The following is a 65,543-nucleotide window of genomic DNA, read 5'->3' on the forward strand; positions in this document are numbered from 1 at the left end:
CCCTCTCTCCTCTTCGTCATCTTACAGTTGCATCGTCTCAGGTGGTGGTGGCAGCACCATACCTCACACCCGTTGCCAAGCAGAAGTCATCCAGGAAGCAAAACTTCCCCCCGAAGGTATCATTGGCCTGAAAGTGTACAATGTGGCCACCTCCGACTGTAAATCTGGGAAAACAGCAAAGGAGGATGGGTGGGCCATAGACCAGGGCGTGCCCTTGGGACTGGATACCTACTATTTCCAGTAAAGTCTTCTTGGCAAGAAAGGAAGAAAGGCAGATTGCCCTGCTTAGGGCAGAACTTGAGGGGAAGATGTTTCCATCAGAGGGAATGGTGTGTGCAAAGCCCCGGAGGGAAGAGTGTAGCAAATTCATGGAACTGAACACCCTTTTGTCACTCCTGGAGCAGAAAAGTGGGGCAAGGAGAGACCAGAGAGATCAGTAAATCATAATAAGGAATTTAGGTTTCAGCCACGACATCCTCTTTTCCCGAACGGACTAACGCCTTTCCATTTCCCTTCTGGCACAGGGCAGCCACAGACCCACTTCGGAGGTCAGCAGTGGTCCCAGCCCATTCCCATAACCCTGCTCAGAGCAATCTTTTCAACGATGACTTTTCCTGAGAGAGAGGTGTGCATTAGGCACTGAACCAGCTATGTTACTCAGGCCAGGCATGGCTGTAGCAACTGGTCCAGCCCCTTCATCCGTGAATAGTGGAAGGGGATCCTTGGGCAGGAAAGGCTGGCTGGAGGCGCGCCAGGGTCCAGAAAGAATGGGAGGCTGGATGAACCACTTCACTGTTCTTCCTGCAGTTTGCTGTGAATAACAGGTGATCCCAGCACCCCTCATCTCCCAGCCTGCAGCTCACTGCTTGCTGCCTGTGGGCCACCCTGGGCTGTGCCAGTTAGGGGTCGCGTCCGGGCATTTAGGCTTCAGTTTCATCACATGTCAAGTGAGAACCGTCCCTTTAAAATGAGGTGTAGGACTTCCCTGGTGGTCCGGTGGTAAAGAACCCAGTGCAGAGGATGCAGTTTCCATCTCTGATCCGGGAAGCTCCCACCTGCTGTGGGTAATTAAGCCTGTGTGTAACAACTACTGAGTCCGCGCTCTGGAGCCTGCAAGATGCAGTTACTGAAGCCCGCGTGCTCTAGAGCCCATGTCCCGCAGCAAGAGAAGCCACCGTAATGAGAAGCCCGTGTATCGCAACAAGAGTAGCCCCCAGCTGCCACAACTAAAGAAAGTCCGTGCACAGCAATGAAGACCGGGTGGAACCAAAAAATACATGAAAAGTGAGGAGTAACCACTGAAAGCATCAGCCTGGACACTCAAAAACCCCCTCAAAATCCCCCACCCCTACCCCATGGCTGTGGACTCTCAGTGGCTGTCTGGGGCTGCCACAGATGGGCACCACCTTCTGGCCCCTCTCACGGACTCCACGTTGGAGAGAGAGAGAGAGTGTGTGTGTGTGTGTGTGTGTGTGGGAGTGAGTGTGTGTGTGTGAGAGAGTATGTGTGTGTTTGTGAGTGTGTGTGTGTGAGAGAGTGTGTGTGTGTGTGAGAGAATGTATGTGTGTGAGTGTGGATGGGTCTGGGCCTGCCCTGGGTGGAACCTCAGTGCCTCCTAACCCCCGCTTTCATCCTAGCACACCCACCTCATCTCTCCCCTTGCTGGAGGTCACTGGTGCTTCTCACCAATGGGTTTGGGGATAGTGGGGGCGTCTGGCCCTGACTGTGTAGGAAAGAGCTCAGATGGGGCTCGAGGTCACCTTGCTCTGTCCCTCACTGGCTTTGTAATCCTGGCCAGTCATTTTACCGTCTCTGGGTTTTAGCTTCCTTTTCTGTAAAATGAGGCCAAAAATACCTTCTACATCCCCGTTCTATGAACTCAAATGAGATTCTGTTTATTGAGATTCTGTTTATTGGAGAACAGACCTTGCAAAGGGAGGCGACAGGCCTGTGTTTGGCGTCAGGCAGACTGGAGCCTTGAAGCTTCTCTGAGCGTCAGCTTCCTCATCTCTTAAATCTGCTGCCCTGAGGGTGAAGGAGATCAGAGAATCCAGTGCCTGGCACAGCGAGGTGCAGAGTATTCTACCCAAACCCTCCTCCAGGAGGGTGGTTCCTGCTGCAAGAATTGGATGGAAAAGCAGAGGCTGGAGGTAACCTGGGAAACTTGTTAAAAAGCATTCTCTGGTCTCCTTGAAGATTAGGATTCAGGATTCAGGGTGGAGGAGACAGACAACTGGATCTTTAACAAGCTTCCAGGTTAACCCAGCCAGCAGTGGAAACTCAGGCAGGGACAGAGAGTCCACTGGGAGGTAGGGGGTGGAGAGAGCTTGGGGTTCCGCCAGAGATGTCAAAATCTTCGCCCTACACCTCTGGCTCAGAGCAGGTGAACCTAGCTAGAAAGAGCCTTTAGGTAATCGGCCTCTCCTTGCCTAGTCCCTGGCTTCCTCTAGCCTCCCTCCAAGCCTGCTCTGCAATTGACTTCCTACCTTGGAATCACCTGGGTGCTTGTTAAAAATTCATTTCCCTGTGATTTCCCTAGTGGTCCAGTGGTTAAGAACTGCCTTCCAACGAAAGGTACATGGTTTCGATTCCTGGCCCAGAAACTAAGATCCCACATGCTGTGGAATAACCAAGCCCTTGCGCAACAGCCACTGGGTCTAAGCTCTAGCCTGTGCTCTGAAATTAGAGAGAAGTCCGCCAGCCACCAAGAAGGCCCAGCATAGCCAAATAAAAAAAATAATAATAAAGTAACCTTCGTCCCTCCTCATTCTAAAAAAATAAAATAAAAAATGCATTTCCTGGGTCCCCTAACCAGCGCCGCTGATTCAGAAACACTCTTGAAGTGGAATCTGAGAAACTGCTTTTCTTTTTTTTCAACAGTTAAAAACTGCTTTTCATTTTTAACAATTTCTCCAATTGAGTCTGATATGAAGAATGGATTTGACTTCCAATTAGCAACACCAGGCAGGAACTTGGGTAAATAAAGTGGTTGTCACTTGTTCAGTCACTAAGTTGTGTCCGACTTTGTGACCCCATGGACTGCAGCATTCCAGGCTCCTCTGTTCTCCACTATCCCTGGAGTTTGCTCAAATTCATGTCCATTGAGTCGGTGATATTATCTCATCATCTCATCCTCTGCCACCTCCTTCTCCTATTGCCTTCAATCTTTCCCAGCACCAATCAGGGTCTTTTCTAATGAATCAGCTCTTCGCATCAGGTAGCCAAAATATTGGAGCTTCAACTTCAGCATCAGTCCTTCTAATGAATATTCAAAGTTGATTTCCTTTAGGATTGACTGGTTTGATCTCCTTGCTGTCCAAGGGACTCTCAACAGTCTTCTCCAGCACCATAGTTTGAAAGCATCAATTCTTTGGCATTCAGCCTTCTTTATGGTCCAACTCTTAATCTGTACATGACTACTGGAAAAACCATAGCTTCGACTATATGGACCTTTGTCAGCAAAGTGATGTCTTTGCTTTTTAAAATGCTGTTTAGGTTAGTCATAGCTTTTCTTTCAAGGAGCAAGTGTCTTGTAATTTCATGGCTGCAGACAGGGTCTGCAGTGATTTGGGAGCCCAAGAAAGAAAATCTACCACTGCTCCCACTTTTTCCCCTTCTATTTGCCATGAAGTGATGGGATGGGATGCCATGATCTTTGTTTTTTTTTTGATGTTGAGTTTTAAGCTAGCTTTTTCACTCTTCTCTTTTACCCTCAGCAAGAGGTTCTTTAGTTCCTCTTCACTTTCTGTGAGTAGAGGGGTATCGTCCACATACCTGAGGTTGTTGACATTTGTCTTGGCAATCTTGATTCCAGCTTGGGATTCCTCCAGCCTGGTATTTCCCATGATGTACTCTGCATAGAAGTTAAATAAGCACAGTGACAATATACAGCCTTGATGTAATCCTTTCCTAGTTTTGAACCAGTCATTCCATGTCCTGTTGTGAGTGCTGCTTCTTGACCCACATACGGGTTTCTCAGGAGACAGGTTCACTTACTGAGTTCCTCTTAGGTGCCAGGCGTTGTGTCAAGGATTATGGAGGGAGTATGTATGACTGTTACTGACCCAGGAAACTGAGGTTCTGAGCAGGCTCCAGCTGAAGACCAGAGGCAGTGGTCAAACCTCAGTTTCATAGATTCATAGAGCTAGTATTTGAGAATGCCACAGCCCAGTTTGCTTTTCTCTGTGGCCTGACAGCTTTGCTTCCTGCTAAGCCCCGTCAGATATTTCAGAAGGTCAGGTTGAGGGGGTGAAGGTGGAGATAAAGAGTAACTCTCAACACAGAATGTGCAAAGTTGGAGCCCAGGTAGAGTCCTAGGCTTTGACAGAACTGTGGTGCTTTGCCATGGTCAGACTAGACACTCCACAGAGCAAGGATCTCTCTTTTCCCTCAAACTGGGGGCTCACGAGGGCAGACATGTTATGTCTTCTCTTACAAGGAGCTGGCTTCAGGAAGAAGAATTTCCTCTTCCCTAACAGACTGGGCATCCCTGAGGGCAGGCTGTCTCCTCCTTGGTTGGGAGCACTTGAGGGGACGTTGTCACACCCATTGGACTGTGGCTTCCTGTGGGCAAGACTGGCTGTGCATCCCCTTAGACAGGGGTATCTTCAGATAGCAGCTTTGGGCCTTTTCTAGCATCCTGGGGCTCACCGGAGTTGAGACTGCACCCACTGAAGCCTGGGCTCCTGAAACAGGGTTGGGACCTTCGTCAGGGCCCAGCTTCCCCTGAGATAAGGGACCCAGTTCCTTCCTCCTCTGCCAGCCCAGGCCTAGCCCTTCCTCCCAGAGCGGTTCTGCACCAGATGGAGCAATCCGGTGTTGTTGGCGGAGCTGATGTGCAGAGAGAGAGAGAATCCCTGTGGGATGTGGGTATTTCTAGTGACCTTGGAGTTGGGGCCCCACCCAAGGAGTTGGCTTCCTGGCTTTGTGCCCACCCAGTAGAGCCCGCAGCCAGGCCTTCCCTAATCCTTTATCTACCACCACTCACTGGGGATTGGAACTGAGTCATGCACCTGGGTCTGGGCCTGCCTTCTGCCTCCTCCCAGTTCCTGGCCCCATTTCCTGAGTCCCTGAGAAGCCGGCAGGAAACATGCTCTCGGCGGCCCCCACCTCCCCCTCAGCCACTTTGTCACCTCCTGGACCACTGTCCCTGCAGTTTCTCAGGTAAGAGGCTGGTGGCCTGGGTGAGAGGGTCAGGTGTGGCTGCTTCGTCCGGCTGCTCCTCAGGATCCTTGAGGCTGGTCAGGCTCTGGAGGGGCCTGCAGAGCTGGATCACGTCCGATTTCCCTCCCCTCAGCACCCCCTCATGGACACCCAACACCCTTATCACTCACAGAGCATACATCCTTTCACTCCTCATAGACATTTATCACACACAATCACCAACAGACATGGCATTTCCTCACACACTAGACAGAAAACACAGCGTCATCCCACACAGACACCATCCATGGCCCTTCACAAATACACATCATACAACAGACCCTTAGCGTCCGCTGACTCAACCCGTGACTCCTCATGACACACAATACACACGCTGTCACATTTGACACAAAAGTCCCTCGTGGGATGTATATCATTACCCACAGGATGAAACACATCCTTACAGACACACAACACGTACAGCAGCACTGACTCACATAACACATGAAGCCTTCCCTGGTGGCTCAGATGGTAAAGACTCTGCCTGCAGTGCAGAAGACCTGGATTTGATCCCTGGGTCAGGAAGATCCCCTAGAGGAGGACATAGTGACCCACTGCAGTATTCTTGCCTGGAGAATCCACATGGACAGAGGAGCCTGGCAGGCTGCAGTCCATAGTGTCGCAAAGCGTCAGACATGACTGAGTGACTAACACTTTCAATTTTGGAGAAGCGAATGGCTACCCACTCCAGTATTCTTGCCTGGAGAATTCCATGGACAGAGGAGTCTGGCGGGCTAGAGTTCATGTGGTCGTGAAGAGTCAGAGATGATTGAGCCACTAACACTTCAACTCTGACCTCAGACTCCATCTCTTTTTTATTAAAAATTTTAAAAAGTTTTTATAAAAAGGTCACAAAGAAGCCAGTTAGAAGTTTAGTAGATATGAAAGAACGCACAGTGAAATGACTCCCTCTGATCCTTGTTCTCAAAACACCCAGTTTCACGCTCTTCTCCGAACAGGGATTGAACCTGGGCCCTCGGCCATCAAAGTGCCTAACCACTGGATTGCCAGGAAATTCCCAACCTCTCTTTTAACGGGGCGGTCTAGCAATAAGAGTTCTAAGCACAGTGCCCAGACTCTGGGCCCTCCTCTCTACCTTCCCCGGGTGAGCAATGGGGGCTGGAAGACGGAGGGCTCCTTCCATCCTAAGTCCTCTCTTGCTCTAAATCGTCAGGGAGACCCGCTCCCTTGAGTCCCCTGGGCCTGAATCTTCTCCCCTTATCTCTCCCTTGGGGGCCCTGCCCTACCCCTGAGGCTTCCTTTCAGGATCCAGTGCAGGATGAGGTGACCCCTCTTACAAGCGAGGGGAAGGGGAGCAGTTCTCACTGCTGTCCAAGTTGTGCCCAGGCTGGAGACGGGGAGCCCATGGGACTCAGCCCTGACCAGAGGAGGGAGAGAGAGAGGGAGGAGACGAGGAAGAGGAGTGAGGAGAGTGAGGACCAGCTGCCGGGCACAGTCCTTTACAGACCTAATTCCATGATGAGGTTGGAGGTTTCATTCCCGCTTCATAGATGAAGAGGCTCAGGGGACCATGTTAAGAGGTAGAGTTGGGATTCAACCTCCCAAAGTTTGAGGGAGGATGAGTAACTGAGACAGTCAGAGAGAGAAACTGAAGCTATGATGAGGAGGAGTCAGGGAGGCTTCAGGACTGCCGAGCATCAGGGCTGCCATCCCTGGGAGGGCTCTCGAATGAGCCTGCTGCCCAGTGACTTATGGGCTCTCAGATCTCTGGTTTTGTAGTCATCCCCCTCCTCCAGTGACTCTCTCTCTATTCTGCCCATTTGCACTATTTGTCTAATCTTGTCCTTTTTTTTTCTGGCAGTACCACTTGCAGGGCTAACTTGCTAGATCTTAGTTCCCTGAAAGTGAAAGTGAAAGTCGCTCAGTCGTGACGGACTCTTTGCAACTCCATGGACTATACATGGAATTCTCCAGGCCAGAATACTGGAGTGGGTAGCCTTTCCTTTCCCCAGGGGATCTTCCCAACCCAGGGATCAAACCCAGGTCTCCCACGTTGCAGGCAGATTCTTTACCAACTGAGCTATGAGGGAGTATTAAATCCAGGCTCACAGCATTGAAATCTCGGAGTTCTAACCACTGGATCACCAGGGATTCCCCATCCTATTTTAATTACTGTATCTTTATTGTAAATCTTGATATACAATGTGGCACTTTCTTTTTTTCTTTTAATTAATGGATTTTATTTTTGGCTGCGCTGGATCTTCGTTGCTGAGTGGGGCCTCTTTAGTGGCGGGGACCGGGAACGTCTCATTTTGGTGGCTTCTATTGCTGAAGATGTTGGGCTCTAGAGCGCGGGCTCAGTAGTTGTGGTTTATGGGCTTAGTTGCTCCTCACCAGATGAGATCTTCCAGGACCAGAGATCAAACTTATGTCCCCTGCATTGGCAGGTGGATTCTTAACCACTGGACCACCAGGGAAGTCCCTGTATGTATCACTTTCTTGACTTCTCATTCTCCAAATTATCTCTGCAAATGCCAGGCTTGGGTATATTTACAAATACATATTACAAAATCCTGTGCACCCAGCTGTGGATGGGAATGGTGATAGAAACAAGGCTCAATGCTGTAAAGAGCAATATTGCATAGGAGCCTGGAATGCTAGGTCCATTAATCAAGGCAAATTGGAAGTGGTCAAACAGGAGATGACAAGAATAAACATCGACATTCTAGGAATCAGCGAACTAAGATGGATTGGAATGGGTGAATTTAACTCAGATGACCATTATATCTACTACTGTGGGCAGGAATCCCTTAGAAGAAATGGAGTAGCTATCACAGTCAACAAAAGAGTTTGAAATGCAGTACTTGGATGCAATCTCAAAAACGACAGAATGATCTCTGTTCATTTCCAAGGCAAACCATTCAATATCACAGTAACCCAAGTCTATGCCCCGGCCAGTAATACTGAAGAAGCAGAAGTTGAACAGTTCTATGAAGACCTACAAGACCTTCTAGAATTAACAGCTAAAAAAGATGTCCTTTTCATTATAGGGGACTGGAATGCAAAAGTAGGAAGTCGAGAAACACCTGGCGTAACAGGCAAATTTGGCCTTGGAGTAGAGAATGAAGCAGGGCAAAGGCTAATAGAGTTTTGCCAAGAGAACGCACTGGTCATAGCAAACACCCTCTTCCAACAACACAAGAGACGACTCTACACATGGACATCACCAGATGGTCAACACCGAAATCGATTGATTATATTCTTTGCAGCCAAAGATGGAGAAGCTCTATACAGTCAGCAAAAACAAGACCGGGAGCTGACTGTGGCTCAGATCATGAACTCCTTATTGCCAAATTCAGACTGAAATTGAAGAAAGTAGGGAAAACCACTAGACCATTCAGGTATGACCTAAATCAAATCCCTTATGACGATACAGTGGAAGTGAGAAATAGATTTAAGGGACTAGATCTGATAGAGTGCCTGATGAACTATGGACAGAGGTTTGTGACATTGTACAGAAGGCAGTGATCAAGACCATCCCCAAGAAAAAGAAATGCAAAAAAGCAAAATGGTTGTCTGAGGAGTCCTTACAAATAGCTGTGAAAAGAAGAGAAGTGAAAAGCAAAGGAGTAAAGGAAAGATATTCCCATTTGAATGCAGAGTTCCAAAGAATAACAAGGAGAGATAAGAAAGCCTTCCTCAGCGATCAATGCAAAGAAATAGAGGAAAACAACAGAATGGGAAAGACTAGAGATCTCTTCAAAAAAATTAGAGACACCAAGGGAACATTTCTTGTGAAGATGGGCTCAACAAAGGACAGAAATGGTAGGGACCTAACAGAAGAAGAAGATATTAAGAAGAGGTGGCAAGAATACACAGAAGAACTGTACAAAAAAGATCTTCATGACCCAGATAATCACGATGGTGTGATCACTCACCTAGAGCCAGACATCCTGGAATGTGAAGTCAAGTGGGCCTTAGGAAGCATCACTACGAACAAAGCTAGTGGAGGTGATGGAATTCCAGTTGAGCTATTTCAAATCCTGAAAGATGATGCTGTGATTGTGCTGCACTCAATATGCCAGCAAATTTGGAAAACTCAGCAGTGGCCACAGGACTGGAAAAGGTCAGTTTCCATTCCAATCCCAAAGAAAGGCAATGGCAAAGAATGCTCAGACTACCGCACAATTGCACTCATCTCACATGCTAGTAAAGTAATGCTTAAAATTCTCCAAGCCAGGCTTCAGCAATATGTGAGCCATGAACTTCCAGATGTTCAAGCTGGTTTTAGAAAAGGCAGAGGATCCAGAGATCAAATTGCCAACATCCGATGGATCATCGAAAAAGCAAGAGAGTTCCAGAAAAACATCTATTCCTGCTTTATTGACTATGCCAAAGCCTTTGATTGTGTGGATCACAATAAACTGTGGAAAATTCTGAAAGAGATGGGAATACCAGACCATCTGACCTGTCTCTTGAGAAACCTGTATGCAGGGCAGGAAGCAACAGTTAGAACTGGACATGGAACAACAGACTGGTTCCAAATAGGAAAAGGAGTACGTCAAGGCTGTATATTGTCACCCTGCTTATTTAACTTATATGCAGAGTACATCATGAGAAACGCTGGGCTGGAAGAGGTACAAGCTGGAATCAAGATTGCCGGGAGAAATATCAATAACCTCAGATATGCAGATGACACCACCCTTATGGCAGAAAGTGAAGAAGTACTAAAGAGCCTCTTGATGAAAGTGAAAGAGGAGAGTGAAAAAGTTGGCTTAAAGCTCAACATTCAGAAAACTAAGATCATGGCATCCGATCCCATCACTTCATGGGAAATAGATGGGGAAACAGTGGAAACAGTGTCAGACTTTATTTTTCAGGGCTCCAAAATCACTGCTGATGGTAACTGCAGCCATGAAATTAAAAGATGCTTACTCCTTGGAAGGAAAGTTATGACCAACCCAGACAGCCTATTTAAAAGCACAGACATCACTTTGTCAACAAAGTTCTGTCTAGTCAAGGCTATGGTTTTTTCAGTGGTCATGTATGGATGTGAGAGTTGGACTATAAAGAAAGCTGAGCGCCGAAGAATTGATGCTTTTGAACTGTGGTGTTGGAGAAGACTCTTGAGAGTCCCTTGGACTGCAAGGAGATCCAATCAGTTCATCCTAAAGGAGATCAGTCCTAGGTGTTCACTTGAAGGACTGACGTTGAAGCTGAAACTCCAATACTTTGGCCACCTCATGAGAAGAGTTCACTCATTGGAAAAGACCCTAATGCTGGGAAGGATTGTGGGCAGGAGGAGTAGGGGACGACAGAGGATGAGATGGTTGGATGGCATCACCAACTCGATGGACATGGGTTTGGGTAAACTCAGGGAGTTGGTGATGGACAGGGAGGCCTGGCATGCTGCAATTCATGGGGTCACAAAGAGTCGGACACGACTGAGCGACTGAACTGAACTGACTGTGTTTATTCTCCAAGTTATTACATGTAGCTCTGTTCATTTTAACACGTGTACAGGATTACACTGATGTACAGGATTACATTGAGAAACACACAAATATTAATATTTCCAGTGTGAACCTAAGAAGAATGTGCACATTAAACTTTAGTATGAAATTAACTTTCAAAATGGTGGTGCCATTTGTCGTTTCTTTTTATCAGTGTAATGAGGGTTTCCACTGTTCTACATTCTCCTCAGTACTTGGAATTGGCAAACTTTCATTTTTTTCCAACATGGTAGATTTGTTTAAACTTGAACTCCTGATTTTTCTGAAACATTGACCATATTTTTATGTTTCTTAACCTTCAGGCTTTTTCTTTCGTAAACTGCCTACTTCTTTCTTTACCTATTTTTTCTATTGGGTTTCTCGTTAAGTTACTGGGTTTTAGGAATTAATATCATATTATGCTGAAAATTCTTTGATACATTTGATATAAATATCTTCTCCTGGTCTGTGACTTATCTCTTTACTACTTTTATAGTATCCTTTGATGTATGTATTTTTGAACTTTAGATGGCCACATTTATCTAACTTTTCTTTCTTATAATACTAATAATTTCTATGTCTTAATTTTTCTTTTTTTAAAGATTTTTTTGATGTAGGTAATTTTTAAAGTCTTTATTGGATTTATCACAATATTGTTTCTGTTTTATGCTCTGGTTTTTTGGCTGTGAGGCCTGTGGGATCTTAACTCCCTGACTAATGATCAAATCTGTTTCCCCAACCCTTAGCTCATAAAGATATTTTCCTCTATTCTCTTCCAAAGTTTTTTTTATCATCATAGCTAGTTCTTTATGTCAATAAAAGTTTAATTCTGGATATGGTGTGAGGTAGGAATCTAATTTTGTTTTATCTTTCCCCTAATGAATAGCCAGTGATTTGCACGAGTATCTACTCTGATTGATCTGTAATGGCAACTCTGTCATATGTATCAAATTTCCATGTATATGATCTCTTTTTGTGATCTCTCTTTCCAGTATCTCTATTCTATCCCTTTTGTCTATATGTTTGTCCCTTTGTTAGTACTACCCTGTCTTACTACTATAACTTTATAATAAGACTTGTTAAAAGATGCTTGCTCCTTGGAAGAATAGCTATGTCAAACCTAGACCCTGTTTTAAAAGGCAAAGACATCACTTTGCCAGCAAAGGTCCATATAGTTAAAGCTATGGTTTTTCAGTAGTCATGTATGGATGTGAGAGTTGGACCATAAAGAATTGATGCTTTTGAACTCTGGTAGTAGAGAAGACGGAGAAGACAATGGCACCCCACTCCAGTACTCTTGCGTGGAAAATCGCATGGACAGAGGAGCCTGGTAGGCTGCAGTCCATGGGGTCGCTAAGAGTTGGACATGACTGAGCGACTTCACTTTCACTTTTCACTTTCATGCATTGGAGAAGGAAATGGAAACCCACTCCAGTGTTCTTGCCTGGAGAATCCCAGGGACGGGGGAGCCTGGTGGGCTACTGTCTATGGGGTTGCACAGAGTCGGACACGACTGAAGCGACTTAGCAGCAGCAGCAGCAGCAGTAGAGAAGACTCTTGAGAGTCCCTTGCACTGCAAGGAGACCTAACCAGTCCATCCTAAAGGAAATCAATCCTGAATATTCACTGGAAGGACTGATGCTGAAGCTGAAGCTCCAAAACTTTGGCCACCTGATGTGAAGAGCTGACTCATTGGAAAAGACCGTGATGCTGAGAAAAATTGAGGGCAAGAGGAGAAGATGGCAACAAAGGATGAGATGGTTGGATGGCATCACTGACTCAGTGGACATCAGTTTGAGCAAACTCAGAGAGATAGTAATGGACAGAGAAGAAACAACAAGAACATTAGATAGCAGAAATTCTATTGTGTGTCTATGTTCTTGCTGTGCATCAAAATTTTTTTGGCTAGTCTTGGCTCTTTGCTTTTTCATCTGGAATTTTAGGAATTTTAGGATCAGCTTGTGAAGTTGAACTCTATTGGGATTTTTTTTTTTTTTTGGAGTGCTTTACATGTTATTTTTACCCCAGCTTTATTGAGGTATGATTGACAAATGTAATTGTAAGATATTTAAGATGTACATCATAGTGATTTGATATATATACATTGTGAAAGTACTCCCACCATATAGTTAATTAATATCTATTTTGATTTTGATTGAACCGAACTTATCGATTTAATTGGGAAGAACTTACATCTTTATGATATTGATGATTCCATGAATGAATATATTGCATCTACCCATTCATCTAGTTCTTCTTGATTTCTTTTTATTTCTGCTCTGATTTTTATGATTTCTTTCATTCTATTGACTTTGTGGGGTTTTTGTTCTTCTTTTTCTAGTTGCTTTAGGTGTAAGGTTAGGTTGTTTACTTGATGTTTCTCTTGTTTCTTGAAGTAGGCTTGTATCAGCTTTCCTCTTAGCACTGCTTTTATTGCATCCCATAGGTTTTGAGTTGTGTTTTCATTGTCATTTGTTTCTAGGTATATTTTGATTTCCTTTTTGATTTTTTTCAGCATCTAGTTCTCATTTAGTTATTTTTCAATAATTTTATAATTTCTTCCATTAAGACTTGACACATCTTCGGCCAAGATAGTTTTCTTGGTATCATAAATTGAGTCTTAAAAAATGACAGTTTTTGTTTATTGCTTGTTTATAGGAACATGATTGTTTTTTTTCTTTTTGGCCACACTTCATGGATTGCAGAATCTAAATTTTTTGACCAAGAACTTAACCCTGGTCACAGCAGTGAAAGCACCGAGTCCTAACCACTGGATCACCAGAGAATTCCCGGAACATAAATGATTTTTATTATTGATTTTATATCCAGAAATTTTACTGAGGTCTTTTGTTGATTCTAATAATTTGCCCATGGAATAGCTTTAATTTTTTCTATAAATCATATTGCATCTGAAAATTATTTGCTTTTCTTTTTTAATCTTCATAATTTTTTTTGTCACATATTCTTCACAACAGAGTGAAGTACTTATGATATTCTTGGTTTGCAGATTCTGAAACAAGTTTGAAGAAGTAAGTTGGCTTTTCCAAATTCAAACAGAGACTTGGTGGCAGTCAAGGTTTTGAACTCAAGTGCCTTTGATTCTAGAACCCATGCTCTTTTCTCTGATGCTCTTCCTCACACTTTATCCTCTACTGATGGGTGAGAAAAGGATTGTTCCCAGAGGGGAAGTGTGCACATCACTCTGAGTGAAGGACAGCTTGAGAGAGCAGAATGAAGTCACCAAAGCCTTTATAACAGCTGTGCAGGGCTTCCCTGGCGACTCAGTGGTAAAGAATCTGCCTGCCAATGAGGGAGACATGGGTTTGATCCCTGGTCCAGGAAGATCCCACATGCCATGGAGCAACTAACCCTGTATGCCGCAACTACTGAGCCTGTGCTCTAGATCCCACGTGCCGCAACTACTGAAGCCTGCACGCCTAGTGTCTGTGCTCCACAACAAGAGAAGCCACTGCAGTGAGAAACCCACGCACCACAACTAGAGAGCAGTCCCCACTTGCTGCAGGTAGAGAAACACCTGAGCAGCAGTGAAGACTCGGCACAGTCAACAGTGAATAAATAAATAAATAAAATTATTTAAAAAAACAGCCATGCAGGACTGACCTAGGGTTTAGGGTAATTAGGATTTAGGGTATCTAGAGTTTAGTGTATCTGGACTCAAATTCCTATTCCCCCTACCAGTTACATTGCTTTTATAAGTCACATTGTCTTTTAATCCTTATTCATTCATTCAATAAACTTAATCAAGGAGAACCTGCAATGTGTCAGGCAGTGTTCCAGGTAATGGGATATAGTACTGTAATCAACAAACAAATCCCTGCTCTCAAGGAACTTACAATTTAGTTGGGGACATAGATAATGAGCAAAGTAAACAAGTGAAATATATAATGTGTTAAATGTGATAAGTGCTGTGGAGAAAAATAAAGCAAGGGAGGAGGGCCTAGAGCCTGTCAGCGAATGGCTGCAATTTGTTTGAGAAACTGGGGAAGCCTCAATGAGCAAGTGGCATTTGAGTAAAGACCTGAACTCTGGGTGTCTGGGGAGGAGCATTCGAGGCTGAGAGAACAACAGGTGGAAAAGCTTGAGGCAGGTGCATGCCTGGTGTGTTTCTGGAGATCAGCAAAGGTGGTCTGACTTGGGAGTGGGGGAGCAAGAAGTTGGAGATGAGGTCAGGTCTTATATGAACTTGGGGGCATTTTAAAGGAATTTGGCTTTTAAAAAATGATTTTATTTATTTATTTTTTGGCTGCACTGAGTCTTTGTTGCTGTGAGTGGGCTTTCTCTAGTTGCAGTGCACAGGCTTCTTGTTGCAGTTCCTTTTCTTGTTGCAGCATGCAGGCTCTAGAACACAGGCTCAGTAGTTTCAGCACACGGGCTTAATTGCCCCGAGGCATGTGGGATCTTCCTGGACCAGGGAACAAACCCATGTTCCCTGCATTGGCAGGTGGATTCTTAACCACTGGACCACCAGGGAAGCCCAAGACTTCAACTTTTGCTCTAAGTGAAGTGGCAGGTTTTGAGCAGAGGAATGATGTGATCTGACCGATGATGACATTTAATAGGCTCAACTGCACTTCTGTATTGAGAACAGACTAAAAGAGGTGTGACAGTGGAAGCAGGGAGAACAGTGAGGGGCCACATCCAGATGAGACATGATGGTGGCTTGGACCTGAGCCATGAAAGTGGAGATGGTGAGAGCTGGTCAGATTTTGGATCGACTGATCGATCTAGCAATCAACTATCATCATTTAAAGTTTAAGGTAAATTTATTAATTTAAAATATTTGTTTAATGAAAGAAACTTTAAAATCTCTTATAAACCCAAACATAAGGCCACTCTTCAAATAAGCAATCCCTTATTTTCCTGATGACAAGATTCCCAAAAAATATATATATATATTTTTTTGGCTTCATGGCTTATGAGATTTTAGTTTCCCAACCAGAAATTGAACCTGGGCCATAGCAGTGAGATGGAGGAGTCCTAACCGCTGGTCCACAGGGAATTCCCTCAAAAGCTTTTTAAGGCCAACTTGAATATATAAACTCTTTGGAATGAAAATGACATAATCCTGAGTTTCTCAACCTCAGCACTGTTAACATGTTGACCAAATACATTTTTGTTGCAGGGACTGTTCTGTGCCTTGTAGGTTGGTTGGCAGCCTTGCTGGCTTCTGCCCACTAGATACCAGCAATACCCCAGTCCCCTCCTCCCCTGCCACCTGTGACAACCAAAAATGTGTCCAGACATTGACACATGTCTTTGGAAGGGAAAGTAGCCCCTGCTGAGAATGACTGCTAGAGTCAAATGCCTATTTACAATATTTAATTTTTTTAAATTGTTTTTTATTTTGGCTGCACTGGGTCTTTGTTGCGGCTCCTGGGTTTTCTCCTGTTGCGGATCTACAGCTCAGTCTCAGCAGTTTCAGGACATAGGCTTAATTGCCCCAAGGCATGTGGGATCTTCCTAGATCAGGAATTGAACTTGTGTGCTTTGATTTGGCAGGTGAATTCTTAACCACTGGACCACCAGGGAAGCCCTGACTTATTCTTTTTAAAAATTATTTAATTTTTTTAATTAAAGTATAATTGATTTACAATGTTGTGTTAGTTTCAAGTGTACAACAAAGTGATTCAGGTTAATTTATACTTTTAGTTACTGACATAATGATTCTTGGCAATAATTTACTATTTTATATATAATGCTCTTTTGAAAGTGAAAGTGAAGTCACTCAGTCATGTCTGACTCTCTGTGACCCTGTGGACTGTAGCCTACCAGACTCCTCCATCCATAGGGTTTTCCAGGCAAGAGTACTGGAGTGCATTGCCATTTCCCTTCTCCAGGGGATATTCCCAACCCAGGAATCGAACCTGGGTCTCCCGCATTTCAGTCAGACACTTTATCGTCTGAGCCACCAGGGAAGTCTTTTACACGATCAAATTTCATGAAACTAGTTTAGTCACATCCATTATATATGTCATTGATCTCAGCATCTTTATTGTTCTTTTCTTTCATTTAACAGAATATTCCCAGTTACATCATTTTTATTTCCATTTACCTTGTATGAGATACAGCACTTAATGTCCTAAGAAGATGCTATCATAGGAAAAGTCCATCCCAAGACACAATTATGCTTTTTATGGCTTCAGGACAGTTCTCTTTTTCGCTGTTGTTCTCATCTCTAAAATTCAAACAAATATTGAATTACTTTAAAAAACAAACAACAAAAAGCCCTTTCTTATAAAAAATTAAAAATTCATGCAAAAGTACACTTAAGGTATAATGGATCCCCAGTATTCTTGACAGGAGAATCCTGGACATAGAGTCTGGTGGGCTACAGTCCATGGGGTCAAAGAGTTGGACACAACTTAGTGACTGAGCACACTACATTCAAGGTATCAATACACCCTAAGAGTAAGGAATTATCTAAACTTTGATATATACATTAGCCATTTCATTAAATTATCAGCTTACAAAGCCACATCCTCCTTAACAACATAAACTTTAAAAGTAGCACTAAAACAGTGTTTTTTTAATTGCACGTCATTTTGCTATATGTAGACTCAAGCTTTGGCTCATTTAAAGTTACACAAGCCTGAGTAAGGGAACAGGACCAAATTTTTGAACCATACATTGAACTAATTTGAGACTGTTAGCTTATCAGCAAAATCAGTATGAACTTGGGTGTTGTACTTAAAGAAAAAGTAAGTTAGGACAGGTGGTCTCTACACTGGGTATCTGGAAACTGCCAGGGTTTCTCAGCACTGTAGCTGTGTATCGTTGCTATAAGAGTTGGACAGTGAAAAGTATTTCAGTTCAGTTCAATTCAGTCACTCCGTCGTATCTGACTCTTTGCGACCATGGACTGCAGCAATCCAGGCCTCCCTGTCCATCACCAACTCCTGGAGTTTACTCAAACTCATGTCCATTGAGTCAGTGATGCCATCCAACCATCTCATCCTCTGTCGTCCCCTTCTTCTCCTGCCCTCAATCTTTCACAGCATCAGGGTCTTTTCAAATGAGTCAGCTCTTCGCATCAGGTGGCCAAAGTATTGGAGTTTCAGCTTCAGTATCAGTCCTTCCAATGAATATTCAGGACTGATCTCCTTTAGGATGGACAGGTTGGATCTCCTTGCAGTCCAAGGGACTCTCAAGAGTCTTCTCCTGCCGGAGTCCTGCTCCAGCTGGTCCAGGGGTTCCCTCAGGAAGGACGGCGTCAGCGATGCGAATGAGAAGACACAGCGAGTTTTAGCGTCTCCAAGTGTCTCCTGACTTTATTGTTTTCAAGACAGCTTTTATATTTTTAGTTGTACATAGAGACAAATGTAAAGTGTAAAGTCATGCCAGACCAGATCAATGGGTCAGCAGTTTTTGACCCTTATCGGAACCAGGACACTGTTTGTGTTTTTAGTTACAAAAAGTTTAAAGTTATTTACATCATCTTCTGGCCTGGTTATGGCCAACCTAGATAGCATATTTAAAAGCAGAGACATTACTTTGCCAACAAAAGTCCGTCTAGTCAAGGCTATGGTTTTTCCAGTGGTCATGTATGGATGTGAGAGTTGGACGGTGAAGAAAGCTGAGCGCCGCAGAATTGATGCTTTTGAACTGTGGTGTTGGAGAAGACTCTTGAGAGTCCCTTGGACTGCAAGGAGATCCAATCAATCCATCCTAAAAGAGATCAATCCTGGGTGTTCATTGGAAGGTCTGATGTTGAAGCTGAAACTCCAATACTTTGGCCACCTCATGCGAAGGGTTGACTCATTGGAAAAGACCCTAATGCTGGGTAGGATTGGGGGCGGGAGGAGAAGGGGATGACAGAGGATGAGATGGTTGGATGGCATCACCGACTCGATGAACATGGGTTTGGGTGGACTCCGGGAGTTGGTGATGGACAGGGAGGCCTGGCGTGCTGCAATTCATGGGGTCGCAAAGAGTCAGACACGACTGAGCGACTGAACTGAACTGAACTGGCCTGGAGGCCTGCTAACATCCTGTGACTCCTTTATTGATAAGGGTTGATCAGCCAGAACACTTTTGTGTCAGGCACAGAAAGTATCAGAGTTACATTTTTTAAAGAATACAGGCACAGCAGATTATGACAAAGAAAGAATTTGTTTCAAGGTAAAACCTGTTTTCTGTACTCTATCTTATGCCTTGAGCCTAACAGAGAAGAATGTGGTCCCATAAAGTCATAGTACGGCAGGCTGAAACAATGTAGTACCAAGGTCAGTGTTTAGCAAAATCACCAGCTGAATTAACAATCGTCTTATTATTTGTATTAAGCTAAACTTCTATTTATATAAATCTCTAACTATTATGTTTTCATTATATAGGCTAAATACGTTAAGAGTAAAAAGCATAGTGAGTAAATGTAGACTAAGTAACAGTTTCATAAAGCAATATCTCTTACATTTCTTAATAAGCCTTTTTTCCTACGAAGGGCTCTGTGCCAGTTGGGGCTTTCTGTGTGGACGCTCTCAGTATTGTTTATTGTTAAGGAGCTGTCATGCACATTAGCTCCAAAGGCACAGGTACATTTATTAAACAAACTAATATGCTAGCAAGAGGAATTTAGATTAGCATATTCTATATCCTAGATAATTTTATTAAGGTGCTACCGTTCAGGGGCCTTGTCGATTGAGGTTTCAGATTGATCTATTTTAGAAGAGAATCAGGAAAAGCCTTTTGCCTAAGTCACAGAAAATAAGAAGAGGTTTATTATAGCAAACATCAGAAAGACAGATATCATCTTTAAGGTGAGTGCTGAGGCAGCCTCCCGAGAATCCCTGAGGTCTGAGAAGCCGTGCTCGATCAGTCCTCTTCCTCATGACTCTGTCATGGGTGGGATCTCGTGAGCTGGCTCCCAGCATTCTCCAACACCACAGTTCAAAAGCATCAATTCTTCGGCGCTCAGCTTTCTTTATAGTCCAACTCTCACATCCATACATGCTGCTGCTGCTGCTGCTAAGTCACTTCAGTCGTGTCCCACTCTGTGCGACCCCATAGATGGCAGCCCACCAGGCTCCCCCGTCCCTGGGATTCTCCAGGCAAGAACACTGGAGTGGGTTGCCATTTCCTTCCCCAGTGCATGAAAGTGAAGTTGCTCAGTCGTGTCTGACTCTTAGCGACCCTATGGATTTCAGCCTACCAGCCTCCTCCATCCATGGGATTTTCCAGGCAAGAGTACTGGAGTGGGTTGCCATTGCCTTCTCCGATCCATACATGACTACTGGAAAAACCATAGCTATGACTAGACTGACATTTGTTGGCAAAGTGATGTCTGTGCTTTTTAATAGGCTGTCTAGGTTGGTCATAACTTTCCTTCCAAGGAGTAAGCATCTTTTAATTTCATGGCTGCAGTTACCATCAGCAGTGATTTTGGAGCCCCCCAAAATAAAGTCAGCCACTATTTCCATTGTTTCTCCATCTATTTGCCAGAAGTGATGGGACCGGTTGCCATGATCTTAGTTTTCTGAATGTTGAGCTTTAAGCCAACTTTTTCACTCTCCTCTTTCACTTTCATCAAGAGGCTCTTTAGTTCTTCTTCACTTTCTGCCATAAGGGTGGTGTCATCTGCATGTCTGAGGTTATTGATATTTCTCCCGGCAATCTTGATTCCAGCTTATGCTTCATCCAGTCCAGCATTTCTCATGATGTACCCTGCATATAAGTTAAATAAGCAGGGTGACAATATAGAGCCTTGACATACTCCTTTCCCAATTTGGAACCAGTCTGTTGTTCCATGTCCAGTTCTAACCGTTGCTTCTTGACCTGCATATAGATTTCTCAGTAGGCAGGTAAGGTGCCCTGGTATTCCCATCTCCTGAAGAATTTTCCAGAGTTTATTGTGATCCACACAGTCAAAGGCTTTGGCGTAGTTAATAAAGCAGAAGTAGAGGTTTTCCTGGAACTCTCTTGCTTTCTCGATGATCAAGCGGATGTTGGCAATTTGATCTCTGGTTTCTCTGCCTTTTCTAAAAACATCTTGAGCATCTTTAAGTTAATGGTTCACGTATTGTTGAAGCCGGACTTGGAGAATTTTGAGCATTATTTTACTAGCATGTGAGATGAGTGCAATTGTGCGATAGTTTGAACATTCTTTGGCATTGCCTTTCTTTGGGATTGAAATGGAAACTGACCTTTTCCAGTCCTGTGGCCACTGCTGGGTTTTCCAAATTTGCTGGCATATTGAGTGCAGCACAATCACAGCATCATCTTTTAGGATTTGAAACAGCTCAACTGGAATTCCATCACCTCCACTAGCTTTGTTCATAGAGATGCTTCCTAAAGCCCACTTGACTTCACATTCCAAGATGTCTGGCTCTAGGTGAGTGATCACACCATCGTGATTGTCTGGGTTATGAAGATCTTTTTGTATAGCTCTGTGTATTCTTGCCACCTCTTCTTAATATCTCCTGCTTCTGTTAGGTCCCTACCATTTTTGTCCTTTATTGAGCCCATCTTTGCATGAAATGTTCCCTTGTATCTCTAATTTTCTTGAAGAGATCTCTAGCCTTCCCCATTCTATTGTTTTCCTCTATTTCTTTGCACTGAATCCTGAGGAAGGCTTTCTTATCTCTCCTTGCTATTCTTAGGAACTCTGCATTCAGATGGTATGTCTTTCCTTTTCTCCTTTGCCTTTAGCTCCTCTTCTTTTCTCAGCCATTTGTAAGGCCTTGTCAGACAACCCTTTTGCCTTTTTGCATTTCTTTTTCTTGGGGATGGTCTTGATCACTGCCTCCTGTACAATGTCATGAACCTCTGTCCATAGTTTGAAAATACATTGGCAGGTGGATTCTTTAGTGCTGAGCCACCAGGGAAGCCCTATATGTTTCATATGTGTCTCTAAAAATAAGAATTCTTTTAACATAATCATGAAATCATAGTATGAAAAGTATTTACATATGTAAAAAATGTAAACCTCCTCAGGAATATATGATAAACATTCTTTCCATTTAACTTTAATTCATGGTGGTGATTTAACTTTCTTTCTACTCAAAACTTCTGAGGGCTTCCCTGGTGGCTCAGAAAGTAAAGAATCTGCCTGCAATGAGGGAGACTTGGGTTCAATCCCTGGGTTGGAAAGATCCCCTGGAGAAGGGAATGGCAACACAATCCAGTATGCTGGCCTGGAGAATTCCATGGACAGAGGAGCCTGGCAGGCTACAGTCCATGGGAATGCAAAGAGTCAGACACAACTGAGCGACTTTCACTTCACTTCACTTCAAGTACCATCAACCAACATTAACAATTATCAACCATTTTTTTTTCAGTTGAGGTATGTCCCATTTTATTCTGAAGCAAACCCCAATGTTTCATGTTGTTGTTGTTCTTTAGTTGCTAAGTTGTGTTCAATTCTTTGCAATCCCAGGCCAACTTCCTCTGTCCATGGGATTTCCCAGGCATGAATACTGGAGTGGGTTGCCATTTCCTTTTCCAGGGGATCTGCCTGACCCAGGGATTGAACCTGCATCTCCTGCATTGGCAGGTGGATTCTTCACTGCTGAGCCACCAGGGAAGCCCGATATATTTCATATGTGTCTCTAAAAGATAAGAATTCTTTTAACATAATCGTGAAATCATTAACCTAACGATCCACATTAATTCTTTAATATAGTTGAATATCCAATGTGTTCAAATTTCTGATTGTCTCTTAATTCCTCTTTCGTTTTTTTCTCCTCTCTCTCTCATTTGTTTGAACCGGGATCCAAAAAAGGCTCACACGTAGCAATTTGGTTGCTGTGTCTCTTAATTCTCATTTAATCTGTAGGTTCTTCCATCATCTTTTTCTCCGGTATAATTTGCTGGAGAAGCCAGGTGGTCTGTTCTGCGCATTCACTACAGTCTGAGTTTGCTGTGGATATCCCTATGATCTGTTCCTCTTCTGTTTTTTCTGGAAACTGGCAGTTGATCTTGCTAATTCTGTTTCTATTTCCTTGGCAAGACTGTTGCATAGGTAGTGTTGGGAATTGAGCACGCAAAAACACAACTTTATTAGGAAAGTTTTCAAACACACAAGAAGATAAGGAAGTGTAGTAAATCTCTGTATACCTGGATTAGTTTCACACAGCTGCTGTAACAAATGACCACAAAATTGGTGGCTTAAAATAACACACATTTATTCTCTTACAGTTCTGGAGGCCAGAATTCCAAAATTAGTTTCTTTTCTTCTTTTTTTGGACTGAACAACACAGCTCTCCTCAACCAGGGATTGAACCTGGGCCCTGAGCAGTGAAAGCTCAGAGTCTTAACCACTCGACAGCCAGGGAATCTCCCTAAAATCAGTTTCAATGGACAAGGAATCAGTGCTGTGCTCCCTCCAGAGGCTCCAGGGAGGAGTCCCTTCCTTGCCTCATCCAGTTTCTGGGGGTTGCTGGCATTCCTGGCTTGTGGCCATGTCATTCTGTCTCTGTGGCCCCATTGCCTTTTCCTCTTCTGTCTGTATCCAGTTTTCCTCTCTTACTCAGATATTGGTGATTGCATTAAGGCTCACTTGGATAATCCAGGATAATCTCCCCATCTTAACAGTACTAATTTAATGATACCTGCAAAATCTTTGTCACGTAAGGTAAAGTGTACAGCTTCCAGGGATTAGGACCTGATATTTTTGTGAATCATTATTCAGCCTGCACAATACCTATTCCCTAGATGCAATATTCTGCTTCTCTCTCTTTTTATTTTCTTTGTTCTTTTCATCCTTCTCTTCTCTTCCCTCCCCTCCCCTCCACTCCTTTCTCTCTCTCTCCTTATTTTACTATAATATTTTAAAGCAATTCCCTGTAACTCCATCCCTAAATATTTCCATATATATGAACAGTTTCTCATGTAACCACACCCTCTACAGTGGAATCACCAAGTCTTAACCACTGACTGCCAGGGAAGTCCCTGAATTTGATTTTTTATGTCTCTTAAGTCTCTTTTAACCTAGAGATTCCTGGATTAAAAGTCCTCTCTCCATTTCCCATACACCGCACCCCCCTGCCCCCCATGTAGTCGATCTGTTGAAGGAGCTGCATCAGTTCTCATGTAGAATGTCCTGGTCCCACATTATGGATTTGACTGATTGCTTTCCTGAAATGCCTATTAATTTGTTCCTCTGTCACCTGTATTTCCCATGAATTGAAGGTTGGATCTAAAGCCTTGATTAGGTTCAGATTTGGAAATGTGTTAAAGTAGAATAGACAGAATTGGTAACAGCATGGATGTAGGTGTAGAGAGAGAAGCCAACCTCGGTTTCCTCATCTGTAAATGTGGATAATAACCTCTGCCTACCTGCCCTGATTATTGATAATCTCAAAGAGGTGCTGAACTGTGACTGCTCCGTGCACTTACACGAGGGACCTCTGAAAGGCCGGCATGAGCCTGGGGTTAAGCAGACTGTCCCGCAGTCTGCGGTCAAGGTTGATCCTAGAGGTCTTTCTGTCCCTCCTAGAGTGGTGGCTCCTAGAGTGGTGGCTGGGGGGTGGCTGAGAAGGTGAAGCCAGGCTGGAGGAAGAGGGTCTGAGTTGGGGCACAAAGCTAGGACTCAACTCAGGTAGACGGTTCGCTTGACAGTTAAACGCGATGAACAGACCACCAGGCACTCAAGGCTCAAAATGCCTCCAGGTGGGACGAGGAGGGATGACCAAACGGGGCCTAGTTGAAGCCCCTCCTAGGAGGCCTGGGCTGCATCTTGGGATCTGAGGAGAGTGTGAATGAGCACAAGGACGAAGGCAACCCTGGGCAGGTGTGAGCTAGAGGGTGTGACAGATGCAACACCTGAGTTTGTGAGCGTGTAGGTGAGTGTGTGTGTGGGGGTGTCTCTCTATGCTGGTTTGTACTGAGTGTGCAAGGATTGTGTGTAGGTGGTTTGAGTGTGTTTGCCTGCATGGGCTGGATGGGCTGGAGCTGGGAGAGAGGGGCCGGGTTTTGGCTCCAGTTCCTCAGGGCTGAGCCACATGTTAGAGGTGTCTTGTCCTCTGAGATTCATTTCTGGCTTAGAAAAGGAACAGTGGGGTGGGGTCCCAGTGAGCGGGAGGGGCCAGCCCAGACCCATGGTGGAGTTGAGGCTGGACCATGCATGGAGAGTCAGGAGCCCGATCTCCTAGCTCTGCTTGGCACCTGCCTGGCTGTGGGGCCCTGATCCTGTAGGCCTGTTTCCCCACCAGCATCCCCCCCACCCCAGCCACAGTGGGCTGTTGGGTTGGCTGTTGAGTGAGGGGCTTTCTTCCTTAGCGTACACTGCAGCGCCTGGGGCCTGCAAGCTCAATAAACGTTTATTGGTTGAAAGAAGGAGTGGATAAATGGCCTGGAAACTGAGGCAGGGAGCTCGGGCCCATCCCTCACCTCTGTTCACACACAGTCTCTGACACAAACACACGCTCACTCAGTCTCGCTTGTGTTTACTTCCTCAGTTGCCCACACCTGCTCACCTTCTCCTGTTCCCACGGACTCACTCGCTGCCAGATTCCTGCCTGGGATCTTATGAACCTTCCTCCTCTGCCACCCAGCGCCGCAGGGCTGTGTCCCCATGGGTTCCTTGGTCTTGGCGCTCCTTGGCCACCAGGGGGGCCCAGCCCGGCCACGGCACTGACCACAGCAGTTCTTGGGAGTTCCTCCCTTCTCATCCTCTTTATTTTCCAGCTGCCTCTCCTTTTCCTCCTTCGCTCCCTTTCTTTTGTATTGTCTCTCAGGCATACACACACACATACGCGCACACACACACACGCACACACACGCGCGCGCACACACAGGCCCTCTCACTGTCTGTGTCATCTTTTTCTGTCACTCCCTTGGTTTTTGTCCTTGAATCTCCTCATCCCTCTCATGCTGTCTCTGTCTGTTTACATTTGCCTGTCTCTCTCTCCATCTCCTGCCCCCCCTCCCCTGACTCTCACACTCTCCTTTCTCACTCACAGCTCCTCTCTTGCTCACGCTCGTGCCAGGTGATGTGTCTCTCCCCCCGCCTTCTTACTCTCTCCCGGTGCCCACTGCCCACACCCCACCCTGCCCCTTATTCTGTGAAAAACCTCCGAGCAGCAGCCAGGGCCTGGGTGACCCAACTCGAAGTTCTGTAGCATATCCTTTCCGCCAGTGGGGCCCTGGGGTCACGGCATTTCCTCCTGGGGGTGACTTGGCAGTGATGCGCGCTGTTTCCTCACTTCTGCAATTACAGCCAGCACAGACCCCGCAGCTGCCGATATGCTCAGACCTCGCAGCAGCAGCCACTGCCCCTGGACAGGTAAGGGGGTCCCAGCCCTGGCCCGGCTGGGGGGAGGCATGTGACAGCGTCCCCAGGAGATCAAGGTCCAGCCCCTGGACTCCGCCTGAGCAAACGTGTGCTTCTGTTTTTAAGGGACTGTTTTGGCATCTTCCCCAGACCCAGAGGCTCTCATTTAGAAGGAATTCCTCATGACCAGACATTCCCAGGGAATCCGCTACCCCCTCTGGTTCTCTGAGGTCAAGGCAGTGCTGAAGTGACCTCAGAGACCTCCCTGGGAGGTGGTGGTAGTGGTGATGAGAGGGGGGCTACCTAGATCTTGGGGGGCTGGATGCCATCTGCTTTAGTGGTTGTGTGGCCTTGGCCATGTCACTCCCCCGGTCTCTGTGCCTCAGTTTCCTGAAGTGTCAAATGAGGCTAATGCCGTCTTCCCAGCAGGAAGGTTGGGAGGCAAAGAGTCAGCTACCGGGCTGGGTATCTAGGAATTGACTAGGTGCTGTGTTCTCCTGCGAGGATGATGAGGAAGATAGTGGGGTTGCTGATAACAAAAGGCCTGGCTCACAACCTGCTCCCACCATCAGGTCGCAGGTGGTAGGGATGGAGCACAGGCTGGGAGCCCCTGTCCTTTACTGGCAGGAGGTCAGATGTGGGCATGGGGAACAGAGGCTGCTGCTCAGACTCTTGCTTACTTGTGAAGAATGAGGGAACCTGCAGAGTTGCTCCCCAGAGCATTCAGGCAGCTCTGATTTAACTCTTGACTGAATCCACAGCTGTTTCAGGTGCTTGGCATGTGTGTGTGTGTGTGTGTGTCTGTCTGTCTGTGTGGTGTGTAGGCACTAGGGAAATGAAAGAAAGAGACGTCCTTGCCTTTAGGTACTGAGAACCCAGTGAAGGAAGGAAGCCCCGAGAGAGATGAGACTGAGCCTGAGGTGGGCAATGGGGTTTTGGCATCAGCTCTTGCCTATGAGCTGGGACCTTGGGCAACTCAGGAGCCTCCCTTCCCTCCTTTGCATATTGGGGTCTAAGTACTGACCTGGGGGTTGGTGGGAGAGGATGAAGTAAGAGGCTGGTGGGAAAGTGCTTTGTCAATAGGAGGCTGGTGCACAGACATGAGCCAGTGTTACTGCTGGTACCGATGCCGTTATTCTTACCGTAAGTGCCTTGCGGAGGAGAATTTGTTTGTTCCTCATTTTATCCTACTCTTCACCTGGAGTTTGGCAAGTCATACAGTCTTGGACCATGAACTGAATAGGGAATGAGAAAGTAGTGTGTTGTACTGAAAGAGGATGGACAGTGAGCCTGAGGTCCAGCATCTGGTTCCAGCTTGGCTCCTGATTCTGTTGTCATTTGAGGCAAATCCTTTTTCTCTAGGTCTCAGTTTCCCCATCTGTCCAATGAAGGTTTGGGTAAGAAAGCCACAGTCTATGTTGTGTGCAGGCTAAGTTGCTCAGTTGTGTCTGATCTTGCGACCCCATGGTCTGTAGCCCATCAGACTCCTCTGTCCATGGGATTCTCCAGACAAGAATACTGGGATGGGTTGTCGTTTCCTTCTCCAGGGGATCTTCCCCTTCAGGGATCTAACCCATGTCTCTTGTGTCTCCTGCATGGGCAGGCAGGTTCTTTATCACTAGTGCCTCCTGGGAAGCCCATAGACTACTGTCTATGGCAGTAATGTCGAAATGGGCCACCAGGAGAGTTTCTGCTCTGGACTGATGGGGAGCGGGACCGGTGTGACGAGAGGCTTGGAAATCTTTTTGTTCTTTTATAGAAAGACTTTTATGGAATGCCCTCTTCCTCCCTATCCTAACTCTGCAAACTCGCCCTGGTTGACAAGAAAGGGCTGCTTCTCTTTTCCAGTGAAGTGCCTTCTTTCCCGTCCTGGTCTCTGCCTCCCCTTGGATATAGGGGGCACCAGCTGAACTCTGGCCTGAGAACGCCCCCTTATGGATCCTGGGAGAATATATCTGGTTTCAGAGTGGAGCCCGTTCTCAGAAAGGTACCTGCTGGGCCCTGGGTGCAGTCATGTTTCTGATCAGCAGCTCTTGGGTTCCTTGGCAGCATGCTGGGAGGGGAGAGAAGCCTCTGCTATGCCTTTGTGTGTGCATGTGTGCCCCTGGGGTGGACTGGAGAATTGGCTCTGGGTGTATTTCCACGTGTGCCTGGAGTGCGACCAACTATGGGTGGGCCTGTCCAGCCCAACAGTTTCCAGAAGCAGGATCACCAACAAAACCAGTTGAGAGGTTGGCACTCCATTTCCCTTGTGTCTTCAGCCAAAGAGAATCCAGAGCCAGTGTGTGTGTGTGTATGTCTGTAAGATGTAGGGGTGGGGGCAGAATTTGTTGGGGGAAGACTATCACTTAGCAGCCCCTCCCCACCTCCTTTTTTCTATAGAAGGGAGAACTTCAGGAGCTAGGTTTGGAGTTGAGCTCAGCTGGCTGATGTGAGAAGAGTGTCAAAAATTTGTGCAGCGCCCTTCACAGTTTATAAAGTCTGTTTAGATTTCCTAAGTCCTTGACTGTTTACCAAACCCTTTGTCATTCCCAACAATCATCCTTTTCACAGCAATGTTTGAGCTTAGGGGGAGGCATGTGCAGACAAAGATCCCAAGGTTCAAAGCTAGGGAGAGTCTCACTCAAGATGGTGAGGGGCTTGGCTGAGGCCAGAGCCCAGGTACCCTAATCATAATTGCTAATCGTGATTCGTGTTTCTCTTCAGCCACCCTTGGTTGCTGCTTCTAATGGAAGAGAGGTGGCTGCTTTGGTTCATGGCTGATTTGTTTGCTCATTCATTCGTGCAACAGACATTCTCTGAGGGTGGGGGAGGAGCTCCCAATTATTGAGCAATAACCAGGTGCATCTGTTGCTTCATTTTGCACTTATAGCTACCCTTTGAGGAAGGTTTTATTATCACCACTTTTTTTTTGCAAATAAAGGAAGAGAGGCTTTGTGGGTCAAAGATCAGCTGGGAAAGAACAAAGCCAGGTGCAGATAGGGGTCTGTGTGACTGCAGGGCCTGTGCCCTGGACCGTATGTTTTCCCTCGGGCCAGGCCCTGAAGATGCCAGAGTGGTTTCTGGTATAACAGAGGGATGTGCCCTTGCTGCGGAAGCCCAGAGGAGGAAGCACCTCCCTACCCTCCTCCTTGCCCCGGGTGACTTCCAGGAGGCAAGGAGTGGGGAGGGTGACTCACAGACGGGTACTATCTGCGTATCTGGAAGCCAGAAGGAGAGACCCAGGCCAGACTCAGGGTCCCCCAACTCCATGGGGATGTCCTAGGCCAGATGAGCTGAGATGAGCAGAGACTGAGTCTCATCAGTGTAATATACATACCTGGGACCAGCTGGACCCCAAGTGAGAGGGAAAGCTGGGAAACTGATACCCAGGCCACATCCCACCCCCCATCTCTGGGGCCCTAGACCCTGTTTCTACCTCTCCCCAGACAAGGAGCTCCGTTCATTCGCTGATAAACGTGCCCAGCGTGGTGCTAGCCTCACTGAACTGGAAACCATGGGGAGCCTAGTGCAGAATTCCCCAAAGATAGGAAACTCGCTCCCTTCCTTTGCCCCTCAACTCCCTCTGCTTCCGGGATAAGTGGTAATGAAACCACTCCATGAGGGGGGAATTTTTAGAGGATATGAGCAGAGATACAAAGGCATGGGCAGGCCAGGGCACAAGTATCAAGTGTCAGAGAAGGCGAGAATGGGTGGCAACTTATTTTTTGGGCATTTTAGAGATTCAACTGCCTTCAGTCTCAGAGCCATACTATGAGGTCAATGTTGACATTATTTTCATTTGATTGATGTGAAACTAAGTACTCACAGAAGGGCAATGATTAAACTATGATGTTTTACTGGTTCCAGGGAATCTAAGGGCTGAGAGTGGCTGAGGCTGGTGTGAGAGGGTTTGGAAGTGAAGGATGAGAGACAGTGTGACTGACTGTGTGTGTGTGTGTATGTGTGTGTAATGCCTGAGGCCCTGTACCCAGGGAGTTCCCAGCCTGGAAGGAAAGCGATACCCACAAGTGTTACGGGAACCAGAGGTGGCACCTCTTAACTCTTTCTGGGGTAGAGAAGTATGACTAACAGCCAACATTCATTGAGCTCTCATTGTGGATCAGGCATTTCCTGTTCAATCCTTACAAGAACCTTATGACATAGGGTTAGGTTTAGTTTTTTTTTTTTTTACAGATGAGTAAACGGAAGCTCATGGAGGTAAAATTAATTGTCTTGGGTTCAGTTCAGTTTAGTCACTCAGTCATGTCCAACTCTTTGCGACCCCATGGACTGCAGCACACCAGGCTTCCCTGTCCATTACCAACTCCTGGAGTTTGCTCAAACTCATGTACATCAAGTCAGTGATGCCATCCAACCATCTCATCCTCTGTCGTCCCCTTCTTCTCCTGCCTTCAATCTTTCCCAGCATCAGGGTCTTTTCCAATGAGTCAGTTCTTTGCAACAGGTGGCCAAAGTATTGAAATTTCAGCTTCAGCATCAGTCCTTCAAATGAATATTCAGGACTGATTTCATTGAGGATTGACGGGTTTGATCTCCTTGCAGTCCAAGGGACTCTCAAGAGTCTTCTCCAACAGCACAGTTCAAAATCATCAAGGATTGGCTGATAGCATTTTGCCAACTGTCCCTAGTTGCCATAAAATGATATGACTGGTTCCCAGAAGCTTTCAGGGTTTTTTTTAAAAAGATATATTTCTAATTATTTATTTGGCTGCCCTGGGTCTTAGTTGTGGCATGCAAACTCTTGGTTGCCACATGTGGGATCTACTTCCCTAACCAGGGATCGAACCAGTGCCTCCTGCATTGGGAGAGCAGAATCTTAGCCACTGGACCACCAGAGAGGTCTTCAGGGTTAATGATATATCTGGAAGCCTTATCTAAATGGCTTCAAGCTGGGAAGAATTTGGGATGAGCTTGATGTGAGCGGTTGCAATGACAGTGGTGCTATTTTGACAAACATTTGATCTGATCTAGTTAGCAGATTGTCTGGACTTCCTGTAGATACAGCTTTTTAGAGCTGTTGGTCATGAGTATCTGAAACTGTGCTACACTATTCATTGAGTCTTTGCACCATGCTGGGAACTATGTGCTTGGAATATTATGAGCTCCATACACAGGGAAAGGACCTGAGGCTCAGAGAATGATAAGCTTGACTACGGTCGTAAAACCAGGATGTGACCAGAGGCAGGGTTTGAATGGAGGTTTGTCTGACACCAGAGGCTGTGGTCTTAACCACTGTCCTTTCCCAAATGCTTTCTTTCCTCTGTCTCACTGGATGCTCACGGAAAGCTCTGTAGGGTAGATGTGTTATTGTTCCCATTTTATAGAGGAAGCCCAGAGAAGCAAAGTAGTTTTTACTAACTATTGCACAGCTGTTAAGTAAAAAAACTGAGACATATGATTCCAAGTTAAAATATACAGTGTACTTTCAAATCTGCCATTTCTGAGGCCCATTAAAATTCTTTTATTGTGATAAAAATATGTAAGATGGATTTACTCTCTTCACAATTTTTAAGTATTGTGAAATATATACACATTTTGCACCACAAATCTGTAGAACTTTTTTGTCTCGCATGATTAAATCTCTGTGCCCAGTGAGCATCAACTCCCTCTTTCTCTCTTCCTCCAGCCCCCGGCAACCAATATTCTACTTCCTCTTTCTATGAGTTTAATTACTTTCAAAACCTCATATAAGTGGAATCATTCAATCTTTTTTGTCATTTGCTTATTTCACTTATTAATATTCTCAAGTGTCATCCATGTTGTAGCACAGGACAGAATTTCTTTCCTTTTACAGGTTGCACAGTATTCCATTATATGTATATTAATATTATACCAGATTTTGTTTATCCATTTGTCTGTTGATGAATATTTAGGTTGCTTCTACCTCTTGGCTATTGTAACTAGTGTTGCTGTGAACATGGGTATACAAATATTTCTTCAAGATCTTGTTTACACTTTTTTTTTTTTTTAAAGAAATACACCCAGGAATGAGATGTCTGGGTCATATGGTAGTTCTATTTTTAATATTTTGAAGAACCTTCATAATAATTTCCATAGTGACTGCATCATTTTATATTCCCACCAAAAGTGAGTACACAAGTGTTCCAATTTCTCCACATCCTCACTCACACTTGCCATTTTCTGTTTTGATGATTGAGGCCATCCTAATAGGTGCTCTCTTATTGGAGTTTTGATATGCATTTCCCTGATGACTAGTGAGGTGGAGCATCTTTTCATATGCCTTTTTCCCATCTGCCCCTTGACAATTTTAGAACAAATTTATTTTATTGCATTATAGTTGATTTATAATATTGTGTTGGTTGCTGCTCTACCACACAGTGATACAGACATATATATTCTTTTTCATATTATTTTCCGTTATAGTTTATCACAGGATATTTTCTTCACTGTCCTCTGTTTCCCTCAGTATATCCCAGGATATTGAATACATTTCCCCTTGCTATCCAGTAGGACCTTGTTGTTTATCTATTCTCTGTATAATAATTTGCACCTGATAATCCCAAACTCCCAGCCCCTCCCTCCCCATCTTTTCATATGCTTCTTGGCCTTTTATATCTTTGGAGAAATGTTTCTTCAAGTCCCTTGCCCATTTAAAATTTTTGCTGTTGCTGTTGTCGTTATTGAGTCATAAGAGTTCTTTATATATTCTGGATATTAACCCTTTATCCGGTATATTATTTGCAAATATTTTCTATAATTCTGTAGGTTGCCTTTTACTCTGTTGATTGTTTCCTTTGGTATACAGAAGTTTTAAAGTTTGATACAGTTCCAAATGTCTCTTTTTGCTTTTCTTGCTTTTGGTATCATACCCAAGTAATCATTGCCCATTCCAGTGTCATGAAGCTTTCCCTCTATGTTTTCCTCTAGAAGTTTTATACTTTCCAGTCTTATGTTTAGGTCTTCAATCCACTTTGAGTTACTTTTGTGTGTGATTTAAGATAAGGGTCCACCTTCCTGCTTTTGCATGTGGATATTCTGTTTTCCAAATATCATTTGTGGAAGAGACTATCTTTCCCTCATTGTGTAGTCTAGGCTCCCTTGTCAAAGATTATTTGACCATATATGTGAGGATTCATTTCTGGGCTGTCTATTCTGTTCCATTGTTCTGTATGTCCATCTTTGTGCGGATACCACCCTGTTTCGATTATTGTACATTCCTAATATGTTTTGAGATAAGGAAGTGTGAGGCCTCCAGCTTTGTTCTTCTTTCTCAAGACTCTTTTGACTGTTGTGGATACTTTGAGATTACTTATGAATTTTAGAATTTTTTTCTAGTTCTACAAAAAGTGCCACTGAGATTTTAACAGGGCATTAAATCTGTAGATCGCTTTGGGTAGCACGGACATTTTAACAATATTAAGTCTTCTGATCCGTAAACATAGTGTGTCTTCCTATTTACATGTGTCCTCTTTAATTCCTTTCAGTAATGTTTTGTAGTTTTCAGTGTATAAGTCTTTTGCCTCCTTGGTTAAGTTTATTCCTAAGTATTTTATTCTTTTGATGCTGTTGTAAATAGGATTGTTTTCTTCCTCTTTTCTTTTCTCAGTTTTTATGTATTTATTTACTTGTTTATTCTTGGCTGTGCTGGATCTTCGTTGCTTCACTGGTCTCGAGTTGCCGTGTGTGGGTTTCTCATTACTGTGGAGCACAGGCTCTGGGGTGTGTGGGCTCAGTAGCTGTGGCTCCTGGGCATTGGAGCACAGGCTCAATAGTTGTGGCACACGGGCTTAGTTGCTTCGAGGCATGTGGAATCTTCACGGACCAGGAATCCAGTCCAAGTCCCCTGGATTGGCAAGCAAATTCTTTACCACTGGAATACCAGGGAAGTTCCCTGGGATTGTTTTCTTAATTTCCTTTTCTCTTAGGCCCATTTTATCTTCTTTTTTTTTTTTAATTTATTTTTTTATTGAAGAATAATTGCTTTACAGAATGTTGTTGTTTTCTGTCAAACCTCAACATGAATCCGCCATAGGTATACATATATCCCCTCCCTTTTGAACCTCCCTCCCATCTCTCAGCCCATCCCACCCTTCTGACTGATACAGAGTCTTAGGCCCATTTTAAAATCTTCATTCTACCAGCAGGGAGACAGAGACCTAGAGTCATGGAGTGAGTTTAGTGTTTGAACCAGGATTTGCTTCCAATGTCACCGCTGCCTGGCAGGAGTGAGATGGATACAGAGTGGACTCTACTTTCCATGGCCCCATTCAATTCCCCACTTTGGGAGGCAGAGGTAAAAGCAGGATCCCAGGTCAAAAGTATCTCTTCCTGGGTCCTTGCAGCCTCTGAAGCACCTGCTCTCGGGTCTGTGAGTGGAGGAGTTGGCCACGGAGTGGTTTGCTTCCAGCAGGAGCCACAGCTTGGCCTGGGAGAGACAGGCTGGGTCTTGGAGTTCAAAATCTCATCGGCCATTTCCCAGTTGTGTGACTGTGGACAAGTCTGTTTCATTCTCTGACCTCACTTTAGTTCCCTGGAAAAATGCTCGTTTTGCAAAACTCACTTTGTGAGGCTGATTTGAGGAGGAAATACAATCATGGGTAGGAGGCATCTGTTCATTTAATTAGTAAACGTTGCTCAAGGCCCTCAGCTTAGGTGGGTGGCTCCCTCCGGTCACACCCTCCCCCACAGAGCATGGTGTCCCAGAATCTCCAGACGAGAGTGCCCCCTCAGAGCCTGTGTTCCTCCCACACTGCCAGGCTTGCGGGGCGGTGAGGAGCTGCTGAGCCATGGAATGTGTGTGAACTTAGATATGACTGATTTTTAGCTTATAAATATTTAGACGCTTGTACTCTGCCCCAAATGGCCCCACAATATTAGGGGCCAGTCTGACTGGTAAACGCAACTTTCCAACCCACAGTCCGCACTGGGGAAGTACCCAGCACACACTTCCTGCTGCCCAGATCTCAGTGGTTCCTCCTCTCTGACGGTCCAGCTAAGGACAGGAGCCATTTCTCCAGGTCCCCTAGGGGCCAGATTGTTGGCAGACAGATGAGAATGGTACCAGTGGGAGTTGGGAGTGAATAGTCTGCAGGGCAGAGGGTGGGAGATACAGATGGCAGAATTCTTCTTGTCTCCATGAATATTTATACCCTCTTGGCCCAGCTTCAGCTAAATACTGGGCCTGAGCTTGCTGCAGGGTTGCCCTGCCCGCATGTTAAGTTGAGTGGTTCAGAGTCGCCTCCTTCTCCCTCTAAATGTTCATTCCTGTCCTGAATTGTTGAAAGCTTTGTTGGCATTAGCCCAGTGCTGTGTCTGGAGATGGCAGGAAAGGAAATACGTGGGTTAGAGACTCTGAGGTCACTGGTGATCTTTACAGTCCCTTCCCCTGTCTCCAAGTGATTGGGCCGATAGTGAGAAGAAGTCCTGGCCGTTTGTGGCAACTTCATATGCTTATCTTTGGAACTTTTGTTAGGGTTATAAGATTGTGCAAATCAGGAAACCCAGACTCAGAGAGGTGAAGTCACTTGCCCAAGGTCACACAGGAAGCAAATGGCAGCTCCAGGTAACAACCCAGGTCTTTCTGACTCCAGAGGCCTTTTCCCCAACCTGCTATGTCTCCCCCAGGGAGACTGGACACCTCTTGGTCATGCCAGTTTCCTCTGAATAATCATCAGAGCATGGTCCTGCATTCAGTCCCAGTGTCTGACACTGAGAATAAAGAGATAAAAAAGATCTAGTCTCTAACCTCAAGAAGCTCTCAGCCTGGTGAGGAAACAGCCACAGAAATCAATATTTACAACATGTTATGCTGAGGAATGCGCTCAGTACCATGGCAACCCAGTGAAGGCGGCAACTCGTTCTGTCTGGGGCAATCAGAGAAGGCATTCCAAAGGAAGCACTCTTTAGTTTAGGTCTCCAAAGATGAGTAAGATTTTGCTGGATAAAGCGATAGGCAAAAGGCATTCTCAGTAGAGGCTGTGGCATGTGTGAAGGCACCGAGGTTTGAGGAGAAATCGTTTTTAGAGAAACAGCAAGAAGTTCAGTGTGGGGACTTTCCTGGTGGTCCAGTGGTTAAGAATCCGCCTTGCAATGCAGGGGACGCAGGTTTGATCCCTGGGTGGGGAACTAAGATCCCACACGCCATGGAGCAACTAAGCCCTCTCACTGCAACTACTGAGCCTGTGCGATGCAACTAGAGAGACTGTGCACCACAACAGAGGATCCCATAAGACGCAGTGAAGATCCCGCGTGCTGCAACTAAGACCTGATGAAGCCAAATTAGAAAATTAAAAAAATTCAATTTGATTAGAGTAGAGAGCAAGGGGTAGTAGAGGCTGGTGAGAGATGAGGTGGGAAAGGAGCTTGCACTGGGTTCTGGGCAGTGCGGAACCATGGAAGGTGTTAAAACAGGCAAATATGTGGCTGGCGGTGTATTGAGGCATAGTACTGCTCAAAATTCAGTGTGCATGTGAATCACAGGGCAATCTTGTTAAAATAGATACTGTACAGGAGGTCTGGTGTAGAGTCAGCTTCTGCATGTCTAACCAAGCTCACAGGTGATGCTAATGCTGCTGGTGCAAGGACCACAATTTGCATCATGAGGTTGTAGAGGAGTCACCCTGCCTTCTCTGGAGGCTGCTCTCAGGGGCCGGCAGCCACTGTGCTGTTTAGTCACTGGAGAGATAGGCCTGTACCATCTTCTTGGGTCAGCCCTCTTTCAGCTCTCATCTCACAAGAGTTGATGTTGTTGGTTGCTAGATATTTGCTTACTAGACAGATGTTTATCAGACTCTTACTCTGGGGACTTCCCTGGTGGTCCAGTGGCTAAGACTGTGATCTCCCAAAGCAGGGGGCCCGAGTTCCATCCCTGGTCAGGGAACTAGATCCCACATGCCACAACTCAATAAAATAAAATAAAATAAAAGCTCCCCTCTGGCCAAGTTTGTGTTGGGTGCTGGGATAGAGAGAGGAATTGGAAATGTTACATTCTGGTCCATGTCACTACCGTCTCTGGCCTCTGAAATAGTCTCTCTGTTTCCACTCTTGTTCTCCACCATCTATTCTCTGCCCAGCAGCCAGAGAGAGTCGGATTATGCTGCTTATCTGCCTGACATAGTCCAGCAGTCCTCCAGTGCTTATAGAACAAAATCCAAACCTCTTACTGTGGCATAAGAGAGATTTGGGGTCTGTTGCCCTCTGGTCTCATCCTTGTTGTTGTTGCTCAGTTGCTAAGTTATGTCTGATTCTTTGTAAGCCCATGGACTGTGGCACGCCAGGCTTCTGTGTCCTTCACCAACTCCAGAAGTTTGCTCAAACTCATGCCCATTGAGTTGGTGATGCCATCCAACCATCTCATCCTCTGTCGTCCCCTTCTCCTCCCGCCTTCAATCTTTCCCAGCATCAGGGTCTTTTCCAATGAGTCAGCTCTTCGCATCAGGTGGTCAAAGTATTAGAACTTCAGCTTCAGCATCAGTCCTTCCAGTGAATATTGATTTCAATCCTAAAGGGTTGATTTCCTTTAGGATTGACTAGTTGGATTTCCTTGTAGTCCAAGGGACTCTCAAGAGTCTTCTCCAGCACCACAATTTGAAAGCATCAATTCTTCACCCCTCAGCCTTCTTTATTAGGCCAACTCTCACATCTGTACATGACTACTGGAAAAACCATAGCTTTGACTATATGGACCTTTGTTGGCAAAGTGATGCTTCTGCTTTTTAATATGCTGTCTAGATTTGTTACAGCTTTCCTTCCAGGGAGCAAGCGTCTTTTAATTTCATGGCTGCAGTCACTGTCCACAGTGATTCTGGAGCCCAAGAAAATAAAATCTGTCACTGTTTCCACTTATTTCCCCTTCTATTTGCCATGAAGTGATGGGACTAGAGGCCATGATCTTAGTTTTTTGAATGTTAAGTTTTAAGTCATCTTTTTCACTCTCCTCTTTCACCTTCATCAGGAGGCTCTTTAGTTCCTCTTCACTTTCTGCCATAACGGTGGTGTCATCTGCATATCTGAGGTTATTGATAATTCTCCTGGCAACCTTGACTGCAGCTTGTGCTTCATCCAGACAGGCATTGCACACAATGTACTCTGCATATAAGTTAAATAAGCAAGGTGACGATATTCAACCTTGATGTACTCCTTTCCCAATTTTTAACCAGTCTGTTAGTCCGTGTCTGATTCTAACTGTTGCTTCTTGACCTGAATACAGGTTTTTCAGGAGACAGGTAAGGTGGTCTGTTAATTCCATCTCTTGAAGAATTTTCCAGTTTTTTGTGATCCACAGAGCCAAAGGTTTTCATAGTCAATGAAGCAAAATAGATATTTTTTTGGAATTCCCTTGCTTTCTCTATGATCCAGCAAATGTTGGCAGTTTGATCTCTAGTTCCTTTGCTTTTTCCAAACCCAGCTTGCACATCTGGAAGTTCTTGGTTACGTACTGTTGAAGCCTAGCTTGAAGGATTTTGAACATTACCTTGCTAGCATGTGAAATGAGCACAATTTTAATGGTAGTCTGAACATTTTTTGGCATTGCCCTTCTTTGGGATTGGAATGAAAACTGACCTTTTCCAGTCCTGTGGCCATTGCTGAGTTTTCCAAATTTGCTGGCATATCGAGTGCAGCACTTTCACAGCATCATCTTTTAGGATTTGAAATAGCTCAACTGGAATTCCATCACCTCCACTAGCTTTGTAGTAATGCTTCCTAAGGCCCGCTTGACTTCACACTCTAGGATATCTGGTTTTAGCTGAGTGACCACACCAACATGGTTATCCAGGTTATTAAGACCTTTTTTGTATAGTTCTGTGTATTCTTGCCACTTCTTCTTAATCTCTTCTGCTTCTGTTAGGTCCTTGCTGTTTGTGTCCTTTATTGTGCCCACCCTTGCATGAAATGTTCCCTTGATATTTCCAATTTTCTTGAAGACATTTCTAGTTTTTCCCATTCTGTCCTACCCTTCTCATTTCTCTAGAGACACTGACCTTTCAGTTCTTCGAAGCTGACACCTTTATTTTCAGCTTAGAATATGATGAATTTATTCCCACTGCAGGCCCTTTGCACATGATACCCTATGCCTGGAATACATTTCTTCATCTACATTTTCTCCTGACTTGTTTCTTCTCACTTTTTAGATTTTAGCCATGAGAAGATACAGGTTTTGTAAGACTCTAAAGCTTATACAATTTGGGGGCCCTTCTTTAAATGAAAGATACAAAATTATAAACATACAATTAAGAACAAGGCCCTAATATACAATTAAGAACAACTTCAAGGCCTAGGAAGGGACCTTGAAGTTTATGCTTCATTGACTTCACAGTAGATCTGCCTTTGGTTTCATTTATATGTCACCTCCTCTGAGAAGCCTTCCCTGGTTACTCTATTTTAAGCAGCCCCCTATCCAATAATCATCATGTCACACTTTTTATTTCTTTTGTTGAATACATCACAGGTTGAAATTACCTTGTTCTTTTATCTCTCTACTTATTTTTGTCTGTTTTCCATGACTAGAGTATAGCTCCTCAAGAGCAGGAATCTTCCTGTTTTATTCCTACATTGTCCCCAGCACAGTGCTGGGCACCTAGCTGGCTGTCAAATGAATGAGTGGACATGGTCTTGGTCCTCTGGGAGCTATGGCCCAGTGCTGGAAGGACACACACAGGCAATTTCAGTGAGTTTCAGGAGCCCAGGGGATGGGCACTTAACCAGGCCTGGGGGGAGAGGGCAGGGTAGGAAAGGGTCAGAGAGGTTTAGGAAAAACTGCCTGGAGGAACAGAGGCCTTAAAGGATGGTCAGTAGTTAACCAGGCAGAGAGAGGGAGAGAAGCATGAATGAAGGTGTGGATGGATGAGTCCCAGACCCAGAGGAGACTTGACCGGTTACATTTTGGGTGATTTCAAGGGTTCTGTTGATGCAAAGGGACTTCTGCATACCATATTTGGGAGGAGGGCCAAGGGAGTCGAAGTCACCTGGGGACCTGGAACTCGATGGAAAGCAGCAGAAGTAGCAAGAGTCTGGGTGGTGGGTCCTGGAGGCACCGAGGACAAGGCTCCGAGCAAAGGCAGGATTTCTGCCTGAGACTTCCACGTGGATTCTGGTCCTGTGTCTGCAAGAAAGAGGTCTATTTCTGCTCGGCCTCCTGTGGGGCTGTGTGGACTGGGGAGGATCTGGGGTCAGACAGGCCCAAGTACACATTGTCACAGCTTGGGTTTTGGGGAAGATGCTTCTCACATGAGATTAGCCCACAGGGGTGTTTTTCCTGGAATATTTTTAAGCAAAACCGAGATATTGTATAATGCTACCTATAAATTCTTTTTGTTGTTCAGTTGCTAAGTTGTGTCAGACTCTTTGTGACTGCATAGACTGCAGCACGCCAGGTTTCCCTGTCCTTCACCATCTCCCGGAGTTTGCTCAAACTCACGTCCATTGAATTGGTGATGCCATCCAATCATCTCATCTTCTGCCTCCCCCTTCTCCTCCTGTCCTCAATCTTTCCCAGCATGAATATCTTTTCCAATGAGTTGGCTCTTTGCAGAAATACTTTAGTTTGTGTATACAATGGATAAGGAGTTAAAATCTAAAACTAGAGACTTCCCTGGTGGTCCAGTAGCTAGGACTATGAACCTCCACTGTAGTGGGTGTGGGTTCAATCCATGGTTGGTGACCTAAGATCCCACATGCTGGGCAGTGTGGCAAAAAAAAAAAAAGTCTAAAAATATATAACCAATATATCAAAATTACAGCCTCACAAAATTAGCATCAATTTCTTTTCTTTTTTTGGCTGTGCTGTGCAGTTTGAGGGAGCTTAGTTCCCTGACCAGTGAGGAATCCTAACCATTGGACTATTAGGGAATTCCCAGCATCAATTTCTTAATTCCATCTAATACTTTGTGTTGGAGTTCTCCCAGTTGTCTAGCAAATATTTTTTCACAGTTTGTTTAAATCAGGGTACACACAAGGCCCACAGACAGCATTTATTTGCTCAGCTCAGATTCTTGAACGAGAATTTGATGTTCCACTTCCTTGCCTCTCATTCACTCCTCTACTCATGCTTAGGAAACTGCTCTCCCTCTGATCATGCAGGAGAGATTTCCGAGTGGCCCTGTGCAACGTTTGCTTTTCTGTCTGCATTGTACCGGATCTCGCTGTGGCTTTTCACACCATTGGCCACTTTCCCCACATTCTTGAAACTTTCTTTGGCTACATGAGGACTCCAGTGTGGTGCTCCCCTGGTCCTTCTCCTATCTCTCAACCATCCTGTCCCTACCTCATTCCTAGGTTTTCCCTCCTCCTCTGACTTCTCTTTTAACATTGGGCTCTTCAGGATCCTCCTGGAGGTTTCTTAGGCACTCTACCTGTGACATGTCCCCCATGGAATTCCTCCTCCCTGCTCCCACACTCTTTCTCTTCAATGTCATCTCTGTGAAGACAGACACTACCCAGATCTAATCATCTGGGTCAGAAACCTGGCCATTCGTGTCTCCTCCCTTTCTCTCAACCACTGTCTCATGCATCACTAAGTTCTGTTCATTCTACCTCCAAATCATTCTCACACCCATCCATTTCTCTATGATCTGCCATGGTCCAAGCTTCCTCCAGCCCGCTGGACAATTGCAGTGATCTTTTTTGTTATCTCTCTGTCTCTGACCTGAAGCCCCTCCAGTTTGTTCTGAACACAACAGTCAAATGGATGTGAGAGTTGGACCATGAAGAATACTGAGCACCGAAGAACTGATGCTTTCAAACTGTGGTGCTGGAGAAGACTCTTGAGAAGCTCTTGGACTGCCAGGAGATCAAATCAGTCAATCCTAAAGGAAATCAACCTCGAATATTCATTAGAAGAACTGATGCTGAAGCCAAAGCTCCAGTACTTTGGACACCTGATATGAAGAGCCGACTCATTGGAAAAGACCCCGATTCTAGGAAAGATTGAGGGCAGGAGGAGAACGGAGCAACAGAGGGTGAGATAGTTGGATAACATCATTGACTCAATAGACGTGAATTTGAGCAAACTCCAGGAGATAGTGAAGGACAGGGGAGCCTGGTGTGCTGCAGTCCATGGGATCACAAAGAGTCAGACAAGACTTAGTGACTGAACAACAACACGATGCTCAAAGTCATCTTCCATAAACACGAAATGCTACATACTTCAATGACTCCCCGTTTTCTGCAGAATCAAGTACAAACTCCTTTAGCGTAAAATTCAAGACCCTACTTCAGTAGACTGATGATGCTTGCTTTGTAGGTCCTGTCTCTCCTCACCATCACCCCATCCCCTTAGTGAAAAGTGAAAGTGCAAGTCGCTCAGTCCTGTCCGACTCTTTGTGACCCCATGGACTATACAGTCCATGGAATTCTCCAGCCCAGAATACTGGAGTGGGTAGCTTTTCCCTTCTCCAGTTTTAGGCAAACCAGTCTTTTCAAGTTCCCCGAGAAGAAGGCACATTCTCTACTTTCTTCCTGGTCTCTTCCTCTCTCCCAGCTGCATCAGGCTAACTCCTTCTCTTCCTTCAGCCTAAGCTGGAGTTGTTCTGGACCCTCGAGTCTGGGCCATGGGCACCACTCAGAATGACCCGGACATCTAGAACCTCCACTATAACACTTGTTCAGTCGCTAAGTTGTGTCTGACTCCTTGTGACCCCATGGACTGCAGAGCGCCAGGCTTCCCTGCCCTTCGGTTGTCACCTATCTATTTCTGCATTTCTCTCTTGAAAATGGTCTGTTAGTCCCTGAAGGACAGAGACAAGGTCTGTGTTCAGAGGTCTCAGGACTCTGCCCAGCTGTGAGCTTGTCCAGTGAAGGTGTGGGTGAGTGACCGAATGGGCGAGCTGTGCTGTCAGGCGGTGTGCCCCATTCACATGGTGAGATTATTTTTTAAATAATCGATTAATGCCCAAAAAACCCCACCCCACCCCCAAATCCATGATTAACAAAATACCAAAATTTTCAGTGAAGTCTAATAGTGCCAGGCAGGGCCATATTGGAGTCTGAGGCAAAAGGAAGAGTCAGTAATACTGATTTGGAGTCTTCGAAATTGCATCAAAATGTTATTTATCTGTATTACTGAGGTTTTGGTGCTCCCTTAAATTTTGCACCCAGGTGAATACCTCACAAACTTTAATTCTGATCTGGGAGGGAAGACTTCCTCAATAGGCCTGGACAGGTGTGGTACAGGGGTCAGGGCCCAGGAAAGTGTCCTGGGTGGAATTCTTTGCCGGAAGAAAGATAGTTCTGGAGTTTTCCCTACCCCGCTGGACTGGAGCCTGAACCCAAGAAGAGGAAGGGACTTGGTTGGGGAGAGGGGTTGGAGGCGGGGGCTGGTTAGGGATGCGGCTTCCTTAAAAACCCAAGGTGAGCACCACACATCACCCAGTCCAGCTGTGGGCTGCCTCCCTGTCTCCTCTCAGACCCTAAGAACAGGGTCCGCTAAGGCATGAGTGTTTTGTCCAGCAGGAAAAAGAAACAAGGGCAGTCGCAGATGAAGGGGCATCTCAGGCTCACCAGAAATGAGGGGAAGGACGAGGAGCTGACATGATGGAGCATCGATTTTCAAATTTTCTAGTTTCAGGATCTCTTTATATTCTTCAAAATTATTGAGGGCTCCAGAGAGCTTTTGTTTACATGGGTTATATCTCCCAATGTTTACTTTATTCAAAGCAAAAATGACATCCTAAAACATTTTGTTTTTAAATATGAAACCAATAATAAACTCAGTTGATGTTAACATAAATCATGGTTTTAGTAGAAAGTAACTAAAGTTTTCAAACGTAAGCAATTTAGGGAGAAGAGTAGCATTAATTCACATTTTTCTTTTTCAATCTCTGTAATGTTGGGTTCAGTGGGAGACAGCTGGGTTCTCACGGCCACTTCCTCATTCAATCTATTGTGATAACACGGTTTGGGTTAAAGCATATGAAGAAAATCTGCCCTCCCACAGTTGTTAATTTGTAAAGGGAGGAATATTTTAATGGATTTTTTTCAGACTGATTGATGATGTTCTGTTTTAAGAAGTTATTTATTTATTTATTAACTTTTTGACTGCACTGGATCTCTGTTGCTGTGAGTGGGCTTTCTCTAGCTGCAGTGCGTGAGTTTCTCCTTGCAGTGGCTTCTCTCTAGTTGCAGAGCACCGGCTCTAGGGCACTGCTCTGTAGCTGTGGCGCACGGGTTTAGTTGCTACGCAGATCTTCCCAAACCAGGAGCCAAACCTGTGTCTCCTGCATTGGCAGGCGGATTCTTAACCAGTGGACCACCAGGGAAGTCCCTTGTCATCTGTCAGTACTGCAACATATTGGTCTATCTTGCCTTTTGAATCTTTTACATCTGTGTAATTTGGAAACATCATGTTTTCCCCTTTTGGAAAATATTGGTTCACTGGGATATAGGTCTTCCAAGTATTGACCTTTCATTATAAGGTATTTGAAGGACAGGGAAGCCTGGAGCATTGTGGGTCCATGGGGTTGCAAAGAGTCAGATACGACTTAGTGACGAAACAAGAACAACAATTATAAGGTATAAAAATTGCATTTATTAATGTAATTACCAAGCTCATTAGAACATTCTTTAGCTATTGGAAAGCTGTCAATCTCATGCTGGCAGATACAAATTTTCCAAAATGTCTAGTTTTCTCTTGTTAAGTTCAAATTTTATCATTGGCAACAAGAATGCATCATTTGTTTTCCTTGATGAGACAGGTTCACTTTATTTATATTTGAGAAAAAGTCTGCCAAATACCCAAGTCTCTGAAAAACCATAGTTTGCCAGTCATTTTTTCAAGTGATAATGGTAATATGAAAAACAGCTCAGCTCACAACTCAAACAATGGCACAATGGTCTTTTTCTGAAGACAACCACTGTATTCCAGTTTGCAGCAGCGATATTTCCTATGTATTTCCCATTCTGATACACAAATTATTAAAAAGATGTATAAGGACGTCCCTGGTGGTCCTGTGGCTAAGACTCAGTGCTCCCAGCACTGGGGGTCCAGATTCGATTCTTGATTGGGGAACTGGATCCCACATGCTGCAACTAAAAACCCCACATGCCTCAACTAAAAATTTCAAATGATGGAACTAAAGATCAAAGATCTGGCATGCCACAGCTAAGATTCAGGGCAGCCAAAAAAGAAAAATATTAAAAAATAAAAATCTTAAGAAATAGAAAAATTAAAATAAAAAGAAGTGTACTTAAGATTTAATAAAATAATTTCCTTTCCTTATCAAGGACATTTGAAAGTGAAATTGGCTTTTTTTTTTTTTTACACAAAATGCATGGCTGTGAAGAATACGACACCTGTGACAGTTTGGTGTCTTTGCCTTGATTGCTGCCAAGGAACCAGCAGTTTTATTCACCCTTTTGTACCATTAGCACAAATGTCAACACAGTGAAAAGGACAAATAATGTCTTGGTATTATTATGATGATCGCTTTGACCTCATGGATCCCCTGAAAGCTCTCTCTCATCCCTCATTTACATGGATCACTGTTTGTGAGTTATTATCCTGTACCTTTGGAATAAGATGGCAGGATAGGTCACCTTAAAGGGTGGGAAAGTTCCCGGCTGAGTAGAAGCTAGCAATTTGCTGCTGAGGAAGCAGCTTATGTATGTGTGAAACTGATTCACTTCACTGCACACCTGAAACTAACACAGTATTGTGAATCAACTGTACTCTGGTAGAAATTTAAAGAATTATGTAATTCAAATCAACTATGTAATTCACAATTTCACTGGAGGGTGAATTTTTTGTTTTTAAAGGGATCACAATGATGTATTTGAATAATGGAAACTACATTTCTTCAGCTAACATAGACAAACCACCACCATACTAAATAGAGCAAAGAACAAAAATTTTCTCAATCAACAAAATTCCAGTTACAACCATGGATTTCCTTAAATTCACCTGGAAGTATCCCTAGACATCTTCAAGTGTTTCCAATGCTCTGGGGCTCCTTAAAGGGTGGGTGTAATTAATAAGGCTAACCCATTCCTTTAAACTTTTTTTTGTTTTAAATTTAGTTATTTTTTTATTTTTGGCTGTGCTGGATATTGGTTGCTGCGCGGGTTTTTCTCTAGTTGCAGAGAGCAGAGGATACTCTCTAGTTGCGGTGTGTGGGCTTCTCATTGCTGTGGCTTCTCTTGTTGCAGAGCATGGGCTCTAGATCACAGGCTCAATAGTTGTGGTGCATGCGCTTAGTTTCTCCACCGCAAATGGGACCTTCCCAGACCAGGGATCTCCTGCATTGGCAGGTGGATTCTTTACCACTGAGCCATCAGGGAAGCCCCCTCTTTTTTTAATTTATTGGTTCATGGTGCTGGGAATAGAGTAGAATAGACAAAGTCCTTGATCTCATTTTGCTCACAGTTATGTGGGAGAGGGTGAAGCAATCATACAAACAAGAATATGATGACAATCGAGCTAAGATTTAGGAAGTACAGGGAGTTTTGAGATGGGACCTGACCTGACCTGGAACTCACTGAGAAACTCCGTGAAGGAGTGAAATGAGGCGAAGGTCTGAAGCAAGAGTTGGAGATGGCCAGGTGGAAGTATATGTGGATCCGGAAGAGTGTTCCAGACAGGGGCATGGGTGTGCATGCAGCTGGTTCAGGCAGGAGAGTCCTGGGTGGACTTGAAGACCCACCTGGGAAGTCCATTTTGGCTGGAGCCCGGTGAGAAGGTGGCATGAGATGAAGGTGGAATGGCAGCCAGATGTCAGGGCAAGGGTCATCAGATGGCTGTTTTTTTTCAGTTCCTGAAACTCTTTCCTGCCTTAGTCCTAGACCCACACAGATCCCTTTGCTTGAAGCGCTCTTCCTTGGCTCCTCTTTCAGGCCTCAACAGAAGTGCCACTTTCTTTCAAAGTAGATCTCTTTTTTTCTTCATATCAACACCCCATTTTCTTTGTATAGCAACTAAGTTTGTTTACATTGCCTTTGTCTGTCTTCCCTATGAGACTGTGAGTTCCCTGAGGGCATGGTCCTGTCTGTCCTTTTCACCCTGCCTCTCCTGTGTTTAGCAGTGAGCCTGACGTGCAGTTGGAGCTCAGAAATATTTGTTGGATAAATGTATGAATGAACCAGATTTGAGATTCTGGCTCCATTCCATAATGCTTTGTGACCTTGGACAAGTCACATGACCACACTATACTCTGTAAAATGGGGATTTTACTTCCTGTGTCAAAGGGATTTTGTGAGACTCAAAGGAAGTAGTGCCTGTGGAAGCACTGAGCAGAATGCCTGGCTTCAAAAGAGGTACTCCTAAGTGTTTTTATTTTTTGTGTGTCAGCATGCAGGATCCTACTTCCCTGACCAGGGATTGAACACGTGCCCCCCGCACTGGGAGCATGGAGTCCCAACCACTAGACTGCCAGAGAAGCCCACTCCTGAGTATTGTCTTCCTTGCATCTCGCTGTCAGTTCCCTACTTTTTTCTCTGGACTGTGACACATGATGAGCTTCGGGCCTTGCTTAATCCCAGCTGAATCTCTTGCCATCCCATCCCCTCAGCTGCCACACAAATATCAGAGGTGCTTGCAGGCTCATGTGATGGCACCATAGTTGGAGGAACAAGAGTGGAGGGGAGGAAACACTGGTTTTGATGGAGAGTGGATGGGGGTGAAGAACTGTTGAAAATGGACCAGACTTTGATTAGTGCGATTATGGCTAGCTTTAATCTTCTTCAACATACAGTTGAATCTTGAACTCAGGAGCTAAGGGAACCAACCCTCCACACAATTGAAAATCTGCTTATAATTTTAGTCGGCCCTCCCTCTATGGGGTTCCATATCTGTGGACTCAATCAACCTTGGATTGTGTGGTATTGTAGTATGTATTTAATTTTTAAAAAATCCATGTATAAGTGGACCCACACAGTTCAAACTTGTGTTGTCCAAGGATCAACCATACTTTCAAAAAAAAACTTTTTGTTTTTAAATGATTTTAGGCCTTTAAAAAGGTTGCAAAATAGTACAAAGAGCTCATGTATGGACTTCACCCAACATTCTCAATTCATAAACTACAGTACAGTGATCAAAACTAGGACATGAACATGGATACTGAGTTATCTAAATTATAGACCTTATCTGAACTTCACCAGTTTTTTCTCTAATGACTTTTTCGCCCAGATGCCAACCCAGGATCCCATGTCTCACTTAGTTGTCCTATGTCTCCTTAGCATCCTCTGATCCATGATAACTCCTCAGTCTTTCCTTTTCTTTCATGTCCTTATTTATTTATTTGCTGGGCTGGGTCTTAGTTGTGGCATGTGGGATCTAGTTCCCTGACCAAGGTTGAAACCCAGGCCCCCTACAATGGAAGTGTGGCGTCTTTGCCACTGAACCACCAGGGAAGTCCCAGCCTTGACACTTTCAATCATTTATTTTGTGGAATGTCACACAATTTAAGTTTGTCTGATGTTTCCTCATGACTAAATTGAGAGTCTGCCTTTTTGACAAAAATACCACTGAAGTGGTATGTGCTTTTCAGTACATCATACCAGGTGTACTTGATGTTGCTATATATTACTAACAATGATGCTACTCTTGATTGCTTGGTTAAAACAATGTCTTTTGGGTTTCTCCACTATACTTTCATTTTAAAATTATATTTAAAATTTTAAAATTACTGAAGCAAAACATGCTCCTAAAAAGTTCAAAAAAACAAAAAGTATAAAATAAATATCCTTCCCACCAACTCTACCTCACCTTCCTAGAAGTTACTTACTTGTCAACACTTTGAGATGTATCATTCTAGACCATTTTCTATATCATATAATGAGTTCATACCATTTTTTTTGTTTTGTTTTACTTAATATTATCCAGGGACAACTTTTCATGTCAATACAATCAGATCTAACTCGTTCTTTCTAATAAATAGCTGCTATTTCATTCTCTGGGTGACCCTAATTTACACTTCTGTATTTTCCAGATTTTGTATGAGCACGTAAATTATTTTTTTTAACATAGAACACTTTATCATCAACATTTCTATCTCAAATTTCATCAATTCAAAAATATTCAAATTTTGTCATAAAATTAAAATCATTATAATTTAAATTAAAATTTTAAATTTTATATATTTCATCACCAGGAATAGATTACCTAAAACTTTAAGTCAAAACGAGGTCAAGAATAAAAAGGTATGTTTTAAAATGGAACAAGAGAAAAGAAGCTCCACTGCCACTGATTTTACTGAATCTCAGAGGCCATTTATTTTAAAACCATGCCATTATTTTCTGTAGGAAGAAAAAACATTGTCAATTAATTGGAAAATGCCATCAATCTTAGAGTTTTTAAAACGTGCAAAACAGGAGTCTTGAAACAGAGTAAATAAGATAGTACTGTGTTGGCCCTTCATTAACCAGAATTCCTATGTGGTCTTTCAGGAACAGGCAGGATCCTATGACCAGCGGCCACTTCCAGCCCATAGCGATGGAGCCAAATAATTCCTCTCGTGTGGACTCCGAGTTCCGATACACCCTCTTCCCAATTTTTTACAGCATCGTCTTTGTGCTGGGGGTCATTGCCAACAGTTACGTGCTGTGGGTCTTTGCCCGCTTGTACCCTTCCAAGAAATTCAACGAGATAAAGATCTTCATAGTGAACCTCACCACGGCTGACCTGCTCTTCCTGGTCACCCTGCCCCTGTGGATCGCCTACTACTACAACCAGGGCGACTGGATTCTTCCCAAATTCCTGTGCAACCTGGCTGGCTGCTTCTTCTTCATTAACACCTACTGCTCAGTGGCCTTCCTGGCTGTTATCACTTACAACCGCTTCCAGGCAGTGACAAGGCCCATCAAGACTGCTCAGGCTACCACCCGCAAGCGTGGCATCCTTCTGTCCCTGATTATCTGGGTGTCCATTGTGGGTGCAGCATCTTACTTCTTCGTCCTGGACTCGACCAATGCGGAGCCCAACAAGACCGGCTCGGGCAACATCACACGCTGCTTTGAACATTACGAGAAGGGCAGCATCCCAGTCCTCATCATCCACATCTTCCTCGTGTTCAGCTTCTTCCTCGTCTTCCTCATCATCCTCTTTTGCAACCTGGTCATCATCCGCACGCTGCTCACGCAACAGGTGCAGATACAGCGCAACGCCGAGGTCAAGCGCCGGGCGCTCTGGATGGTCTGCACGGTCCTGGCTGTGTTCATCATCTGTTTCGTGCCCCATCACCTCGTGCAGCTACCCTGGACCCTGGCCGAGCTGGGTTTCCAGGACACCGACTTCCACCAGGCGATTAACGATGCGCATCAGGTCACTCTCTGCCTCCTTAGTACCAACTGCGTCTTAGACCCCGTCATCTACTGTTTCCTCACCAAGAAGTTCCGCAAGCACCTGACCGAGAAGTTGTACAGTATGCGCGATAGCCGGAAGTGCTCCCGGGCCACCACGGAGACGGGCATCGAAGTGGTCATGCCGCTCAAAGACGTCCCTGTCAAATCCCTCAAAAATTAGTCAAACTGTTGGAGCCAGGCCTGGAGGCTTCTTCTCCATGGACATCATCGACTCACCTGGGGGGAGGGGGAGAAGGGGTGTCTGCTGTCGTCCTGGCACCTCCTCCCTGGCCTGTTAGGTATGAAGACTATCTCACCAAGGTGGGGGTGCTGGCAGAACTAGACTGCTGGGAAATCCAGAACTTGAATGAGCCCCTTCGGCCACCTTTGGGCACATGCCATATAGCCTTGGCTGGCAGAGTCATCTCAGTCTGATGGCTCTGGAAGGAATGTCAGGACCAGGGGGGCAGCCCTTGGAAGCAGACCCTGAGTCACCCAGTTCACCCTCCCAGGGCGGCAGTCCCAAATGAGTCAGGCCTGGAGTTTTGGACCACAACTCCCCTTATCACTGAAAAGGCAGAGAAGGAGTTTGGGGAAAGGGCTGCTCCCCTGGCTATGGCACCGTCTTTGGGATTGACTTCTGAGCTAGGAAGATCCCACTCAGTCTCCACCCACAGGCACAAGGTCTTTGCGATACTTCCTAGGTGAGTGTCCCAGGTGGAAGGGGAGCCACTTCCATCTGGCTTGGTGGAACATTTTCCTAATTCATGTATAAACCTCTACTGAGTGGTGACCAGAGAAGATACAACATGCCTGGACCAAAAACTAGGACAGGGAGCCTTTCTCCTGAATCAGATGTGTCTCTTCCACCAGCCTGGGGCAGCTCTGGGGCAGCAGGAGAAACACAACTGCCACTTCCACTGTCTGTCTCAACAAGGAGCTCTGAGAAAGTAACTCCTGTGAGGCAGCCACCCTCTGTGGGTGGGCAAGCCCCGTCAAAGCCACACTGGGGCACGTGAGAAGTGCCTGCAGGTGGGTAAGGCCTCCAGGGCAGAAGGAGCCTGTCATCTCCCCTCCCTGCCTCACTTTCTGGGAGGCCCCTCTGATTTAGCTTCCAGGAGGTGAGGGGAGCAGCTATAATCCCGAGGGCAGGCAGGCACTTTGAACTCTGGGTGCAGAAGAGAGGGGGAAACTTCTCTTGAGGGGCTTTGGATGTCTGATCCTCCTCTCGCACCCTGAGCACCTGCAGTGGGAACCTGGCAGCCTCAGACTCAGGGTCTTGGAGGAGCCTGCCCTGATTTCCAGAAACCATCCTCCCTTCCAGCCAGTGTCCCTGCAAGGCTGGGATCCTGGTTTCTGGCACACTGGGCTGATTTTGATAAATGCCTCTCAGTGGGCCAGTGACCTGCTTGGGTTTGGGATGGTCACCATGGGCTGGACTTAGCAGAGGTGACCGTGTGAACAGTGCAGTGGATTTGAACTTTGGTGTCACACAGACCCCAGTTCAAGCTGTGGCTGTGTCACTTCCTGCCAAAGGACTGTGAGCTGAATTTCCTACCTCAGAGTTGTTAGGAGGAGCAGATACCTCTTGGTCAGGGTGACTGCTCCTCCCAGAGTCTCTCTGTTTTTGAGACTTTGTTCCCCCTAAATCTTCTGATAGGGGATGAGAGGTGAATGTCTGGCTCTTGTGGGGACAGATAGGTTCTGGCTCAGGAATAAGCAGCAAAATTCAGGGATGCTCTTTCAGGTTCTGCAGGCCACTCACCTGAACGCATATAAACTCTGGAGCTGTGAGTCTGTGTGTGTGTCTACATGTGTGAGGTGTGTGTGCCACCAGCACAGCAGGGTGGGGAAGGTATCTGCATGAATGTAGCAGAGATGATGGCTTTGCTCAGAGAGAAAAGAGATGTGCAGAGTCAAGCAGAGACCAGAGGGAACCGCAGGGGCCTGGAGAGAAAAGGGGACGATGCTCCCAGGGGCCTGCTGGCTCCCTTCCTGTACGTCCAGCCCTCTTGCCTAGCCCTTCTCGAAGCTCAAATCTGCGCTACTTACTTTGGGTCCTTGTGAGATTCCCTTGTTAGGATACATTCTCCAATTTTGCTCAAGATCATTTGAAAGAGTGATAATATCGATTACTTGCAACCAAAAAAGCTCTGAAGGAGATAAATACTTGTATGCTAAAGCAGTGTTTCTTGAATTTCAGCCATTTGTGTACCTATGTCATGAATTTTGCAAGATCCATATACCATCTGTATGTTTTGCTCAATAAATATTTTTCTCTAAATTGAGTCACTTTTTAAAACTTGTGCCTATTTAAAAGGTTGCTTTAGAACTAAATTGTAAATGAAGATGAATGCCATGTGGCACACATAGAGGGTAAACATAAACATAAAATGCCAGTATTGAAGTCAAAATGTTCTTGGCGTCCTATCAACAGTCACCTCACGTGCTCCACGACTTGCACAGCACAATTTAGGAGACGTGGCTATGATGTATATAAAGCACACGAGGGTCTGCATTAACTAAGTGCTCAATAAAGAGACACATGGTTCTGAGGTGATAGCTTGTGATTGCCCCCTTGCTTTTCACAGAAAGTTGCTCCAACACAGAAGCCAGGATCTCACTCCCACCAAGGCTCAGGCGAGTGGTGGAGTATTTTAGATTGTAGCTCATGCTATGACCCTGTTGATAATTAGCTCATACTCTGAACACAATCACCTTCCCCCACCGACCGCTCGTGGCTTCTGCCTGGTTGTCACCTTCTTAGACACTTTCTCTCTTTTTGACCTAGCCCAGAACGCCTCCTCCAGGCAGCCTTCCTGAATTCCTCCAGATGAGTTAACTGACCTAGCAGCACTTTAGGTCTAACAGGGTGCAATTTTTTTTTATACCTTAACAACCATTGAAGTTTATCCATTTCAATGTATTCTTTCCTACCCTGGGGACAGTAACTGAATCTCTTTTTTTTTTTTTTTTTTTAAAAGATTGATGTATAGTTGAAGGAAATGATTCTTAATCATCAGTGTATCCACATTTCTCACTCAAGGTCTAGAATGAGCTCTATCTAAAAGGCATCCTGCTTCCCCAGGGTGTAACATGAACACACACTGAAACATAGATGCACTTATTGTGAGAGAGTTTAAAAAGACTCTCTAGGGACACCTAAGAAAGGAATTTAATGTATATTTCCCCAAAGTTCTATTAATATATCTATATTTTTAAAAAGATGTCAAGGATTTTCAGATAATCAGAATTTTTGGAGGTGGGAGGGTCCAATTCCTTCATCTTACAGAGAGGAACATGAAGCTCAGAGGGGCTATGTGACTGTAGAAATTACATAGTGTGGAATGCATTTATTGCAATGGTAACAGGGTTATGGAAAAAGCTGAGTTGTAATTCTTTCAATGAAACATCACCAATCAGGATTTTCAAGCCATGTTGCACATCAAGAAGTCCTCACCCTGCATTTTCCCCTGATCTCAGCCTTGACCCCAGGGAGTTACCAGTGATCTCAGAGAATGTTGGCTCAGGGAAGACCTGGCCTCTTACCTCATCCAGATGAGTCATAGACACTAGAGTAGTAAGGGCAGGCTACAGTGACTAGAACTGGGCACAGCTGTGCCTATTTTTGCTCATCTCTCTTATATCTGCACTTAAGACCTGAGGCCACAAGCAGATATAATAAAACTCTCTTGTAAAACACTTGTTTTTTGAAGACTTTGTATTTCTGTAATACAAATCAAGATTCCCCTGACATATATATTTTAGTTCAGTTCAGTCGCTCAGTCATATCTGACTCTTTGTGACCCCATGGACTGCAGCATTCCAGGCTTCCCCATCCATCACCAACTCCCAAAGCTTGCTCAAACTCATGTCCATGGAGTCAGTGATGCCATCCAACCGTCTCATCCTCTGTCATCCCCTTCTCCTCCTGCCTTCAATCTTTCCCAGAATCAGGGTCTTTGCAAATGAGTCAGTTCTTCCCATCAGATGGCCAAAGTATTAGAGTTTCAGCTTCGGCATCAGTTCTTCCAATTAATATTCAGGACTGATCTCCTTTAGGAAGGACTGGTTGGATCTCCTTGCAGTCCAAGGGACTCTCGAGAGTCCTCTCCAACACCACAGTTCAAAAGCATCAATTCTTTGGCGCTCAGCTTTCTTTAGAGTCCAACTCTCACATCCATACATGACTACTGGAAAAACCATAGCTTTGACTAGATGAACCTTTGTTGGCCAAGTAATGTCTCTGCTTTTTAATATGCTGTCTAGGTTGGTCATAACTTTTCTTCCAAGGAGCAGGTGTCTTTTAATTTCATGGCTACAGTTACCATCTACAGTGATTTTGGAGGCCAAGAAAATAAAGCCTGTCACTGTTTCCCAATCTATTTGCCATGAAGTGATGGGACCAGATGCCATGATCTTAGTTTCTGAATGTTGAGTTTTAAGCCAACTTTTTCACTCTCCTCTTTCACTTTCATCAGGAGGGTCTTTAGTTCTTCACTTTCTTCCATAAGGGTGGTGTCATCTGCATATCTGAGGTTATTGATATTTCTCCCGGAAATCTGGATTCCAGCTTGTGCTTCCTCCAGCCCAGCATTTCGCATGATGTACCCTGCATATAAGTTAAATAAGCGGGGTGACAATATACAGCCTTGACATGTTCCTTTCCCAATTTTGAACCAGTCTGTTGTTTCATGTATGGTTCTAACTGTTGCTTCTTGACCTGCATACAGATTTCTCAGGAGGCAAGTAAGGTGGTCTGGTATTCTCATCTCCTGAAGAATTTTCCACAGTTTGTTGTGATCCACACCATCAAAGACTTTAGCGTAGTCAATGAAGCAGAAGTAGATGTTTTTCTGGAATTCTCTTGCTTTTTCTATGATACAATGGATGTTGGCAATTTGATCTCTAGTTCCTCTGCCTTTTCTAAATCCAGCTTGAACATCTGGAAGTTCATGGTTCACACACTGTTGAGGCCTGGCTTGGAGAATTTTGAGCATTACTTTGCTAGCGTGTGAGATGAGTGCAATTGTGTGGTAGTTTGAACATTCTTTGGCATTGCCCTTCTTTGAGACTGGAATGAAAACTGACCTTTTCCAGTCTTGTGGCCACTGCTGAGTTTTCCCAATTTGCTGACATATTGACTGCAGCACTTTCACAGCATCATCTTTTAGGATTTGAAATGGCTTAACTGGAATTCCATTACCTCCACTAGCTTTGTTCATAGTGATGCTTCCTAAGACCCCTGACATATTACCAGTAAACTGTCCTCCCATCTACCCAGTCATCTGTCCATTTGTCCATCCATCCATCTACTTATACATGTCTCCATTCACCCATCCATCCAGGTAACCAACAAACACCTATAGAGTACCTATTTTGGTCCAGTAGCTATGCTAAGCAGTTTTTAATCTAATATCTCACTGTAAACTCACACCCTCCTTGAAAGGTAGGTGATTCAATTCAATCCCCATAGAAATGAACAAAATAAATAAGGATCCAAGCTGACTGAACAAGACAGTGGAAGTCTCCCAACTACTTGTCACAAAAGGAAGGGGCCTACTTTTTGTGAGGCCCAGATACTTGCTTGCCACTTTCACAGATCTTATCTCACTGAGTCCTCACAACCGCTGTATAGATTTATTTTCATGTCCATTTTCTAGATGGGGAAATTGAGGCTCAGAGGGATTCAGTGATGTGTAAGGTACCTGAGCTACTCAGTGGCAGAATAATGTTCAAACCCAGATCTGCCTGAATAAATATGGGTCCCTTCCTTTTTCTCCTCTCCTCATGTGACTGCTCCCTGGCCCAAGCCGCTCTAGGCACCGTCCTAGCTTTGATGAATGCTGGGGTAGGGATCTCATGAAGGGAAGAGTAGGTGGTGAGGTCCCTGCCTTTCTCCTTTGGGGTTTCTGTGCTCCCTAAGCAGGTGGAAGCCCCAGTAGGGATGACTTTCCTGGGCTGAGGCTCCTGTAGTCAGTCAGGGAGTGCACTCCTGCACTGAATGCAGTGTTCCAAAGAGCTTCTGAAGCCAGAGTGCCATTGTCACTGGAGCTAGAAGGTGACCTGGATCCTGATATCTCTGCAGGAGGAGGGAAAAGGGTGAGTGAACAGTCAGCAGCTGCTGAGCACAGACCATGTGGCCGGCACTGTGGAGGGAAAGTCAAGGCCTTACCTATGGATGGAACTGACTCTTTCCTCTGCTTGAATTACTTTCCCCCCCAGATTTCTGTATAGCTCATTCCATCGCCTCCTACAAGACTTTGCTCAAATGTCCCCTTCTCAGTGAAGCCTGTATCAACCAGTTCATTTAAAATAGAATCTGAGAGAGTCAAGTGCTTCCCCAAAGCCACTCAGTGATCATCTGGGTCTCATCCAAAGGCCATGCACTTTCCATTCTGCTGCGCTGACTTCCTCTGTCTACATCCTTCATGACATATGATGTAAAAGCTCATATCTTCCTATTTTCCCGATAAGAAAAAGAAGTATCAAGGAATGAAATGACTTATCCAAGGTCACATAGCAATACCTTGGTAGAACTGAGATGCATAGATCCCTTTTCTCACCCCCATTTTTGCAAGATGCTTCCCTGGTCCACTTTTCCATCTGAATGCATGTCATTTTCCTTTATCACCATTCTTCAGGCCCAACCCCCACAATAGTTCTAGTGTGGGCAATACATATCTTTGACTTTTATGTTCCCTTTGAAAATGTAGTGTTTTTTTCCATGCATGTTGATTTTAAATTTACATAAAAGGCATGATTTACATAAATTGGGCTAGGTTTTTGTTTTTTTTCCCCAATCAGCATTGTTTTCTCTTAAATTTACTTTTTTGGCTGCACTGGGTCTCTATTGCTGCATGCAGTCTTCTCTAGTTGCCGTGAGCAAGGGGTACTCTCTAGTTGTGGTGCATGGAATCTCTCATTTTGGTGGCTTCAGTAGTTGTGGCACAGGGGCTTAGTTGCCCTGAGGCATGTGGAATCTCCTGGGCTAGAAATCCAACCCATGTCCCCTGCATTGGCAGGCAGATTCTCAACCACTGGGCCACTAGGGAAGTCCTCAGCATTGCTTTTATGATGTAACCTTGTTGAAGTGCGTGTATCTGGCTCATTGATGCAAACATCTGCCTGGCCCTCCTCCATCAGGTGACTCTACATTTTTCTTACCTGTTCCCCTGACAATGGACACTTAGGTTACTCTTAAGTGTAAGGACATTTAGGTTACTCCTAGAAAAACTCCTTTTTCTGCAAACAATGATTTGAGGAGAGGCTTCCAGATAGATGTTCCCCTATAAACCAGTGTAAGAATTTCCCTGGAATGTATACCCAGGGAATAGCTAGGTCATAACTGGTGCTAGGTCATAAGCTACACCAATACCTAACTGGGTGAAGAGCTGCCAAGTCACTTCTGGTATGGCCTCACCACGCTATTCACCCACCCATGGTTACAGGAGAGTTTCTATTTCCCTAAATGTTTACTCACACTTGGCATTGTCCAACTTTCAAACTGCTGTTAAGTATAAAGTAAAATCTTGTTTTTAGTCTGAATTTCTCTCAGATTACTAGTGGGCAGTATTCTCGGGCTTCCCTTGTGACTCAGCTGGTAAAGAATCTGCCTGCAATTCGGGACACCTGGGTTCGATCCCTGGGTTGGGAAGATCCTCTGGAAAAGGGAAAGGCTACTCACTCTAGTATTCTGGCCTGGAAAATTCCATGGACTGTATAGCCCATGGGGTTGCAAAGAGTTGGACGTGACTGAGCAACTTTCACTTTCTTTCTTTCTACTAATGGGGTTGTATCATGTTCTCTTTAGTCATTTGAGTTTGTTAGTTGTTCAGTCATGTCCGGCTCTTTGTGACCCCATGGACTGTAGCCTCCCAGGCTCCTCTGTCCATGGAATTCTCCAGGCCAGAATACTGGAGTGGGTAGCCTTTCCCTTCTCCAGGGGATCTTCCCAACCCAGGGATTGCAACCCAGGTCTTCCTCATTGCAGGTGGATTCTTTACCCGTTGAGCCACAAGGGAAGTCCCTGTGGGGTCCACATGGCCAGGGTTCAATTTCTGCCTCTGTTTCTTCATCTGTAAGATGGGAGTAATTTTGCTGTGAATGTAATAGTGTGATTTTGAGGATTTAAAGCTGCTTAGAGCAGTTCCTGGCATAAAATAAATACTTAGTAAAGGCCATGTCTGCCCTGATAGAGTGTGTTGTGCTCCACAGCCTCCTTTTCCACTCTTGCCCACGACCGCTTTTCCCTGGCTCCTTTTTGTGAAGTTCATATTGCATATGAACTTTCATATTGTATATGAATTTTCCATAGAATTGTGAAACTGTGAAAGAGTGTTAAAAACAAGACAACAGGGCCAAAATGGAGTCACTTATGCTAAACCCCAAGTCACAAAACCAAGACCTGATACCTAACTTGATTGCAGTTTTAGCTTCTCCCAGTTGATGGAATCTTAAACCAGTCCATTTGAAATCACCTAATTTAGCGAGGTCATCAGCCTCATATACCCCTGCCTTCCCTGGCTCCTAAAGGAAGATGAACTTGCCACTACCAGTCAGTTTTTTGTTAGTAAATCTTCCTTGTCCTCACTCCTTTTTACCAATAAAAATCTTTCATTTTGTACTGCTCCTTTTTGTCTATTAGATGGGATGTGGCCTGACTCATGAATTATTGAATAAAGCCAATGAGATCTTTAAAATCTACTTAGTTAAATTTTGTTTTTTAACAAGAGGAACAGAGTGTGATTAGTCTGACTTTCTTTTTACTTAAATGTCCAGGTCATTCTAAAATACATTCAGAAAGGGTTTTTTTTTTTTTCCTTTGGTCCAAAAAGTTTTCACGTATTTGTTATTGAACCACAGAGACTGCTAGTGAGGAAACATGAACCGTCAGGAGCCAAGCATTCCGTCTCTCCCATAAGCTGTTCAGACAGTAGTGATGCGCTCAATACCATGATCTGGTTGGTTAACATGTGAGTGACCTTAACACAGCATAAACGTGTGCCACTTCATATGTGAGGCTTCTTACAGACCCAGCTTGGTTCTTCTCCTGTGTCTTCTCTTGGAGTTGTACCTGGTATTATTACTAGTTTTCATTCGAATCCATTGAGAAATGGGACGATTCTGCTTTTGTTTCCTGGCCAGGAATCGCTTGATCCTGAAAGTCTTGTAAGAAGACATGGTGAAGAGCAAATTCAATGGTACATAGGATGGCAGAAAAGAGAAAAGAGGAGCTCAGAGAGGTTTTTAAGAACTGCCACATACATGAGTCAGGGGTTTTGGCCTTTGGAAGGAAATGATGAATCAGTTCACTAAAAGAAAGGACGGGGCATTAAAGGACACTATCAACAGAGTTAAAAGGCAACCCATGAGAACTGCCTGGTGGTCCAGTGGTTTGAGACTCTCTGCTCCTAATGCAGGGGGCCCTGGTTTGATCCCTGGTCCCACATGCAATTAAGAGTTCAAATGCCACAACTAACAGATCCTGTATGCTGTAACTATGAATAAAAGAACCCACATGCCACAAGGAAGATCAAAGATCCTGAGTGCTGCAACTAAGACCTGGTGCAGCCAAATAAATAAATATTAAAAAAAAAGAAAGTGACTCTTTTCACAGGGTCTGTCTTAAAAAAATAAAAGGCAACCCATTGAATGGGAGAAATTATTTGCAAATCACATATCTGATGAGGGAGCAATATACAGAATATATAAAGAGTTTCTACAGCTCAACAATAAAAAACTAACAAGCCATTTAGGAGACAGGTAAAGGACTTGAATAGACAGTTCTCCAAAAGAGATATACAGATGGCCAATGAGCATATGAAAAAATGCTCAGCATCACTAACCATCAGGGTAACACACATCAAGACCAAGATGACATGGAAACAGAGGATAGCAAGAGTTGGCAAGGCTGTGGAAAAATGGAATCCTTGTGCACTGCTGGTTGGAATGTAAAATAGCCCAGTTGCTATGGAAAACAGCATGAAGTTCCTCAAAAACTTAAACACAGAATTACCCTATGGCCTCATAATTCCACTTCTGGTTATATACCCAAAGGAACTGAAAGCAGGAACTTTAATACCAAGGTTCATAGCAGCAGTATTCAGAATAGCCAACTGTGGAAGCAACCGAAGTGTCCATCAAGAGACGAATGGATAAACAAAATCCAGGGGATATTATTCAGCCTTAAAAAGTAGGCTACATGCTACAGTATGAATGAACCTCAAGGACATTACGATAAGTGAAATAAGCCAGTCACAAAAATATGAATAGTGTTTGATTCCACTTGTATAAGGTGCCTAGGGCAGTAAATTCATAGAAACAGAAAGTAGAATGGTGGTTATCAGGGTTGGGGGAGAGAGGAATGGGGAGTGATCATTTGGTGACTATGAAGGTTCAGTCTGGGAAGATAAAAAAGTTTTAGAGATGGATGGTGGTGATCATTGAACAACAGTGGAAATATACATAATGCCACTAAACTATACACTTAAAAATGGCGTCAATAGTACATTTTATGTGAACACACACACACACACATACCACTTGGAAAAATGGGAGGATAGGGTAGGAAGAAGTGGGGTGAAATGAGAGAAATTCAGACTTCCACAGGAGCTTCTCTCACAGTGGGTTCATCATGTTCAAGGTGGGGTTGCCTGCTGTGGAGTCGACAAACTCTGCTTGAGTTACTGTGTGTGAAAGGGCTGAGTCACTAAAATCCTGTACACGTGATATTCTTGCTAAATGTGACTGTCTGAAGCAATGTGGCCTCGTGAAAGAGAAGGAATATCCTTCTTTCATTTCCCAACCTTTAGTGATTGCCTTTCGGTAGCCCTCTGCCATGTGCTGTGGGAGCAACAAAAGAAGTCTTTGCCCTCACACTGTAGCAAAATGGCAGACGTGCTAAAAATGTAATGGCGTGTTATGCTTGCTTCTCAGAGCTAAAGCCAGGTCATCTGGCTTGTGAGAGTCCACCGGGAGCATCTCTTCCCAACTTTGTGTTCAGAGACATCACATTGGTAGTTTGACTGGGTATTTACACCACCGAAATCAGCAAATGCTATGAATCTTTCGAATCTCAGCTCTGTTACTGGCTGTGTAATCTTAGGTGAATCACTTAGCCTCCCCAGCCTCAGTTTCCTTATTTGTAAAATGGCTGTAGTAAGTGTCGGTTCTTTTCTCTCTCCTAGGAAGAGAATAATTTGATAGGATGCATCATTGCTTGATCCTGGATGACAGGAAGCCTGTCTCTCCTCAGATTAATAGCTGATACCTTACCTCATCCCCTCAATTGGCACCAATGTTGCCCTAGACTGGGGGTTGTCCATAGACGGCAATAACTTATAGTGCCCACGGGTACACACTTATTATGTACCTCGTGGGCCCTGAGGAGAGGGAGGGGGAGGCTTGTGATAGAGGAGATGATAACTGCTTTCTGTAGTTCATTGTTTCTTTATTTTTGGCTGTGCTGGGTCTTCGTTGCTGCGGGGGCTACTCTCTAGTTACGATTCATGGGCTTCTCATCACCATGGCTTCTCTTGTTGCAGAATGCAGGCTCTAGGTGCATGGACTTCAGTAGTTGCGGCACAGGGTCTCATTAGTTGTGGCTTGTGGGCCCTAGAGTGTGCAGGCTTCAGTAGTTGTGGTGCATGGGCTTAGTTACTCTGCAGCATGTGGAATCTTCCCAGACCAGGGTTTGAACACATGTCTCCTGTGCTGGCAGGTTGATTCTTATCCACTGTGCCACTAGAGAAGTCCCCACTGTTTCTTTCTTAAAAAAAATTTTTTTTAATTGAAGTATAGTTGATTTACAATGTTGTATTAATTTCAGGTATAAGCAAAGTGATTCATATATATATATATATATATATATATATACACGTATATATATATATATATACATATATATATGTTATTTTCCATTATAAGTTATTATAAGATAACGTATATAGTTCCTTGTGTCATACAGTAGGTCCTTGTTGCTTATCTATTTTTGTTGTTCAGTTGCCCAATCATGTCCAACTCTTTGCGACCCTATGGACTGCAGCACACCAGGCCTCCACATCCCTCACCATCTCCTGAAGTTTGCCCAAGTTCATGTCCATTGCATCAGTGATGCCATCCAACCATCTCATCCTCTGACGTCCTCTTCTCCATCTGCCCGTGTGTTAGTTTCCGCTGTACTATAAAGTGAATCAGTTATATGTACAAATATATTCCCGTCCTCTTGAAACTTCCTCCCACCCACTCTCATCCCACCCCTCTAGATCATCACAGAGCACCGATCTGAGCTCCCTGTGCTATACTGCAGATTCCCACTAGCTATTTGTTTTACACATAGCACTGTGTATATGTCGGGGCTTCCCCAGTGGCTCAGCAGTAAAGAATCTGCCTGCAGTGCAGAAGACCCAGGTTCGATCTCTGGGTCAGGAAGATCCCCTGGAGGAGGGCATGGTGACCCACTCCAGTATTCTTGCCTAGAGAATTCCACAGACAGAAGAGCCTGGCGGGCTACAGTCCCTAGGGTTGCAAAGAGTCAGATATGGCTGAAGTTAGACACAACTCAGCATACACGCACACAGTGTACATATGTCAATCCTAACATCCCATTGTTTCATTGTTTATAGTTGATTCCATGGCCTGCAATATTATGGATGTTTCACAACAACTGAATTTTAATTGCAGTAGTGGCCAAAAATTGTTGAGGAAAGCAAGATGGGGCATGGGGAAGAACTCTGGCCTTGGTGTTAGATCTGGATTTGTCTCCCAGTTCTGTCATCACTAGTGGTTTGGCCTTAGGTAACTGACTGCCTATGTATGAACCTCAGTTTCTCCAACTGTAAATGGAGATGATGACTACTATTGCATAGATGTGTTAAACGGCAAGGGGAAGACAACAGAGACAATACCATTTGGTAATCTGTCAAGAACAATTATATGTGCCATCGAATGTGAGCAGTAACACTGCTAGTTACCTAACATCTATTCTCTCCCTAGTACAAAACAGAAGAACCCCTATTTTATTTGAAGTAACGAAGCATCCAGCTTAGAGACTACACTTACAGGGCTTCACCAGTGGTCCAGTGGTTGGGAATCCACTTGCCAATGCAGGAAACACTGATCTGGGAGGATTCTCACATGCTACCTGGCAACGAAGCCCATATGGCACAACTACTGAGACCATATGCTGCAACTACTGAAGCTCTTGGGCTTCTCTGATAGCTCAGTTGATAAAGAATCCACCTGCAATGCAGGAGACTCCGGTTCGATCCCTGGGTCGGGAAGAGGCCCTGGAGAAGGAAAAGGCTACCCACTCCAGTGTTCTGGCCTAGATAATTCCATGGACTGTATAGTCCATGGGGTCACAAAGAGTCAGACACAACTGAGTGATTTTCACTGAAGCTTTTGTGCCTAGAGCCCATGCTCTGAAGCCACTGCAATGAGAAGCCCGGGTATTGAAAATATAGAGAGTAGTCCCCACTTGCTGCAACTAGAGAAAGCCAGAGAGCAGCAGTGAAAACCCAGCACAGTCAAAAATAGATAAATAAATCTTGAAATAAAAAAGTAGTAAAAAAAAGAAACAAAGACTACATTTCCTTACTGCTACGGGGAGCCAGCCTTCTATTTTTTTGAAATTTGATTCTTTATTAGAACTCTTCAGAACCAACCTTCTGACTAAGTTTCGGCCAATGAGGTATAAGTGGAAGAGTTGAAAGGACTTCTGGAGATGTTACTTCAAGGGATTGACTCAGTCAGGGGAGCCTCTTTTGCTTTTCCCTCCTTTCTCTTCTCGCCTGGAATCTGATGCTCCAACAGCTGTATTTGGCCTTGCAGTGACCTTGAAAATGGAAGCTCTCAGCCATGATGGTAGAACAGAATGATGGGAAGAGCCTGGGTCCATGCTATTGGTGGTGTACACTATTTCTGCCCTCTTCTGCCTACTTCTGGACCACTTTTATTTGACAGAGAAACACAATTGTCTCTTGTTTAAGTTTCTGTTACTTTGGATTTTCTGTTACATGCAGCTAAATCTAACCTGTATGGATATTGTTGAGTGGAGCTGTGGGTGACACGAGGGGAGAGGGGCCATTTCATATGGAGCACTTGCCTTGGGCTCAGATGGTTCACACATTTACGTGGTGTCAGGGTTCCCACTTGACTTCTCAGCATTTGACTCTGTTAAGCATTCTTTTCTTCTTAAAACTCTCATCCCCTGGCTTCTGTGACCTGGTGTTTGTGGGATCTCTCTCTCTCCCTTTTGAGTTTATATACATTTTATTTTAGACAAACTACATGACATATTTTTCCCCCTAAAAACAATGCCTCCACTCCAAACAAATCAGCATCAAAATAGATGAAGACCTCAAGATGACATCAGTCTCAGTGTTTTGTGGATGAAAAGCAGCAGCCGGTCAGTTTTGACAACAAGTGATGGCTCCAAAGTCACTGCCAAGTTTGTTAACATTTTCCCACTTGTAAGCCATTCTTAAAATCATATATGGGGGGGAGGGTGTCACACCATCTTCATGGTAGTTCAACAGAGAAACCACACCATCTAGATTCATGTTTTCGCCGATAAAAAATGGACAATTTTTAAAAGTTTGTTTATTTATTTATGTGCTGTGCTGGGTCTTCATTGCTGTACTCGGGGTCTACTCTTCATTGTGGTGTGCTGGCTTCTCATTGCAGCGGCTTCTCTTGTTGCTGAGCACAGGCGGTAAGTGCTCTGGCTTTAGTAGTTGCAGTTTGCAGGGTCTTGAGCTCCTACTGAGTAGTTGTGGCATGTGGGATCTTCCCGGAGCAGGGATTGAACTCATGACCCTTGCATTGGCAGGTGGATTCTTAACCACTGGACCACCAGGCAAGTCCCAAGAACTGATAGGTTTTGAAGTCAGCAAGGATGCACTTGATTTATTCTGCAGCTCCTGTCATATAAACGGTTTTACTCTTTCTGGTCTCTGTTCTTCAAGTTTCCCTTTGATTGACTTCATGTCATCTTTGATGTACTTCTTGTAGGCTTCTTTCGTAAAGGTGGTTTCCTGCAAGTGATGGTTCATGACAATATCGACATGAATCATTACTGTGCTTTCAGTACCTTAGCCTTCCAAGCCTTCAGAGCAAGCATTTCCACCAATGAGTGATTCATCGATGTTAACCCTTTGTCCTGTTGATCACCTTCCCCTTCACCTCCAGGCACAGCCCTCTGCGACCTCCCAGATCTTGTAGATATTGGAGAACATCTCATGAGGGCTGATGCGGTCCCAGTAGATGATCATGATGGCAACTGAAGAGACATGACTTCGGTGCTAGCTTCCCAGGAGCCCGGAGCTCAGAGTAAGCACTGTGCAGCCAGAGTGGTGCTTGGGGGTGGGGAGGGGGTGGGAGGAGAAAAGTGTGGGATCTCTTTTGATTATCAAGTGACAGAAACTTTG

At 44.6% G+C, this 65,543-nt stretch overlaps 1 protein-coding gene and 2 pseudogenes across 4 annotated transcripts; 1 reads left to right on the forward strand and 2 right to left on the reverse strand.

Moving 5' to 3' along the window:
- Window positions 1-25,819: 25,819 nt before the first annotated feature.
- On the forward strand, window positions 25,820-52,396 carry PTAFR (platelet activating factor receptor). Of its 4 annotated transcripts, none has more exons than XM_081586240.1 (3): window positions 25,820-25,893; window positions 27,730-27,868; window positions 49,219-52,396. In XM_081586240.1, the coding sequence occupies exons 2-3, from the start codon at window positions 27,816-27,818 to the stop codon at window positions 50,291-50,293; spliced, it is 1,128 nt and encodes a 375-aa protein (XP_081442366.1). In that variant the 5' UTR covers window positions 25,820-25,893; window positions 27,730-27,815; the 3' UTR covers window positions 50,294-52,396. The 4 variants fall into 4 exon arrangements, with proteins under 4 accessions (XP_081442366.1, XP_081442368.1, XP_081442367.1 ...); XM_081586241.1 differs by lacking the exon at window positions 25,820-25,893 and adding an exon at window positions 26,494-26,651 and having other exon boundaries at window positions 27,641-27,868; XM_081586242.1 differs by lacking the exon at window positions 27,730-27,868.
- Window positions 52,397-59,139: 6,743 nt separating this feature from the next.
- Window positions 59,140-59,295, reverse strand: LOC145540976 (large ribosomal subunit protein eL39 pseudogene; annotated as a pseudogene).
- Window positions 59,296-64,569: 5,274 nt separating this feature from the next.
- LOC145540717 (translationally-controlled tumor protein-like) lies at window positions 64,570-65,387 on the reverse strand (annotated as a pseudogene).
- Between the last annotated feature and the right edge of the window lie 156 nt (window positions 65,388-65,543).

The sequence above is a fragment of the Giraffa tippelskirchi genome, chromosome 3 (assembly GCF_054371585.1).
Source record: "Giraffa tippelskirchi isolate mGirTip1 chromosome 3, T2T-mGirTip1v1.2.pri, whole genome shotgun sequence".
NCBI lineage: Eukaryota > Metazoa > Chordata > Mammalia > Artiodactyla > Giraffidae > Giraffa > Giraffa tippelskirchi.

Bases quoted from the DNA above. Each gene is read 5' to 3' on its own strand.
- PTAFR (XM_081586240.1), top strand. From the start codon at position 27,816: ATGGATCCTGGGAGAATATATCTGGTTTCAGAGTGGAGCCCGTTCTCA. The intron at 27,869-49,218 runs GTACCTGCTGGG...GTGGTCTTTCAG, and splicing joins TGGAGCCCGTTCTCAGAAAG to GAACAGGCAGGATCCTATGA.